This window comes from Pituophis catenifer, unplaced genomic scaffold, assembly GCF_029215685.1.
Source record: "Pituophis catenifer annectens isolate HBS135680 unplaced genomic scaffold, rPitCat1.0.hap2 SCAF_7, whole genome shotgun sequence".
In the NCBI taxonomy this organism is placed as follows: Eukaryota; Metazoa; Chordata; class Lepidosauria; order Squamata; family Colubridae; genus Pituophis; species Pituophis catenifer.
In genome coordinates, this window is record NW_027256887.1 from 2,553,794 (window position 1) to 2,621,271 (window position 67,478).

At 43.4% G+C, this 67,478-nt stretch overlaps 2 protein-coding genes across 8 annotated transcripts in view; both read left to right on the forward strand.

Moving 5' to 3' along the window:
• Window positions 1-468: 468 nt before the first annotated feature.
• On the forward strand, window positions 469-29,383 carry BMAL2 (basic helix-loop-helix ARNT like 2). Its single transcript, XM_070947782.1, has 17 exons — window positions 469-497; window positions 6,337-6,469; window positions 8,472-8,510; window positions 9,502-9,540; window positions 10,162-10,319; window positions 11,255-11,334; window positions 14,024-14,116; window positions 15,437-15,554; window positions 16,705-16,848; window positions 18,615-18,849; window positions 19,796-19,902; window positions 20,472-20,622; window positions 22,151-22,209; window positions 22,910-23,018; window positions 25,620-25,704; window positions 27,531-27,639; window positions 29,063-29,383. Exons 1-17 carry the CDS (start codon window positions 470-472, stop codon window positions 29,182-29,184), a joined length of 1,809 nt encoding a protein of 602 aa, XP_070803883.1. The 5' UTR covers window position 469; the 3' UTR covers window positions 29,185-29,383.
• A 17,347-nt stretch (window positions 29,384-46,730) lies between these two features.
• PPFIBP1 (PPFIA binding protein 1) overlaps window positions 46,731-67,478 on the forward strand; it is a 96,769-nt gene continuing 76,021 nt past the window's right edge. For all 7 annotated transcript variants that reach the window (XM_070947864.1, XM_070947865.1, XM_070947867.1 and 4 more), the window contains exon 1: window positions 46,731-46,885. The gene's annotated coding sequence lies outside the window, so the exon portion shown is untranslated. The remainder of the gene's footprint in view (window positions 46,886-67,478) is intronic.

A 67,478-nucleotide genomic window follows, 5' to 3' on the forward strand; every position in this document is an offset into this window, starting at 1 on the left:
CCCCCCCCCTTGAGCTCGCCTAGGGAACCGCGGGTGGCCAATGCCCTTGGAGGTGCGGACGGGGCGTTTGGATCCAGGGTTCTCCAACGGCGCACCTGGGCAGGAAAGCGCAGGTTGGAAAGCGCAGCGCAGAGCCGCTTTTTTTTTTTTGGGGGGGGGAGAGGAAGAGGAGGGTCCCTGCCTGCCTCCCACCCCCCACCCCCCCCTTTAGCTCGTCCCAGCCCTCCCGGTCCAAGGCGGCCGCCTCTCTCGCGAGAAGCGGCGCGCTTGGCCCCGGCCAGGTTGAGCGGAGCCGAGCGCAGCGCAGAGGCGGCGGCAGCCCCCGGGGGGAGGGCAGGTGCCCTGGTGCAGCCCCTGCAGCCGGAGGAGGGAGAGGGGGAGCGGGCGCCCCCCGCCTGCCTGAGCCGCTCCATGCCTCGGGGTCCCCGGAGCGCTGCCTCGGCCGCCCGGGCGCTGGGGAGCCTCGGCCATGGCGGAGGCGGCCGGCCAGGGCGCAGGTGAGAGCGCAGGCAGCGCCAGGTAGGAGGCGCCGGGCGAGGGGGAGGGAGGGAGAGCAGGTTGCTGGAGCCCCCCCGCCCCTCCCCTCCCCCAAGTCTTCAGGTCGTTGGAAGCCCCCTCGCCGGTGGGGAAGGGATGGGGAGACCCAAGAAGTGGGGAGCAGAAGGAGAGCTTCCGTTCGTTTCCTTGCGCCTGGAGCTCCTTGCCTCCTCCCAGGATCTCTCTCTGTTTCTTTCTCTGTCTCTTCCTCTCTGTCTCTCTCTCTCTCTCTCTCTCTGTTTCTCGCTCTGTTTCTTTCTCTGTTTCTCTGTCTCTCTCCCTGTGTGTGTGTGTGTGTCTGTTTCTCTGTCTCTATTTCTCTCTCTCTCTGTCTCTCTCTCTCCCTCTGTGTGTGTATGTGTCTGTCTGTCTCTCTCTGTCTCTCTCTCTCTGTTTCTCTCTCTCTCACTCTCTATGTCTGTTTCTCTGTCTCTGTTTCTCTCTTTCTCTGTCTCTGTGTGTGTGTGTGCTCTGTCTTTCTCTCTCTGTCTCTCTCCCCCCCTCTGCATGTGTGTCTGTCTCTCTCTCTCTTTGTGTCTGTTTCTCTGTCTGTTTCTCTCTTTCTGTGTCTCTGTCTGTGTGTGTGTGTGTGTGTGTGTCTGTCTCTCTCTCTGTCTCTGTCTCTCTCTTTTTTCTCTCTGTCTCTCTCTGTGTGTTTCTCTCTCTGTCTCTGTCTCTTCCTCTCTGTCTCTCTGTCTCTCTCTTTCTTATTTCTCTGTTTCTCCATCTCTTTCCCTCTGTGTGTGTCTATGGCTCTCTGTGTGTGTGTGTGTGTGTGTGTGTGTGTGTGTCTGTTTCTCTGTCTCTATTTCTCTCTTTCTCTGTCTCTCTCTCCCCCTCTCTGTGTGTGTGTTTGTCTGTCTCTCTCTCTCTTTGTGTCTGTTTCTCTGTCTCTGTTTCTCTCTTTCTGTGTCTCTGTGTGTGTCTGTCTCTCTCTCTGTCGCTCTGTGTGTGTCTGTCTGTCTGTCTCTCTCACTGTCTCTCTCTCTCTCTCCCTCTCTCTCTCTGTGTCTCTCTCTTCCTGTGTGTGTGTGTGTGTGTGTGTGTGTATAAGATAGATAGATATACATACATATATATGTATATATATTCAGCGAAGACTCACTCTCCGCAGCTCCCAGACCTTCCTTTCCTCTTTTGCTCTTCCTTCCTTCCTTCCTTCCTTCCTTCCTTCCTTCCTTCCTTCCTTCCTTCCTTCCTAAAGAGGGAAGAGTTAAAATAATGTTAAAATAATAAATAAAAAGAGCTAAAAAAAAGGGGGGGGTCGCCCACCTCCCCTTTTCATTCAGAAGCCTACCCCCAGAATATTTCAAAAGTTGTTAAGTGCAAGAAAAGTCATTGGCGGTAAATCTTGAAAAAGAGCTAAAAAAAAAGGGGGGGTCGCCCACCTCCCCTTTTCATTCAGAAGCCTACCCCCAGAATATTTCAAAAGTTGTTAAGTGCAAGAAAAGTCATTGGCGGTAAATCTTGAATGGAGTTGGATGGATTTTTAAATACACCCCAAGCTTCAGAATGGGGAAAAGTAGTCTGTGAGATCCAAGGAGAGGAGATGAGTTGAATTGGAGTTTATTATCAACTCCTGGTGAGGAGGAGGAGGAGGAAAAGGAGAAGGAGGAGAAGAAGAAGGAGAAGGAAAAGGAGGAGAAGGAGAAGGAGAAAGATCCTGTGGGACTTTTGGATCCCAACAGACAGACATCTGGCCCACAACACACCTGACATCACTATTGTGGAAAAGAAAAAAGTCTGCTTCATTGATATTGCAATAACAAAATATGCATGAATTGAAGAGAAACAGCTGGGAAAAAACAACAAAATATCACGATTTGCAAATTGAAGTTGAGCGACTGTGGAGGCAGAAACCAGTGGCTGCATCAATAGTGATGGGAGCCCTTGGAGCAACACCCAAAGAGTTGCCAGATACATGGAAATTTTGAACTTATCAGACCTGAATATTCTGACTTTGGGGGAAAAAAATTCACCTTACTCAGAACTGCCTATATACTCAGACGTTACCTTAAAACTCTTACTTAGATCCTTGGTTAGGACTTGAACTGTTAAGAATTTTATCAGTCTCAGACTATGAATCGAATTGAAGATATAATAATAATACCGTGTTTCCCTGAAAATAAGACCCTGTCTTATATTTTTTTGAACCCTGAAATAAGCGCTTGGCCTTATTGCCATGCGCTCAAAAGCCAAATTGGGCTTATTATCAGGGGATGTCTTATTTTGGGGGAAACAGGGTATCTGTCTATCTGTCTGTCTGTCTTTCCGTCTGTCTGTCTGTCTGTCTGTCTGTCTATCTATCTATCATCTATCTATCTACCTTGTTTTCCCCAAAAATAAGACCCTGTCTTATATTTTTTTGAACCCTGAAATAAGCGCTTGGCCTTATTGCCATGTGCTCAAAAGCCCGATTGGGCTTATTATCAGGGGATGTCTTATTTTGGGGGAAACAGGGTAATAATAATAATAATAAGAAGAAGAATGTAGCATGTAACAGTGATACCCATTGTCATCGGGGCACTTGGTACCATGTCCAAGAATTTTATAAGATACGTCAATAAATTGCAGCTTCCTGCAATAACACCAGTGGAACTGCAAAAAACTGCGCTACTTGGAATATCGTACATCTTAAGAAGGTACTTGGTTGACACCTAGGACGCTGGCAGCAACTCGTATCAACCATTAGCGCCAATCAATGGTATTTGTGGTGCATTTTTGAATGTTTAGTTGACTGAGGTTCATGTTTGGAGAATAAAAGTTTATAATAATAATAGTAACATCAATCTAAAGCATTTTAGACTGCTCGGTGTCTGTCAAACCTTGGGATCCTGTTTTGACAAAGAGCATATTTTTGCCAAGGTTTTTACTCTTGCTGCCCAGAAAGCTGCAAATTGGCCACCAAAATTTCCAATTCTTGGGGAAAATGTCATTTTACGTGGTCTTTAGGAGAAGGAAACTTCTGGTGAGCCAACAGGATGAGTGGGTCACCTCAGTCTGATGCAAAGGCTTGGAGGCAATAATTTAATATTATACGATTCCTGGGATGTTGCTTAATATGCTTTGTTTCAAACAGGAATCAAGACGAGACTGGGACAGCTACTTGTCTGAAATGGCCTAGGGCCGTGATGGGGAACCTATGGCACGCATGCCACAGGTGGCACACGTAGTCATATATCAGGCATCAGTGGGCATGCCAGCTAATTTTTGGGCTTTCTGGGCCCACCAGAAGTAGGGAGACAGGCTGCTTCCTGCCTCCGGAGGATGGGTGGGGAAGGCCCATTTTTCTTTCTCACCTGGCTCCAGAGACTCGGCTGGGTACAGCAAAAAACGTCACTTCCAACCAGAAGTTGGGAATCGCGCCATTTTGGGCCTCTGGAGGGCCTCTGAGGAGGTGGGGAAGGCTGTTTTCGCCCTCCCCAGATGCATAGAGAGGATCTGGAGCCAGGTCAGAGAGGAAAACGGACCTACCAGGCCATTGCATGCCAGGTGTGGCGGGTGGGGAGGGAGAGTTGCGTGTGCATGCGTGGGGCAGGGCACATAGAATTATGAATGTGAGCACATATGCGTGCAAACCTCCCCCCCCCGTTCGTGGCACACGATGGCAAAAAGGTTAGCCATCACTGGCCTAGGGTCTCTGTTGTTGTTCGTCGTTTGATGACCCCATAATCCCTTGCGGGGTGGAGTCTGGGCAATTGAATGGTGCTGAGTGTTTACTGGCCAGATGCTCTTCCCGTCGCCAATGCAGAGTTTTGTTCAGCAGATCTATTCTCATTGTGCCCAGAGAGTTGAAATATCTGCTTCTACCAAGGATCGAACTTCCTTTCCAACTCTGTTAGTCTGAATTAATTCTGTACCCTGTATTAATTCTGTCTCCTGCACTTGGTAATCCTTTACCTGACTGGCTTTCTGGTTTAGAACTCGGAAATATTGACATTTATTTGCACCGTTGGAAAATGTGGAAGGTTTCCGGTTGGCCTTCTTACATCATCTCCCTTTCACCTCTGTGGATAATCTCCTGCAACTTTCTAAAGAATGGAGTAACTCCACTGGAGTTTTAGTTTACAAATAGGCAGTTGAGGCCAAGGCAGATAATTATTGTCTAATCAGCCTGTTGTGTATAATCAGCAAAATTATATCTCTATCACCAGCTGGCTGGATGAAAGAAGAGAGAGCCTGGGCTGCTTTTAATGGAAGATGGCGTTTGATCTAATTCCTTGAGAGGGTTTAATGCCAATGTTGTTAGTCTCTTAAGTAATTGTCTTCTCCAGTCGTGCTACTGCACGAGAATACAAGTTGGTGGAAAAATATATATTTTCTTCTTCTTCTTCTTTTTTTAAAATATTTTTTATTAAACAGTTTTTTTTTTAAATAAATTTTTAACATTTTCTTCTTTTCAACATTTTCACCTCAGTAAACATTTCTTCCGTATCCATTTTTCTCCCTTACTTCAATTTATCATTTATATATATGATTCTAATATTGATTTATATACATAAAGATAACAAGGTACTCAATTTCAATCGTACATTCTGTGTCCGTTCCATTCTTGCTTGTTTGTTACTACATCTCAACTCCTATATCTTCCTCATTTACTCTTTCCTTGCCCTTTATACCTCTCCTCTAACCGCTCATACCATTTCTCTCCTGCCATGTAGTATTCTGTTCCCTCCTTTTCTTGTATTTCTTTTGTGAGCTTGTCCATCTCTGCGCACTCCAAAAATATATTTTGATATATTTTAATATAAACCGTGTGTAGATAAAACAGATTAAAGTCTGGATATATGTCTATGGAGACCTCCTATCTCCAGTCTACAACACAACTCCTTTCAGCAGTTCCAAGAAGGCTCCATTTGCACCACTCAGGTGGCCCTGAGGACACAGAGAAACCTCCAAGCGGCCTCAACGACTCTCTAAAAGGATGCAAATGACCAGCTGTCTGCAAGGAGTATCAATCCTTCCATTCCCCACCATCCAGCCAGAGCTGAAGAAGCTTCTTGGATGAGAAGTGAAAGGTCTTCAAAGAAAAACCAGAAAGTCCAGTTATCACCTTTGGGGTAAAGTCTGGATAGTGGATAGTTGAAGATTCTCGGCATTGACAAAATCACGATCAGTCAATTGCCAAAGGCAGCTTAACTCGGAATGGCTTACATCCTGCGATGACGATACCTCTAACGCTATCAAACAGCCACACCAGCCTATCCCAGGTCCTTGGGGAGGACTTGATGGGCGGAGAAAAAAGCCAAATCCAGTTTGAACATCTGGCTGACTGTCCTGTAAATCGTAACACCAGAATGACACATCTAATACCGTCCAACATCAATATCTGTCCCAAATCTTAGGGACTCGATAGGATCAACGCCAGATCCAGTGTAAACATCTGGCTGACTGTCCTCTAAACCATAAAGTTACTGCAAAGACACTTCTAATATCATCCAACATCAACATCTGTCCCAAATCCTTGGGACTTGATAGGATAAATGCCAAATTCAGTCTGAACATCTGGCTGTGAACCATAATACCACAGTAACATCTGTAAGCCATAATACCACAATGACACCTCTAATACCAACGTCAACATCTGTCCCCAATCCTTGGCACTTGATAAGATACAGCAAATGCCAAATCCAGCCTGAACATCTGGCTGACTCTGCGACGCGCCACAATAAATACTGTAATAACAACGTAGAGATAATTTGGGAGTCTGTATTCTTTCCCCCTCGTGGTTCAGCAAATTAATTCCAATAGCAACCCCTTCCTCTTTCAGCTTGGATGCTATATTTTGTCTGTTTTCAGATAATCTTCCCGGGGAAGGAAACCAGGCTGTTGTTTTGGCAGGCTCAAACATTATGTCTCCCGTGGCCCCTTCAATAAATTCATTTACGGCGGAATTTCCTAGAAAGCGAAAAGGGAGCGACTCCGATACTCAGTAAGTGTGAATATTTACTTTTTTGTTGTTGTTAAATGACACCCCGGATTGCTTGGCATTGAACTGTGCCTGTTATTCCACACCCCCAGATGTTGGATTTGTAAGCTCGGCTGTTTTTATGGGATGGATATTAATTTTCCTGGAAGCAGCCGAATATCGGATGGCCCCCGGTGCTGATTTTTATTATTTTTCTGTTATATGCAATCTCACCCCATGGCACCTGCAGGACAGGAGAGAGAGATAAAAACATACAATGGTCGTACCTGGGGGGAAAAGTAGTATTCTGGGTTGCTAGGGTAGTTATTGGAGATGTCTGGCTGGGGAAAAACGCCGGCGAAACTGCAAGAAATCCTGGAAGAAGCAAAATGATTAATGTTGAGATTCTTCCCAGTTTTTTTATTTTTTTTTTTTTTTTTTTTTATAATTAGATTTATATGCCGCCCTTCTCCAGAGACTCAGGGCGGCTTACAGTGCATTAAGCAATAGCCTTCATACTTTTGTATATTTATACAAAGTCAGCTTATTGCCCCCACAAACTGGGTCCTCAATTTACCTACCTTAGAAAGGATGGAAGGCTGAGTCAACCTTGAGCCTGGTGAGATTCGAACATGCAATAATTGCAGACAGCTGAATGTTAATAACAGGCTTTTAGTCTGTTGAGCTATCCAGGCTCCAGTTTGGGTTGACTTAATAACTGTCCTGCCCCAGCTCTGGATTTCTGAGGATATTGACACACACCAACGGTCCTTATCAAATTTATTAAGTAGCAAGAATAAACAAGACCGGCAAAGGTTGGCAACCAGCCCAGAAAACAAGATATGATAAACCAAAATACTCTGATAATAATAATAGTTGTTTCTAGCAAGAACGCACTAGCTGCGTGCAACTTAAATAGGCTAAAGGAGTGGCCAATTACCCTCAAGCCCTACTCTCGAGTAGACCTCCTCCTCCTGAGTAGCCACTCCGGCCTTTTGGCAGCCCTGCATGCCCGAGCATTGAGGAGAGGCTCCTCCACTTCGCTCTCTCCACTTGAAGGAGCCTCTGGAGGTTCTGAAGGCCCTGGCTGAGTCTCTGCCTCTGGCATCACATCCTCTTCGGCCTCCTCGCTGTCCGACGCGAGCGCCGGCTGTGCAGGCTGCTGGCGTGACACCACACCAGCCTCCTCTTCGTCGGGATCAGCCACGATCCGCGCAGGCTGCTGGCGGGCCACAACACTAACCTAACTGCACTCCGCCCCTTCAAAGTGTGTGTGTGTGTGTGTGTGTGTGATAGGGAAGGAGAAAGGGCAGGAAAGGAATCCAGGGGCGGAAAAGCAGATGTTTCACATCTAGCCCTTTAAACTTCCTGGAAGAATCTGTTATATGATTGTCTGGAATGGTTTAGGGCAGGGATCAGCAACCTGTGGCTCTGGAGCCGCATGTGGCTCTTTCACCCCTCTGCTAGAGGATTGGGATCTTGCTCTTTTTCATAGGCCCATGGTCAATTTTATTTTTGAGTTTATGAAATAAACTCCATCTCCGAAGGAAACGTGCTTTGCGTTACAGGTAGCCCTCACTTGTACGGCCACAAGTGAGCCCAAAATTTATGTGGCTAAGCGAGACATTTGCTAAGTGAGTTTTGCCCCGTTTTACGACCTTACTTTCCACGGTTGTTAAGTGAATCACTGCAGTGGGTAAGTGAGTAGCACGGTTGTTAAATGAATCTGGCTCCCTGGTTGACTTTGCTGGTCAGAAGGTCGCAAAACGGGATCAAGCGACGCTGGGACGCTGCAATCAGAGGTGGAATTCATCTGGTTCGGATTGGTTCGGGCGAACTGGTAGCTCCGACCATCAGCTGGCTTTTATTTCCTGCTTTCTAGTTCATCTCAATCACGCGAATCTACCTTGTATTGTCTCTAAGGAGTTAAGTCACCTCTGCAAGATCCTTCATCTTCAAATCATGATTTATTTTCAGTTGTACTGATTTTTCGTTCTTCTGATGAATTTAAATTCTCTTTCCCTAGATATACCTGTGACACTGAGGGCGATGATCTCCAGAGCAGGTAGAATGTTTTCTCTAAAATAAAACAAAAAAAAGAGAGTGAGATGAAATTTACCTTCTTGGCTGTGTTACGTACCCAACATTAAGTAAAATCTATTAGCTGGAAATGCTCAGAACTTTACAAAACGTGTTAAAATGGTTAGGCAGAATATTGCTTCACAGTTGGACCACAAGTGACTATTTCTAGTTTGGCTAGTAAAAAATATTCAAAACTTTAGAACTTATGGGCGTGTGCTCAAACAAACCAAGTTCAAAAGAACTTTCAGTGTTCTTGATTCAGACAAACCCGAGTTAAATGGTGGTTAGTCGATTGGAAGAAGTAATGATAATCTAACTGAGTAAAATATAGAAGTGAAAAACTCCAAATTTCATTTTATGATCAGTTTTTTTTAGAATTGCATTTGAAAAAGATTATCTAAAAGGACTGTGTATACACACACAATTACGACTATAATTCCAGACTTTATTACAGATGTAAATCAAGGGCTATCTCATGTTTTAGATGGTTGAAATTTCTCTGCTTTTTAATATTTGGGTTACTCTCAAACTCTAATTAAAATTAAAATACTTTTCAGCTAGAAAATTCTGCTAATGATTTCTCAATTTTTAATGATTATTCAAATATTTATTCACACTAATTAATAACATCTTGTTTGTATTTCATTGATATAAATATAAAGAAACCTTTTTTTCTAGCACTGTGGAAGAATATCTGGGGAAATTCTATATCTATCTATCATCTATCTATCTATCTATCTATCTATCTAACTAACTAACTAACTAACTATCTAACTATCTAATATAAACATATATTCTTACAACTTGTTTTTTTTTTTTAAATTATCCTGTTTTCATGGAACTAGATAAGTTATTTCAAGTGTTTAAAGCATCCACTATGGGCAAATGTTTTTGTAATAACCAGTATATTATTGTAGAATCAATCTCCGTGTTTATCCAGCTGCATTACATTTAATTTTAAGCATTTTTCTTAGGAGTGAAGATGAAGAGCATGTGAAAATCAAGTATTTCAGGTACCTACAAATTAGACCATAATTTATTTTCCAAAGGAAAATTAAAACTTAAAATTAATTTTGGGTATTGTGATACCCAAACAAGAGATATCTGTGTACTTTCTTTTTTAAGTAATTTGTGTACTTTTCTTTTTTTTTCTTTTTAGTGACATAGAATCATTACTTTTTTTTTATAGACATCAGTTTTGCAATTTTTTCCCCCAGAGTTTCATATTTAAGAATGACTTAAATATGAAAGAAGATATGAGCTTCTTTGTAGCAATTGGCCAACAATATTTTAGTGGTGTGGAGAGAGAGATAATTTTAATTGGGAAATACATTTTGGGCATAGGTGGGTTCCAGCAGGTTCTGACCAGTCCTAGAGAACCGGTAGTGGAAATTTTGAGTAGTTCGGAGAACCGGTAGTAAAAATTCTGATTGGCCCCGCCCCCATCTATTCTCTATCTCCCGAGTCCCAGAAAGGGAGGAAATGGGGATTTTGCAGTATCCTTCCCCTGCCACGCCCACCAAGCCACACCCACCAAGCCATGCCACGCCCACCAAGCCACACCCACAGAACCAGTAGTAAAAAATTTTGAAACCCACCACTGATTTTGGGTCTTCTTCTCCCCCCCCACTTAGGGAGGCTCACAGCCAAACAGAGAAAAGACGAAGAGACAAAATGAATAACCTGATAGAAGAATTATCGGCTATGATACCTCAATGCAGTCCGGTGGCTCGTAAGATGGATAAGCTCACCGTCTTAAGAATGGCTGTCCAGCATGTAAAGTCAATGAAAGGCAAGTACGAAATATTATCAAAAATTCCAAATGTTGATTCAGAAGCTGTCCTTTTGAATCATCATCATCACCATCCTTTTTTAAGGATCCCATAATCCCTTGCATTGGGATGGAGCCTGGACAACTGAATGGAGCTGAGAGTTTACTGGCTGGATGCCCTCCCTGTCACCAATGCGGAGTTTTGTTCAGCAGATATATTCGCATTATTTTCTCCGGGTTTATATATATATAAAAAAGGTCTAAAGTTGGTGTGGTAATCAATCCAGTTCAGATGGTGAAAGCTACAATCATTCTTCCCGCACTTTACCGATATTGTGCCAAGGAGAATGGATCAGTGCTTAACTCACCATGCAGTGAGCGTTACTCAATCTTTAATACTCCTGGCATTTTAACTAATGAATGAAATATGTCAGCGACTTTCATCCTGCCTGTCTGTTTTGTTCTTGGGTTCATATGCATATGGCTGAAAAAAAATCTCACGCGGGTTTTCCATAAAAGTGATTTAACTTCATTTAAATTTATCAGCAGGGCGTTACAAGAAAAGTGATTTAGAATGCCACTTCTGAGTTCTAATAAGTGCTTGTCTCGTATATTTGTTTTAGTTAATTAAGGAATCCATCCTCCGTTCCTCCCTTCCTCCCTTCCTTCTACTCACCTTCCTCCTTTCCTTCCTTCCTTCCTTCCTTCCCTCCCTTCCTACTTCCTTCCTTTTCTCCCTTCCTTCCTCCGCCCCCTCACCTCCCTACTCCTTCCTTCCTCCCTCCTTCCCTTCTTGCCTGCCTGCCTGCCTTCCCTCCCTCCTTCTTCCTCCCTCCCTCCCTTCTCCTCACCTGCCTGCCTCCCTCCCTCCTTCTGTCCCTTCCTTCCCTCCCTCTCTTCCCTCTCCTTCCTTCCTTCCCTCTCTACCTAAATTTTCTCTTACAACTATTTTGCAGGTTCCACCGGTTCTTACTCAGAAGTTAGGTATAAGCCTTCGTTTTTGCAGGACGAGGAACTTCAACACCTCATCCTTAAGGTAAATTAAAGGTGGAGAGAGAGACCTGCTATTTCTGCAAGCAGCATCTGCCAACAGGGTTTACACCTGCATTATAGTCAAGATCCCAGTTTCAAAACTATTCATAAACAGATGTGCAAATGCCCCTTTTTGACCTGTGGCTTTAGAGACGGCTCCATTCTGCATCTGGAAATATTCTGAATATGAAAAATATTACAAGCTTAAAAGAACACTTCAGCTGCAGGCAGAATAATGTTCCAATTCTTCCTTTTTAAAAAAATTGGGACAAGTCTTTTTAAACTCCAGTCTGGATGTTTTCACATTTGAAATGTCTTAATTTGTACTCCTCTTACCAGTGGTGAAATCCATTTTTTTTTAACTACTGGTTCTGTGGGCGTGGCTTGGTGGGCAGGGGAAGAGGATACTGCAAAATCCCCATTCCCTCCCCACTCCTGGGGGAAGGATATTGCAAAATCTCCATTCCCACCCCTCTCGGGGGCCAGCCAGAGGTAGTATTTGCCAGTTCTCTGAACTACTCAAAATTTCCACTACCGGTTCTCCGAACTGCTCAAAATTTCTGCTACCGGTTCTCCAGAACCTGTCAGAACCTGCTGGATTTCACCCCTGCCTCTTAGTCTAAAACAAGACTTAAAATATATGTTGCATCAAATTGGGGCTTTAAAAGTTTGCAAATGAAGATGTAAGCCGAATGAAATTTAGTAAACTGCTTGCTGGATTCAGTCACAGATAAGTTTTAGTTAAAATTTTAGGGAATTTATTTAGGGAATAAAAAAATGAGCTAGACAAAATCACAAATCAGTTTTAATTAAAAATTGTATGCCATTGAAGCAATAAATAAATGAACTAAACTAAACTAAATGACAGATTAGTTTTATTTAAAAATTTAACATTTATTTGGGGAATAAAAAAATGAGCTAGACTAAGTCACAAATCAGTTTTAATTAAAATTTTAATACCATTGAGGGAATAAATAAATGAATTAAAGTAAATCACAGATTAGTTTTAGTTAGAATTTTAACACTATTTAGGGAATAAATAAATGAGCTAGACTAAATCACAGATTAGCTTTAATTAACATTTTGACACTATTAAGGAATAAATGACCTACACGAAGTCACAGATTAGCTTTAATTAACATTTTAACACTACCGTATTGAAGGTAAATAAATGAGCTAGGCTAAGTCACACATCAGTTTTAGTTAAAATTTGAATACCATTTAAGGAATGAATAAAAGAAGGAGACTGTCACAAGTTAGTTTTAAGTTTTAACACTATTTAAGGAATAAATCAGTGAATTTAAAATTAAATTAAGGAAACCAGGCATGTGCCATTTAAAGCACATACGGGATCAGACCGATTATCTCCATGATATAAATTTTCTCTTGAGGGCACATTGGAAAGTCATTTAAAGTAACCACGCCCCCCCCAAAAAATCACACCATTAAATCCGAGCGATTCAAATCCCCAGAACTTGAGCTGTATTTAGTGAGCAAATAATTAATAAGATTAGCTTGAATCAGGATTTATTTCAGCAACCGCACATCCCATCCCAGCACAACATGTAGAGATCGTGAGGCTTAAAATATAGAACTGAAAGCGAGGATAAATTCTATAAATACCACAGGGCTAATTCTAAAACTCTGATTTAGCTCAGAGCTTATCAAGTTTAGGAAGCCCATTTCTAAGATTGCAAGGCAACAAAATGAAAATGGCTGACTTATAGCTGATGAAGAGAAATTTAGGATCTGTTTGATTATAGAAGAATAGAGTTGGAAGGGACCCTGGAGGTCTTCTAGTCCAACCCCCTGCTCTAGCAGGAGACCCTATAACATTTCAGATAAACGACTGCCAGACTCTCCTTAAAAGCCTCCAGTGATGGAGCACTCAAAACTTCTGAAGGCAACTTCCGTTTCACTGATGAATTATCCTCAACGTTAAAAATGCTTTTAAAAGCCTCTAACGATCAGGCAACTCAGCTGGGATCATCAGAGGCTTTTAAAAGAGAAAAAGCCTCTGCCGATCAGGCAACTCAGCTGGGATCGTCAGAGGCTTTTAAAAGCATTTTTTTACAACCTCTTAGAAAAAATGCTTTTAAAAGCCTCTGACGATCCCAGCTGAGCCGTGCGATCATCACAGGCTTTTTTTTTTTTTACTTTTAAAAGCATTTTTTCGGCTGAAGAAGTGGTAGAAAAAAATGCTTTTAAACATAAATAAAAAAAGCCTCTGATGATCGCGCGGCTCAGCTGGGCATGGGGGGGGAGGCAGGGATTTTTGCTACCGGTTCTCTGAACCACCCGCCGCCATCGCTACCGGATCGGGCGATCCGGTCCGAACCGGGAGCATTTCACCCCTGAATGAAACGTCTTCAAGAAAGAGCCAAGCTCAGAACTCCGCAACGTTGGAAAGGTATATCTTACAGTAGAAATGTATAGTCTACAAATTCCTGTGATTGTGATTGGGAGGAGCAAAACCTTAGTTGCTAAAAGGAGGTGAAGGGAATATCACAACTGTTTTTGGGTCTTTCTGTCTTCAGGGCGAAACAATTCCCATGGTGCTGATTTCTTTTTTTCTTAGAAAACGCTAATACCAGCATTTTAATGTCGCTTTCTTCTATCCTGACCTGACTTCTTACTACAGAACTGCCTGCTTGTATCCATTACAGTTTTATCTTGGTCTCCTTCATTTATAGATTGCCGATGGTTTCCTATTCGTGATTGGATGCGACAGAGGGAAAATCCTGTTTGTTTCCGAATCGGTTTCCAAGATACTTAATTATGACCCAGTAGGTAGCCTAGTATTTAAAACTCTTCTATCAATAGCCTTGAATTTGCTGTAAAATGTCACATAAGCTCTGGGCAGAAGAGCGAGGATCAAATGGTGTTATTTGAGACATGGGCCCTCCGTGCTCATGGTTACAGCATGGAAGTATCTTGACGGGCATTGATTGAAATGAGGTTATTATAATAGAGCTTAGAAGAAATTAAGGGTGGCTCAGTGGCTAAGAGGCTGAGCTTGTCGATCGAAAGGTCGGCAGTTCAGCGGTTCGAATCCCTGGTGCCGCGTAACGGGGTGAGCTCCCGTTCCTTGTCCCAGTTTCTGCCAACCTAGCAGTTTGAAAGCACGTAAAAAAATGCAAGTAGGAAAATAGGGACCACCTTTGGTGGGAAGGGAACAACGTTTTGTGTGCCTTTGGCGTTGAGTCATGCCGGCCACATGACCACGGAGACGTCTTCGGACAGCGCTGGCTCTTCGGCTTTGAAACGGAGATGAGCACTGCCCCCTAGAGTCAGGAACGACTAGCACATAGGTGCGAGGGGAACCTTTACCTTTAGAAGAAATGTTTCTACTTAATTGAAACTATATTGTACTGTCCTTCTATAAGGACTCACGGACCCATCTCATAAACCGGATAAAATATCTGGGAAATACTGATTTTTTTTTAATGTACAATTATCAGATCAGTCCAATGTACTCTTTTTGAAGGTAGGTAAATTTTGTTATACTTAATTAGGCAGACTTTGACTGACAGGCCCACCGACAGTCACCACCAATTATTAAATTGTTATTCTAGTCTATTCTGTTCCATTCCATTTTCTATTCTATTCTATTCTATTCTATTCTATTCTATTCTATTCTATTCTATTCTATTCTATTCTATTCTATTCTATTCTACTTCTGCATTCTACTCTACTCTTTTCCATTCCGTTCCGTTCCGTTGCATTCTATATTCTGTATTCTGTATTCTGTATTCTATATTCTATATTCTATTTTCTGTATTCTATCTCTTCTCTTCTCTTCTCTTCTCTTCTCTTCTCTTCTCTTCTCTTCTACCCTACCCTACCCTACCCTACCCTACCCTACCCTACCCTACCCTATCCTATCCTATCCTATCCTATCCATGTTGGTCTGTGACCGTAATAAAATAACTTCTACTATTAGAACAGGGCCAAAAAAACCAAATATTTCTACTGAATTGAAAAGATGATAACAGTGATGAAATTATTTAATCATTCAAACATTAGACTCCCAAATTTTTTATTGGCTTCTTTGACTAAGATGGTCGAGGCAGGGTCAGTAATCTTACCATGTTGTGTTCCCTCAGGCACATCTGACTGGGCAAAGCCTTTTTGACTATCTTCACCCGAAGGACGTGGCCAAAGTCAAAGAACAGCTGTCCTCTTCGGATGCTTCGCCCAGAGAAAAACTGATCGATACCAAAAGTAAGGATGCAATTAAAAAATCATTTCATAAGACGGGGCAATATTTTTCCCGCAGTGTGTATCAGCCCAATCATGCACGTATGAACGCTTCTGGATATAAATGAATAAAAATATAACATGTTGTGCAGAAATGAATAATATGTATGTTCTGAATGAGGGGTCTGAGGAATTCTGGGAGTTGAAGTCCACGAGTCTTAAAGTTGCCATGTTTGGAGACCCTTATTCTAATTTTTCTTCTTACATTTAGTAGAAAAGGCCTGACATACAGCTAGTCCTCAAATTAGGGGAACCCACCCCCAGCCCCCAAAAGCTTCTTACGATCCAGTTTTGACAGCTCCCCCCCCCAGTCACATGACCACATTTTCGACACTTGGCAGTTGGTCTGCATTTAACTTGCCAAATTTCTAGCGATAATTTGCCGAAGCTGGGTAATATAGCCCAGTGGTGAAATCCATTTTTTTTTACTACCAGTTCTGTGGGGATGGCTTGGTGGACATGGTGTGGCTAGGTGGGCGTGACTTGGTGGGTGTGGCAGGGGAAGGATCCTGCAAAATCCCCATTTCCCCCCACTCCAGGGGAAAGATACTGCAAAATCCCCATTCCCTCTTCACTCCTAGGGGAAGGATACTGCAAAATCCCCATTCCCTCCCCACTCCAGGAGAAGGATACTGCAAAATCCCCATTCCCTCCCCACTTCAGGAGAAGGATACTGCAAAATCCCCATTCCCTCCCCACTCCAGGAGAAGGATACTGCAAAATCCCCATTCCCACTCCACGGGAAGGATATTGCAAAATCCCCATTCCCACCCCACTCCTAGGGGAAGGCTATTGCAAAATCTCCCTTCCCACCCCACTCCTGGGGCCAGCCAGAGGTGGCATTTGCCGGTTCTCCAAACTACTCAAAATTTCCGCTACCGGTTCTCCAGAACCTGTCAGGACCTGCTGGATTTCACCCCTGAAATAGCCCCTTCTTGTTACTGTATGTGGACTTGTTTCTTTCTTTTTGATTTGTTTCTTTATTTATTTTAAAAAATTGTGTTAGTCTTTCGTCGGTCTGGGACAGTTGGATTGGGTCATAGTGTTGCGAAAATATTCATAGTTCTGTTACAAAAGTATGTTTGTATATTCTGCTCCGACGCAACTTGAAAAGCTGGTTTGCAAGTTCGCATGGATTTCCAAGCGGGATCTTCCCCTCTGCATTCGGGTGCTCGGCGTTCGTTTTTCTGTCGCATCAAGTACACCAAAAACGCGGTCAAGGAAGAGAAGGAGCCCTCGTCCAACTCAAAAAAGAAAGGTATCGTTGAATTATTTAAAAAAAAAACGGTTTTCTTTCAGCGAAACTATTTACTGGTAATCCTGATGTACTATGACGTGGTTGAAAGTTGCACTGTTGGTTGGAGACCCCTGCTTTACAGAACCTGTCTAAGCGGTTTACAGTGTCATCCTCTTGCCCCCAAGCAATCTGGGTCCTCGTTTTACTGACCTCGGAAGGACAGAAGGCTGAATCAGCCTTGAGTCGGTCAGGATCGAACTGCTGACAATGAGCAGTGAGTTAGCCTGCAATACTGCATTCTAACCACTGTGCCACCACAGCTCGCTCCTTCCTTCCTTCCTTCCTTCCTTCCTTCCTTCCTTCCTTCCTGCCTGCCTGCCTGCCTGCCTGCCTGCCTGCCTGCCTGCCTGCCTTTCTTCCTTCCTGCCTGCCTGCCTGCCTGCCTGCCTTCCTTCCTTCCTTCCTTCCTTTCTTCCTTCCTTCCTTCCTTCCTTCCTTCTTTCCTTCCTGCCTTCCTTCCTTCCTTCCTGCCTGCCTGCCTGCCTGCCTTCCTTCCTTCCTGCCTGCCTGCCTGCCTTCCTGCCTGCCTGCCTGCCTTCCTTCCTTCCTGCCTTTCTTCCTGCCTGCCTTCCTTCCTGCCTGCCTGCCTGCCTTCCTTCCTTCCGGCCTTCCTTCCTGCCTGCCTGCCTGCCTTCCTTCCTTCCGGCCTTCCTTCCTTCCTGCCTGCCTGCCTGCCTGCCTTCCTTCCTTCCTGCCTTTCTTCCTGCCTGCCTTCCTTCCTTCCTGCCTGCCTTCCTTCCTTCCTTCCTGCCTTCCTTCCTTCCTTCCTGCCTTCCTTCCTTCCTGCCTTCCTACCTGCCTTCCTGCCTGCCTGCCTTCCTGCCAGCCTGCCTGCCTGCCTGTGTTCCTGCCTGCCTGCTTTCCTTCCTTCCTTCCTTCCTTCCTTCCTTCCTTCCTTCCTTCCTTCCTTCCTTCCTTCCTTCCTCCCTCCCTCCCTCCCTCCCAATAGCACTTAGACTTATATACTATTCACAGTTCTTTACAGGCCTCTCTAAGCATTTTACAGAGTCAGCATATGGCTGCCAACAATCTGGGTTCTCATTTTACCAACCTCGGAAGGACGGAAGGCTGAGTCAATCTTGAGCTGATCAGGATCAAACTGGTGGCTGTGGGCAGAGTCAGTCTGCAATACTGCATTCTAACCCCTGCGCCACCAGGAAGCAGAATGAGAAGGGGAATAAGAGAGGAAGGGAAGGGAAGGGAAGGGAAGGGAAGGGAAGGGAAGGGAAGGGAAGGGAAGGGAAGGGAGGAAGGAAGGAAGGAAGGAAGGAAGGAAGGAAGGAAGGAAGGAAGGAAGGAAGGACAATAGCATTTAGACTTATATATCACTTCACAGTGCTTTACAGTCCTCTCTAAGCTGTTTAGAGTCAGCCTTTTGCCCCCAACAATCTCGGTCCTCATTTTTCTGACCTCGGAAGGATGGAAGGCTGAGTAGATCTTCGGCCAGTGAGAATCGAACTGTTGTCAGTGGGCAGAATTAGCCTGCAATTCTGCATTCTAATCACTGCGCCATCATGGCTCATGTATGCTTATGTATGTATGCGCCCCGATGTTTTTGTAAAATTACAAAGACACTTCCTTGGATCAAATATATTGAATAATGCTTAAAAACTGAATCTTAATGATAAACGTTGTAGCCTCCTGCGTCGATTTCCTGCTCTTGGCCTCAGAAATTCTCAGGGGAAAAAAAATCAAAATCAAAATCATTTCTGTTTCGACTCTCCTAGATCATAAAAAGTACTGTACTATTCATTGCACCGGTTACCTGAAAAGCTGGTCCACGAATGAGGTGGGGATTGAAGAAGATACGGAGAAAGAGGGCGGTAATTTTAATTGCCTGGTGGCAATCGGCCGATTGCACCCTTACACCATTCCACAAAAAAGCTTTGAGATTAAAGTCAAGCCCACGGAATTTGTAACCCGCTTTGCCGTGGACGGGAAATTTGTATTCGTAGATCAACGGTAAGCATTTTTTGTTTTGTCTTACCTCCTTGTTAGAAGGCACTATAAAGTTTCAATATTTAGAATATGAATTCTATTTTCTATACTACCATTTTCCCCGAAAATAAGACCTCCCCTGAAAATAAACCTTCCCCTGAAAATGAGACCTCCCCCGAAAATAAGCCCTCCCCAAAAATATTTAAGTGCATACACAGCCGGTGCCCGCCATTTGCTCTGGTTAGGGTTAGGTAGACAGAGCTGGAAATCAAATAAAATGGCTCCTTGCTCCATGCGCCTCCCCGAAAATAAGGCCAAGTGCTTATTTCAGGGTTCAAAAGAATATAAGACAGGGTCTTATTTTGGGGGAACACGGTACTTCTAGTAAACTATTGGCAAAATAAAGTGATTCTTTAGCAAGTCAATGCTGTTTCCAGTGGTGGTATTAAGGCCGGTTCAGACCGGTTCAGGAGAACCGATTGTGGTGACCTCTCCAGTCCTATGCCATCCTGTTTAGCCACGTTTTCTAAGCCATGCACGCACGGAATTCTGCATATATGCGTGGAAGGTGTGCTCTCACATTTTCGGTGTGCGGTGAACCAGTGGTAAAATTATTTGAAACCCCGCTCTGGCTGTATCCAGTGTGTTTTAAATTTTTTGTCAAGTGTAATGAAAAGTTTTATAAAGTTTACTGAAAACTGCCAGGTTCTAATTAATTAAAGTTATTCTCATAAGATTCTAAGGCTCTAAGAAGTTATAAACATTTCAAATGTATGTGTGTGTGTGTGTGTGTGTGTTTGTGAGTTTGTGTGCAGGGGAGGGGATGACTTTCACCAGATCGGATCATATATCTTAACATGTTTTCTATTTTGTATATACTACAAAAAAGCTACTGAATTGTGGGAAAGTTCATTTTAGAAGTTTGTAGATTATATATATATATATACTCTGTTTGCATTTCCCGACACAGAGCGACAGCAATTTTAGGATATTTACCTCAAGAACTGTTAGGAACGTCTTGTTACGAGTATTTCCACCAGGATGATCACAATCATCTAACTGAAAAACACAAAACAGGTACAATATAATGGTTATTCCGGGAAGCCGATCCACCCACCAATCAGCTTTTTTCTTATTTTCCTCCCCAAAAACTAAGGTTTTTGGGGAAGCAAACGCCGAAAAATACAGTATGTTCCAAAATATGCCAAGTGAAGACAATCCAGATGGACAGGTTGACAAGGTCTCCACGACGGATATGTTTGTGAGGAAACTTTGTGGATTTGTTGAGTGGAACATACAACCGGGCTGCAAATTTTAATGTAAATCCGTCAAATTATCAAGATTGCTAAGATATCATGACACGTTTTTAAGCCTTAGAAGGCTACCGTAGCAAAACAATGAACCTTTTAAAATTTCCCCTTCAATTGACTTGCAAATACCTTATAGCTGAATTTTGGATTTGATGGTCAGTTTCTTCCCAACTGTTATATTGAAATCAGTATGATTAATGGATTAACCAAGAGAATATATAAAACTCTCAAAAATCGTGAAATTGACACGTTGATAAGACCCGTTTGGTTGACGCAGAAATTATTTTTGGTCTTAACTGAACAACTTCTTTCTGCAAAAATTTTATTTTTCCGCAGTGTTACAGAGCAAAGAAAAAATATTTACGAATTTCTACAAATTCAAAGCGAAAGATGGCTCTTTTGTCACCTTAAAAAGTCAGTGGTTTAGTTTCACCAATCCCTGGACCAAAGAACTGGAATATATTGTGTCCATCAATACCGTTGTTTTGTAAGTTTCTCAGTACTCTTTATAAAACAGCACGTTTTTATATAGCTCTGTTTTATATTTTAATTACATAGTATTAAGCATGGAAGAAAATGTGTTGTTATTTGTAAACAAAAAAAATAAAATAAAGATGGGATACAAATAAATAAATAAAATATTTGGAACTGGCTGCTTCAACCATTCTTGGATGGTTTCATAAGCGAAAAGGGGCATTTAGCATTTATTTTCCTCTTATACATTAAAGAATATAATTGTTGTTTTTGGAGGAAGCTACATTTTCTTCCTTTGTGCAGAAATAACGTGGTATTGAAGCCATCCATAAGAGATGTCCTAATACTGATTTATACGTACGTACATACATACATACATACATACATACATACATACATACATGTATATACACACACACACATATATATTAGTATTATACACTAATATATATTAGTATTACACGCACACAAACATATATATATATACTGATGACAGCTAACGAGCTAGAAATGGATCTATTTAGGTCTCCCACCTAGCAGTGAGAGCTTGCTAGGTGTTAGAAAAGAAAAAAGCCCAGAACCGAGTAGATGAGATTCTACTGAGCTGGAGCTACAAAAAAACCTTGGCTACGTAGGGAAAACCTGGCTAGAAGAAAAACATATATATATGTATACACGACAAACCATTTTATACCAAACTTATATTTTGCTGATAAAGAAATAAAGGGAGACTAGTATAGATCTATTTCAAGCTATTTAGCTCTCATCAGCTAGCCCTACCCTTACTTGGATTCGAACTTGGGCTGCCTGCATGTTAGGTGATGCCTGATGAAGGGAGGAGAACTTGTGGCTCAGAGGTTAATACAACTGCCTAACATGCAGGCAGCCCAAGTTCGAATCCAAGTAAGGGTATGGCTAGCTGATGAGAGCTAACTAGCTTGAAATAGATCTATACTAGTCTCCCTTTATTTCTTTATCAGCGAAATATAAATTTGGTATAAAATGGTTTGTGGTGAATGCGACTGCTTGAGGGCTCCTGGATTGGAGCTGAAAGGCAAAAGGGAAGCAGTACGCTCCCTCCCACATATTGGGGTAGACCAGGTGCTTCGATAGAAAAACACTTAATCTCTCCCCTGGCTCAAGGTGATGAAGGGAAGAGAACTTGTGGTTCAGAGGTTAATACAACTGCCTAACATGCAGGCAGCCCAAGTTCGAATCCGAGTAAGGGTATGGCTAGCTGATGAGAGCTAAATAGCTTGAAATAGATCTATACTAGTTTCCTTTTATTTCTTTATCAGCAAAATATAAATTTATATATATACACATACACATATATATACATAAACACACACACAGAGAGAAATTGCTGAGCTGGGAGTATGTTCAGAGGTTTACACAGATGTTAGAAGAATAAATTTGTGAACCTCGTGCTTCTCTTCTCTTTGCTTGCCTCTAACACGAAGCAGCAAATTGCGCGTATAGCAGCAGACTTAAAACGGCTCGAGAAACTTATTGGTGTGTTTTTGGTTTTATATTTTTAGAGGTCACAATGAATCGGGGGAAGAAACACAACTAGCCTGCAGTTCTCTGTCTCCAGAAGGCAAGTCCATTTTTTAGGGTACTGGGGTTTTTTTTTTCTTCCAGAGTTTATTTATTTATTATTTATTAATTCAATTTGCATGCCGCCCCTCTCCGAAGACTCAGGGTGGCTCACAATGCATTTAAAATCATTATAAAAAACATATAAAAATTAAAAACATTAAAACTCCTTCACACCATTCATGGCCGGATCTCGCCGGATTGCAAGAGCGAGATCAACGGCCCCAGGCCTGCCGGAAGAGCCAGGTCTTCACCGCTTTTCGGAAGGCCAATAGGGTGGGGATGGTCCGGACCTCAGGAGGTAACTGGTTCCAGAGAGCTGGGGCAGCCACAGGGAAGGCCCTCCCCCGCGGGCCCCCCAGCCGGCATTGTTTAGCTGACGGGACCCGGAGGAGACCAACTCTGTGGGATCTTACCGGTTGTTGGGAGTTGGGCTTAATCTTGTCAAGAAAAAAAAAGAAAGAAAAGAAAACAGAAACCGTAATTAAAATTTGAAAGTGGCAATGATTGTGCCTCAGAGCATCGTTTTATTGAAGGGAAATGTCGTATTCCTCATAAAGTTTCATATCGATGGTTGTCTTATAAAGGCCCACGAAAAACAGACACATAGAATAGGATTTATCTATCCTCTTCTCGTTTTAACACCTTTCATTTTAGGAAAGATAAATTATCGGTCTTATATTTTCCTCTTAAAAATACAGATGCCACAAATCCACAATTTCTTGACGTACCAGGAATGTCCACGGGGACCATCCTCGGAGCCGGTAGCATAGGAACCAAAATTGCAAACGAAGTCTTGGATTTGCAAAGGTACAGTAATAATTCTTCAGTTCTGGCTTATAAATTTATTACAGATCGATGGCGGTGGTTTTTTTGGAAAAGAAAATGGATGCTATCTAAGCTGTTGTTTTTTTTTAAAAAAATGCAACAGTCCTAAATATAAAAAAGATGTCGCGATGCTTATTTCCCCCCTTTTCTCATTGTTTAACCTCTTCTTCCTAATTTCTTTTTTAAAAATTTGGTGAGATCTTTCTCCTGCTCGTAAAAGGAATAGCATCAAAACCATGAAATGATATAGACTGCCCCAATATTGCAAAGGGAGAAAAGGGGTAGGCTACAAAAATTTTAGCAAGGGGTTCTCTGCCTGGTTGCTGGGTGAGTGTGGCCTAGTCAGCCTCCTGCCCCATGGCAGGGGGAGGCAGTTTTGCCCTCCCCAGGCTCCGGAGGCTTTCCTTGAGCCTCCAGGAGAACGAAAACAGCCTCCCCAGGCTCCAGAGGCCCTCTGGAGGCCAGAAACAGGCCCGTTCCTGGCCTTCCCGAATTTCCGGTAGGCCCGTTTGTCACCCTCCTCGAGCCTCCGTGTGTGCCCTGCACTTACCTGCATCCAAAACAGGCTGTGTGGGGACTCCTGGGAGGGGCGGGATGGACGGGGCCAGTCAGGAGTGGGATTTGGGAGTTCTCCGAACTGCACAGAATCTTAGCTAGAGGTTCTGCCAAACCCCTGCGAACCCCCAGCAGCCCACCCGTGGAGAAAACGTGTTTCCTGAAAGATTAAGAGAAAAGGAACATCTGTTTGCTGCCTTAAGTGGCCTGTTGGGATTTCATTTCATGGAGAATTTGTTTGAATGGTAGTGTTGTAACCTTAAACTTTCTTCTAGTATTAATCTGAGCGATTCGATCGAATTCCTCTATCCCGGGGACCTGAATCTCATTCTTCATAGGACATATAATAACAGGATTGGAAGGGACCTTAGAGGTCTTCTAGTCCAACCCCTTGCTCAGGCAGGAGACCCTACACCTGTGATGGCGAACCTATGGCGTGTGTGCCACAGGTGGCACACGGAGCCATATCGGTGGGCACATGAGCGTTGCCCTAGCTCAGCTCCGGAGGGCCTCTGGGGGGGTGGGGAAGGCCGTTTTTGCCCTCCCCAGGCTCCAAGAAAGCCTCTGGAACCTGGGGAGGGTGAAAAACGGGCCTACCGGGCCCACCACGTGCCAAAAGCGAGGGGAGTGCAGGGGTGTCACATGCGCATACGCGGGGGGTTAGGGCACATTGAATTATGGGTGTGGGCATGCGTGCATGTGACCCCACGCGCTCCTCTCACATTTGGCACACGACGGCACGCGAGCCATCGCTGCCCTACGCCATTTTGGGGAAAATGACTGTCCAATCTCTTCGTGAAAGCCTCCCTTGATGGGGCACCCACAACTTCTGGAGGCAACTTCTGTTCCACGGATTGATAGTTCTCGCTACCAATTAAATAGCACGATCTGGTTTTACTTCAGAGCAATTCTGAGCGTGAAATTAATTCAGAATTGATTTTTTTGTCTAGAGGTCAGTTCAGGGTTTGGTCTGGTCTGATGAGTGCAGCTGGTGAAGAATCTGGCAGTCAGGAGCCTAGAGTGAAAGCAATGGCCAAGTTCAAAAGATGGCTGAGGGCATTAAAAAAAACCTAGGCCACTTTTGACCAGGTCACCTGATAGATTCTCTCCTCCACTTTTGTTCCTGAGATCCATAGAGGTGGTCCAATGTTCATGCTGCTGTTTGTGTATTGACCTCCAATTCTATCTTTATCTATCTATCCATCCATCCATCCATCCATCCATCCATCCATCCATCCACTATCATGTATCTATCTATCTACTATCATCTATCTATCCATCTATCTATATCTATCTACTATCATTATCTGTCTATCTATCTATCTATCTATCTATCTATCTATCTATATCTATCTATCCATCCATCCATCTATCTATATCTATCTATCATCTATCTATCGTTATCTATCTACTATCATTATCTGTCTATCTGTCTATCTGTCTATCTGTCTATCTATCTATCTATCTATCTATCTATCTATCTATCTATCTATCTATTTATCCATCTATATCTACTATCATGTATCTATCTACTATTATCTATCTATCTATCTATCTATCTATCTATCTATCTATCTATCTATCTATCTATCTATCGTATCTGTCCGACCATCATCTCTCTCTCTCTTTCTCTCTCTCTGTCATCTATCTATCAATTTTTTTCAGAAAAAATGGGCCGAAAAAAGCCTCAAAAATGAGCCAAAAAAAGCCCCGAAAACAGGCCAAAAAAGCCTAAAAAATGGGCCCCAAAAGCCTCAAAAAGAGGCCGAAAAAAGCCCCAAAAACAGGCTGAAAAAGCCCCCACAATGGGCCAAAAAAGCCTAAAAAATGGACCAAAAAAAGGTCTGAAAAAGGCGGAAAAAAGGCCCAAAAACAGGTCATGCGGAGGCCAAAAAATGGCTGGCGGGCGGTTGGGGCTTCAGCAACATTCGGTCTATAAGACGCACAGACATTTTCGCCCCCTTTTAGGAGACAAAAAAGTGCGTCTTATAGTCCAAAAAATACGGTAGTATATTTTGCTTTATCTAGATTACATGCCTCTCCTCTGGGTGAGCTGAGCCCATCCGATATTCTGAGGAAGTCTTCTCCTGGCCTACCCATTACTTGTGATGAGGTGAGTATCCATAAGAAGATTCAGACCTCAGAACCGGATCTGTTGTGATGCACAAACATGAATTGTATCTGTGCGTGGATGCAAGACCAAGAAACACAACTGAGTCCATCTCTGCTATGGTGTAGGAGCTGGTTCCTTGAGGAACTTGCCTATCTCCCATAGTAGTATCTCCTCAACTATTTCTATCTTGTAGAGTTGGCATACTCTGGGTTCCTTTGATTAAACAAGGTCATCTGTTGGGACCCCAGAAGTGTCTCTTCTTTGTAGTAATGTCAGTTCTCTGGGACTGTTGTGGCCCGCCGGCAGCCAGAAGAGCTGGTAGCAAAGTCGGACAATGAGGAGGTTGAGGAGGAATGTGGGCCAGTCCTCGGACGAGGGCTCTGGGTCGGAGGCAGAGGCAGAGAGGGAACTAGACAGCAGTGAGGCTTAGGAACAGCTGGAGACCGTTCCCAGTGTGTGCATGCACAGAGCTGCCAGAAGACAAGAAGAACTAAGAAAGCAGGGTTGACTTAGGAGTAAAGCCACACCTTGGAGGTGATTGGCCCCTCCCAAGGGAAACAAAAAAGGAATGAATGGGGAGTGGGCTTTTGCAGGAAACCATTCATTCTGTGATTCTGAGAGACTGTGCCAAGTTTTGCCTTGTACTGCCTTTGGAAACTAGTTACGTGGCAGCTTGCCAAGCGAGATAAGGTCTGTGTTGATAAGTAATCCTCTGAAAAACTGCTTGGACAGGCCTTGCTGACTGTGAATGAAAGGAATTCAAACAAAAGAGGTTTTGCCGGGACCAAGACTCTGCTTCCTGCTTTTTATGGGAGCCTGGGTCAGAACAGGGAGGAGGTTCCTCCAAGATCCAGGTGGGCCCACTCTGCTGCCTTTCAGAAGAGTGGTGAAGGGTCTGCTCAAAGACCTTTGATGAGTGAGAAGGAGACACCTTGCTTCATTCCACCTGGTCTTGCCATCCTTTATCTTTTATTCATTTTATGTCCATTCTTTGTGTGATTGTGGTGACCTGCCCAAAGTCCTTGGAAGTTCGGTGGCCTACAACTTGAATAAATTATTATTGTTGTTGTTATGGCATGGATCTTGGTGAAGAATGTCATACGTCAAGGACTCCCTTGATGAGCGAGAGATAGGTAGGTAGGTAGGTAGGTAGGTAGGTAGATAGATAGATAGATAGATAGATAGAGATAGAGATGATAGAGAGACATAGAGAGATAGGTAGGTAGGTAGGTAGGTAGATAGATAGATAGATGATAGATAGATAGATAGATAGATAGATAGATAGATAGATAGATAGATAGATAGATAGATAGATAGATAGATAGAGATAGATAGATAGATAGAGATAGAGATGATAGAGAGAGATAGAGAGATAGGTAGGTAGGTAGGTAGGTAGGTAGATAGAGATAGAGATGATAGAGAGAGATAGAGAGGTAGGTAGGTAGGTAGGTAGATAGATAGATAGATAGATAGAGATAGAGATGATAGAGAGAGATAGAGAGATAGGTAGGTAGGTAGATAGATAGAGATAGAGATGATAGAGATAGAGATGATAGAGAGAGATAGAGAGATAGGTAGGTAGGTAGGTAGATAGATAGATAGATAGATAGATAGATAGATAGATAGATAGATATAGAGATAGAGATAGAGATAGAGATGATAGAGATAGAGATAGAGATAGAGATAGAGATAGAGATGATAGAGATAGAGAGGTAGGTAGGTAGATAGATAGATAGATGATAGAGAGATAGAGAGACAGATACAGATATATAGATACAGATATATAGATACTGGTTCTGTTCATTTTTTTTTTAATGTCATTTCAGACTCCAGATAAAGAGCTTACAGAACTTTGTCGTCCAGGAATGGGAGATTTAGAAACTCCGGAGCAAACTCAAGACGTGATTTCATTCTCCAACAATGAGCCTCTTCTCGGTGAGTTCCCTCCTTCCTAACCTCTTTCCTGACAGTCACGTAACTTGTTCGGAAATGTTTGTGGGAAACGAATCCTTTCATCCTGCGTCCAGCTGGGAGCTGCAACCGAGGGAAAACATCTGCGTAACATGTGATTTAAAAGGATCTGACCCGAACGATGGAATCGAGAAAGGAAGTCAGAAGTGGGAAATTATGTTTGAGTCTGGCTTTATTCTCCTTGCAACGATAGCAGAAACGAAGCTTTTAAAATCTGTGCTTTTCAAACTTGGTGACTTTTAAAGATAGGCGGACTTCAACTCCCAGAATGCCCCAGCTAGCATGCAGCTTGGTGATTGGCCCGCATTTATGGCAGCTTCCCACAGTCACGTAACACGATTTATTATGGATTTTTTTTTTGCCTGAAATTGGCGCTTAATTCATGTTTCCAGCAAAAAAACAACAAGTAGGGGGCGTGCATTGCATTTTGGGGATTTGGGCACTCGGTCCAGAAAAGGTTAGCCATTACTGCCCTATAACATTGTTTTGAGGGTAGAAGTTGAAACAATTTATGTCCAGGATGTGAGGGGTCTGAAGCAGGGGTGAAATCCAGCAGGTTCTGACAGGTTCTGGAGAACCGGTAGCGGAAATTTTGAGTAGTTCGGAGAACCGGCACATACCACCTCTGGCTGGCCCCAGGAGTGGGGAGGGAATGGGGATTTTGCAGTATCCTTCCCCTAGAGTGGGTTGGGAATGGAGATTTTGCAATATCCTTCCCCCTGGAGTGGGGTGGGAATGGAGATTTTGCAGTATCCTTCCCCTAGAGTGGGTTGGGAATGGAGATTTTGCAATATCCTTCCCCCAGGAGTGGGATGAGAATGGAAATTTTACAGTATCTTTCCCTTTGAGTAGGGTGGGAATGGAGAGTTTGCAATATCCTTTCCCCAGGAGTGGGGAGGGAATGGGGATTTTGCAGTATCCTTTCCCTGGAGTGGGGAGGGAATGGGGATTTTGCAATATCCTTCCCCCAGGAGTGGGATGAGAATGGAAATTTTACAGTATCCTTCCCTTTGAGTAGGGTGGGAATGGAGAGTTTGCAATATCCTTTCCCCAGGAGTGGGGAGGGAATGGGGATTTTGCAGTATCCTTCCCTTGCCATGCCCACCAAGCCACGCTCACAGAACCAGTAGTAAAAAAAAATTGAATCCCAGTCTCTAGATATTTTCACAGCCCTCTTTCTGGCTCGCCCAATATACAGGTCCTCAATGGAAGGCAGGTTGATAGTAATTGGTAATTGTTAGCAATAAGGGCATTTATGTTGTGTTGTGTTGTGTTGTGTTGTGTTGTGTTGTGTTGTGTTGTGTTGTGTTGTGTTGTGTTGTGTTGTGATGTGATGTTATATTATGTTATATTATATTATGTTATGTTATTTGTTTTTCATCCCTAGGTGGCACTTCTCAGTTAGATTTTGAAAAAGAGACCGGCATGGCGGATCTTATGAATTATTTGGAAGCCGAAGGAGGACTGACTGACCCCACCGAGCTCAGCGACATGCAGTGGGCTCTCTAGATTTACCCCAGCCAGAAGAAGATTAAACATTTTCAATGCACAAAAAAAATAACCACTCACCCTCAAATACTGTATGGTATCTCTTAAAGCTTTAATTCCTACTTTACAAGAACAATATTTACAGTATTAATGTTTCCAAAAGACGTTTTGCCTTATTGATGGTAGGCTGCCAGGCTGAACAATTGCAATACTTTTTAAAAGATACACAACAACCTCAATTTTGTTATCAAAGTTTGTTGATAACAAACTAAAAGTTTGTAAGCAGACTTTAAATAAACTTTCAACCTGGGTATCTTTATACCGAAATCTTTGGAAGGGACGTTATTGAGAGCAGCAATATTCTGAAATACCTTTGCCGTTGTGCTATTATTTATTGGTGGGGTTTTGTTGATTGATGTTGCTTAATATTTCTTCAGGAAAAAAACAGGCAATTCTCAACTTACCACCGCAATAGCGAAGAGAATTTCTTGTCACCTTGAAACGATTAAGTGAGTCACACCTGATTTCACAATCACTTTTGCCATTGGTTGTTAAGCGAATCATTTGCAGCTGTTACGCGGATCATGAGGTCATTAAATGAATCTGGATGTTCCCGTTAAGTTTGTTGAAAATTGGCTGGGGAAGGTTGCGCTCAACCAGGCAACCGTCGTAAGTCTGTGACAAGCACCCAAATTTTGATCACGTGACTGTGAGTTGCGGCAATTGTCATAAGTGCGAGGACTACTCACAAGTCTCTTTTTTTCCCACTGCCATTGTACAGGTAGTCCTCAATTTACGGCCACACGTTTACGTTTACGTTGCTAAGTGAGACGTTCGTGAAATGAGTTTTGCCCCCATTTTTCGACCTTTCTTGCCACTTGTTGAGTGAATCATCGCCATTGTTAAGTTAGTAACCCGGTTAAGTGCATTGACTTGGCTTCTCAGGAGGTCGCAAAAGGGGATTGCAAGACCTCAGGAAACGGTCATAAGTATGAATCAGTTGCCAAGCATCTGAATTTTGATGACGTGATCGCGGGGATGCTGCCATGGTCATAAGTCCCTTTTTTCAGTGCCGTTATAACTTTGAATGGTCACTAAATGAACTGATATAAGTCGAGAACTATCTATATGAACTTTATACCTGTTCTGTAGGGCGACCTTTATGGAAATTGTGGAACGGTTGAAGAAAATTACGAAAACATTACAGTGATTATACTTGCTACTTTTACGTTGTAATTCTGTCCATGCAGACCAAATGTGCCACTGACTTTAACGAGGTTAAAATATAATCGATAATTATATTTTGGATTACAGCCATAGAGCTCTGATTTATACTCTTTAGAATGTCCTTCTACAATAAAGGAAACGCATTTTCGGTCTGCCGTAATGGATCGTCCGGAAAATAGACTTTGATGGCATAAATAAGTACCAATATATATATATTTTTAATTTGATTTATATGCCGCCCTTCTCCGGAAACTCAGGGCGGCTTACAATGTGCTCAGCAATAGCCTTCATCCTTTTGTATATTTATACAAAGTCAGCTTATTGCCCCCACAACTGGGTCCTCAATTTACCTACCTTAGAAAGGATGGAAGGCTGAGTCAATCTTGAGCCTTGGCGAGATTCGAACCTGTAGTAATTGCAGGCAGCTGGTCCTAATAACCAGCTTAATAACAGGGTGCCTTAGACCACTGTACTACTAAGGCTCTTTTATATTGGTTAAAAAAATATAAGCTAGACATCGGAAACTCTTAAAAATGCCTGGGTTTGATTTCAATAAGAGCAATAAATTCAGTGGTGGGATTCAAATAATTTAACAACCGGTTCTCTGCTCTAATGACTGGTTGGGTGGGCGTGGCCATGGGCGTGGCTGGAAGGTGTGACAGGCAGCACTTGGTGGTCTGCACCCCACGGGGGGCTGTGCCCCCCTGTGCCCCATTTTGGGCCTAGTAGGCATCCGTGCGGCGTCCTGAGAGCAAAAATGGGCCGCAGGAGGATGCCACCGCACCCTCCGCACCCCATTTTCGGCCTAGTAGGCCTCCCTGTACTTACCTGGGAGCCAAAAAGGGGCACGTGGGGAGTCCTGGAAGGGGCGGGGCAGGGAGGGGAGGAGCCAGCCAGCAATTTTAACAACCGTTTCGTCCGAACTGGCTGAATCCCATCACTGAGTAAGTTACTTAAACATGACCTCGCAGGTAAAACCACTCTATAAATATCAAACATTTAAAAGTACAATGATTACTGCTTTATGGAAGACGTTCTTGGAATATAACTTTTAACGATCCGTGGATTCATGAAAATAGTATTAAAACTTAATTGTTTTTTTCATGTCAAAGTTTGTACACGAGGGTCTCTTTGTATGATATAATATTTTTTGTATGCAACGTCATATGTCCATAATCTAGCTACTAGTAGACAATTAAATGGGCTTAACCCAGCTGCTGTGGCCTAGAGGTTGAGCTCTTGCCTCACAATCAGGAGGTTGTGAGTTTGATCCTAGGTAGAGGCAGATGTAGAGCTTCCTGCTTGGGCAGGGGGTTGGACTAGATGACCTGCAAGGTCCCTTCCAACTCTTGTTAAATCTGTAAATGTTCTCTTAATAAAACTCCTTTATTACGACCCTGTCATCCCTTAATATTTTGTTAAATAATAACCTGAAATGGGGAAGATGTGATTATTCCCCCCCCCAATATTGTAGGTTCATACAGAAAAATGGACCTCTTTATTTTCTGCTCGCCTTTATTAGCTTCAAGTATTTCAAAGGGGAAAATGTACATTTGATCACCTTTAAAGACTTCGTAGATTCCATAAACACTTTGTAGTACCGGTTTATTCCGTGTAATAATAATTTCTATAAGCAACACGTGGAGATTACATGTTTATTTGCTCGGTTATTGTTTTTCCTAAATTTATCCGTTGGAAATCGTGCAGATTTTTCTTTTCCACCAATATCAGTTTCTACTTCTAAATGTATATGTTTTTTTATATTTATGCTCACTGATAGATAACATTAAAACTATTTATACAAAAACGTCCTCCCAACGCATTTCTTTAAAAAGACAGTCTATTCACTGGGTATTTGACCGTATATTGCAATATAAGCAGGCATGACGTTCCTGGAGATATGGGATTATATCGCTTTTCTGCGGAAGCTCTGAAGGTTGAGATTCCGTAAAAATTAAAAACTTTCTTTGCCTCTTGCAGGTTTGATCCTTTGTCATCCTTGCCCCTTCTCTTGCTTGCGAAGGAGGGATGTGTAACTTTCCCCGTTTTGAGGATGCAACCCAAAAAAGCTGTGAGAGAAGCGTTATATTATCAATAGAAGACAATATTTGTAGTTCAGGGATGAACTGTGGAGTCCGCGGCACTAGGGATTCGAACCGCTGAACTGCCGACCTTTCGATTGACAAGCTCAGCGTCTTAGCCACTGAGCCACCGAGTCCCTCTGATTAAAAGAAACACCTGATGGTTAATCATTACGGTGTGATTTTCCATGCATTTAATTGGAAATAAATTACATAAAGAAACATTCTGCTTGAATAGACAACAGACTTTTCTCCTTATTAATTATTAGCAAGAGAGGTCAGTTATTCCAGGCTTAATTTCTGGAGAATTGCAGATTCCGTATCTTAATTTAGACAGCCATTGTGCCTTCCTTCCATGTTTTCCCATTCAGAGCTTTTCAGAAGCTGAAAGACACCTGAACCGGGTAGAGTTCATACCAAATTTTGTGTGCAGGACAGACCTTTTAAGGCAATCCTAAATAAGACCACACTTGGAATATTGCATCACCATAATATTAAAAGATGTTGAGACTCTGGAAAGAGTGCAGCGAAGAGCAACAAGGATGATTAAGGGACTGGAGGCTAAAACCTACGAAGAACGGTTGCTGGAATTGGGTATGGCTAGGTCAGGGATCTGCAACCTTAAATACTCAACGAGCCATTTGGACCCGTTTCCCACAGAAAAGAAAACACCGGGAGCCACAAAACCTGGGTGGGCGTGGCCAACTCGATGTCACTCACTTCCACCAGTCACATGACACCGCCCCTAGCCACACCTACCCAGCTGGTCATTAGGGCAGAGAACTAGTTGTTAAAAAACGCCGGGAACCACCAAATCCTTTTGACAACTCTCTCTCTCCCCTTCCTCCCTCCCTCCTCCCCTCTCTCTATATCTCTCTGTCTCTCTCTCCCTCTCTCTGTATCTATGTCTCTCTCTTCCTCTCTCTCTCTCTTCCCCTATTTCTCTCCCCCCTCTCTCTGTATCTATTTCTCTCTCTCCACCCCTCTCTCTGTATCTATGTCTCTTTCTCTCCCCTCTCTCTCTGTATCTATGTCTCTCTTTCCCCTCTCTCTCTGTATCTATGTCTCTCTCCCCCCTCTCTCTGTATCTATGTCTCTCTCTCCCCCCTCTCTCTGTATCTATGTCTCTCTCTCCCCCTCTCTCTCTGTATCTATGTCTCTTTCCCCTCTCTCTCTGTATCTATGTCTCTCTCTCCCCCCTCTCTGTATCTATGTCTCTCTCTCCCCCTCTCTCTGTATCTATGTCTCTTTCTCTCCCCTCTCTCTCTGTATCTATGTCTCTCTTTCCCCTCTCTCTCTGTATCTATGTCTCTCTCTCCCCCCTCTCTGTATCTATGTCTCTCTCTCCCCCTCTCTCTGTATCTATGTCTCTCTCTTCCTCTCTCTATCTCTCTCTCTCTCTTCCCCTATTTCTCTCCCCCCTCTCTGTATCTATTTCTCTCTCTCCACCCCTCTCTCTGTATCTATGTCTCTTTCTCTCCCCTCTCTCTCTGTATCTATGTCTCTTTCTCTCCCCTCTCTCTCTGTATCTATGTCTCTCTCCCCCCTCTCTCTGTATCTATGTCTCTCTCTCCCCCCTCTCTCTGTATCTATGTCTCTCTCTCCCCCTCTCTTTCTGTATCTATGTCTCTTTCCCCTCTCTCTCTGTATCTATGTCTCTCTCTCCCCCCTCTCTGTATCTATGTCTCTCTCTCCCCCTCTCTCTGTATCTATGTCTCTCTCTCCCCCTCTCTCTGTATCTATGTCTCTTTCCCCTCTCTCTCTGTATCTATGTCTCTCTCTCCCCCCTCTCTGTATCTATGTCTCTCTCTCCCCCTCTCTCTGTATCTATGTCTCTCTCTCCCCCCTCTCTCTGTATCTATGTCTCTCTCTCCCACTCTCTCTCTGTATCTATGTCTCTCTCTCCCCCTCTCTCTCTGTATCTATGTCTCTTTCCCCTCTCTCTCTGTATCTATGTCTCTCTCTCCCCACCCCCTGTATCTATGTCTCTCTCTCCCACTCTCTCTGTATCTCTCTGTCTCTGTCCTGGCTGCTTCTCCATCCCCCGCCATCGCCCTTTCCTTCTCAGGCCAGGAGAGGAGTGACTGGGAGGGGTGGTCGAGGGGTGGGGCCAGCCAGTGGTGGGATCACCTGACAGGGAGCCACAGCAGAGGGCCCAAGAGCCGCATATGGCTCCAGAGCCACAGGTTGCTGACCCCTGATCTAGTTAAACGAAAAGAAGGACTAGGGGTGACATGATAGCAGTCTTCCAATATTTGAGGGGGTACCACAAAGTAGACGGGGTTAAGCTATTCTCCAAAGCACCAAAAGGCAAACAAGAAACAATGGGTGGAAACTAACCGAAGACAGAAGCAACCTAGAACTAAGGAAAAATTTCCTAAGGGTGAGTGCAGTCAACCAACTTGCCTTCAGACGTTGTGGGTGCTCCATCACTGGAAGATGATGTCTACAAGAGAAGAGACTGGACACTTGGGATGCTGTGACGGTCATAAGTATGAAACACGGTCCAAAGTCACTTTTTTCCGGTGCTATTGTCACATAAAACGGTCGCTAAATGAAGTGTTGTAAGTCGAGGGACTATCTGTGTGAAGTAAGACTGAACTTCACCAGATGGTAGCCTCAACTAGGCTAACATCACCATGGCAACCCTCAGGGATGGATTTCGCTTACCTTTACCACTGGTTCGCCCCGCACGTGCACGCTCACTTTGCATGCGTGTGAGCTGTCCGTCCATGTGCCCAGCTTTCCACACATGTGCTTTGCTTGCATGCCTTCTGTGCATGTGCCCGGCCTCGAAAATGTGCCTAAATAGGACGACTTGGAGCCGGGGCAGGTGGAGTCACCTGCGATCGCTGCTACCAGTTCGCCTGAACCGGTGCGAACCGGCACGAACCGGCTGAATACCACCTCTGGCAACCCTGAAAAACCCTGGTCATGTTGTGACCCAGGCCCAAGTAGGTAGTATTAGACGCAAACAGTTCCAAAACAAACAGACTTTATTAAAACAGCTGAGAATTAACTCATTCTCAGCGTAGTCCAAACTAAATCAAAAGAAACTCTTCATAACACAAATTCTTCAGTCTAATCACCAACCTTGGTATAATTAGGCAAACTGCCAAAGGCTTCTCTTGGCAAAAGTTCAAAAGCAGAAGCCGCCGACAAGAGATAAGTGCAGCAAGACTATCAACGTTGTTTTCCGACAAAGAGCCCAAGAGCCGTTGCTGCTCTTTTAAGCCTTATGGGAGGGGCCAATCATCTCCTGGCCTTACTCCCGAGTTGTCCTCTTTGCTTGAGCTGCACTTGCCTTCTGGCAGCTCTTCTCATACGTGCACTAGGAACAGGCTCCTCCTGTTCCTCTGCCTCTCTACTGTCAGCCTCTCGAGGCTCCGGAGTACGCACATCACTCCCCGATGGCCCTGGCCCCATCTCTGCCTCCGACGCAGAGCCCTCATCCGGGCCTTCCCCAGCCTCCAGGACTGCCCCTGTTCTTCCTCAGCCTCATCGCTGTCCGACTCCTCTGTCAGCTCTGCAGGCTGCTGGTAAACCACAACAGATCAATTGTCTCATACCCCAAAGTGAAATTAATTCTAGGGTCTGTCTTGGCCTAAGTGTTAAGGGTTCCGTAGATGCCATCAAGACAAATGGGCCCCAAGACTTCTTGCCGTTAATTTATTTGTCTGTTATTTATCCATTTCAATCCGCTGGGTGGAGTTATTCAACAAACCACGGTTAAAACAGTCTTATTTCCACCTTGTATCTTTCCTGCTGCGTGGGAAGCACGGCTCCTAAAATTCCCAGCCAGTTGTTTCATCAAAAATCTGGCTGGGGATTCTGGATTCGCATCAAAACATTTGGAGAGAACTTCGGGATGTCGGAAGTCTGTCCTACGGAGGGGGTGAGGATGTTTTTATTTGCAAAACGACGGGGACCGCCGTTTCGACAGCGCTAAGTTAAGTCCGGTGGCTTTTTCCAAACGTCAGAATTCAGAGATCTGTGTTAATTCCCCAGCATCCTGCTTTATCTGAAAGGCAAACAAAACTTAAAGAGATGCAAAAAACAAAAAAAAAACAAAGATGAATAGATGGGAAAGGAAACGAGCAGTGAATAGAAGTCAAGATCTGCTGTTGTTTTTTAAGTGGGACTGGAGCGCGAAGAATTTTTTTTTTTGCCAACTTGTTTTGGTACCTTTCAGGTTTTGTTTTGGGACTCCCTTCCCATTCTCCGAGCGACTTCGATATGTTTCTGCACACAGAGAAGACTTTTGTTTGCAAAACCTGGCATTGAAAGGAGGGAAGGGCAATAAAAGGAAGAACTGTTTAATTTTCAAAGATAAGGAGGCAGGATTCAACTGTCAGGAGGGAGCAGTAGGGCCCTGTTTTCTGTGGCTTATTTTTGCCAACCGAAAATAAGCAGTGGGGGGAAAAAAAGATCTTCAGCGATTTTTCCTCAGCAAATCCGGTAAAGTGGCTCTTAGGACGAGATTTTCCTAGATTTATTTTATCAGGACTGGGTGTTTCAGGAGAAATCTGCTGAGGTGCCACTCTTGGCTGACACAAACAATGGGTGGATTCAGAATAGGTATGGTGCAATTTCTCCGTCTAATCTTTTCTCTCTCTCTCTCTCTGTTTCTCTCTCTGTCTCTGTCTCTCTCCCTCCCTCCGTCTCTGTCTCTGTCTCTCTCTGTGTGTGTGTCTGTTTGTCTGTCTCTGTCTCCCTGTCTCTGTCTCTCTCTCTCTGCCTGTCTCTTTATCTCTCTCGGTGTGTGTGTGTGTCTCTCTCTCTGCCTGTCTCTCTCTCTGTCTCTCTGCCTGTCTCTTTCTCTCTCTCTCTGCCTCTCTCTCTCTCTCTTTCTCTGTCTCTCTGCCTCTCTCTCTCTCTCTTTCTCTGTCTCTCTGCCTGTCCCATTCTGTCTCTCTGTCTTTCTCTCTTTCATTGCCTGTCTCTTTATCTCTCTCTCTCTCTGTCTGTCTCTCTCTCTGCCTGTCTCTCTCTCTGCCTCTGTCTCTTTCTCTTTCTCTCTCTCTGCCTCTGTCTCTTTCTATATCTCTCTCTGCCTCTGTCTGTGTCTCTGTCGCTCTCTCTGTCTCTCTCTCTGTCTCCGTCTGTCTCTTTCTCTCTCTCTGCCTGTCTCTTTATCTCTCTCTCTGCCTGTCTCTTTATCTCTCTCTCTGCCTCTCTGTCTCTTTCTCTCTCTCTGCCTCTCTGCCTGTCTCTCTCTGCCTCTTACTCTCTTTCTCTACATGTCTCTTTATCTCTCTCTGTATGTGTCTCTCTCTCTGCCTCTGTCTCTTTCTCTCTCTCTCTCTCTCTCTCTCTTTCTATCTCTCTCTGCCTCTGTCTGTGTCTTTGTCTCTCTCTGTCTCTATGCCTGTCTCTCTCTTTGTCTGTCTATATCTTTATCTCTCTCTCTCTGCCTCTCTCTTTTTCTCTCTCTCTCTCTGCCTCTCTCTTTCTCTCTCTCTCTCTTTCTCTGCACTCAAACAGGAAAACATCTGGTCTGTTCCTCTTATCACAGATCGCGGCTTGTTTGCTTACAGAGAAATGTTGAACTCATGAGACACAAAAGGTTGGCAGCTGCCTATCTTTGCCTGCCAGGAAAGAAAACCTTACGGAATAACAAACTTGGAAGGGACTTCGGAGGTCTTCTAGCCAGCCCCCTCCTCAAGCAGGAAGCCCTATATCATTTCGGATAACTGGCTGTCCAGTTTCTCCTTAAAAACCTCCATTGTTGGAGACCCACAACTTCTGCAAGCAATTCAGTTCCGCCGATTAACTGTTCTCACTTTTAAGAAGTTTCTCCTTAGTTCTAGGTTGCTTCTCTCCTTGTTTAGTTTCCATCCATTGTTTCTTAACAGAATAGAATAACAGAATACCATTTCAAGGAGAACTAGTTCGAACTGTAGTGTTGTAACCTTAAACTTTCTTCTGGCATTAATCTGAGTGATTTGATCCCATTCCCCTATCTCATTGCTCATAGAACATAGAATAAGAGCCTTGGCGGCACAGCAGACTAAAGTGCTGTTAACTATCACCAGCTGCCTGCAATTACTGCAAGTTCGAATCTCACCAGGCTCAAGGTTGACTCAGCCTTCCGTCCTTTTGAAGTAGGTAAAATGAGGACCTGGATTGTGGGGGCAATAAACTGACTTTGTATAGAAAAGAACACCGCTGGGGGGGGGGGGGGCGAAAGCCCTACTAAGCAGGTATATACAAAAGTATGAAGGCTATTGCTTAACGCATTGTAAGCCGCCCTGAGTCTCCGGAGAAGGGCGGCATATAAATTGAACTAATAAATAATAAATAAATAAATAAATAAATAAATAAATAAATAAATAAATAAATAAATAAATAAATAACAGGATTGGAAGGGACCTTGGAGGTCTTCTAGTGCAACCCCCTGCTCAGGCAGGAAACCCTATTCCATTTCAGAGAAATGGTTGTCCAAATCTCTTGTCCAGCCTTCTGCTGTTTTGGAAAATAGGTTGACCCTCCTTATTCTTTGGGGCAGCCCCTCAAATATTGGAACACTTATTATGATGTCAACTCTAGTCCTTCTTTTAAGCAGATCAGCGTCTGTGCTTCTGGGTTTCAGATTAGTAAACCTGACGAGGCAAGGGACAACCCAGCTTGAACGCTGTCATAATGGGTGGAAACTAATCAAGGAGAGAAGCAACTTAGAACTAAGGAGAAATTTCCTGGCAGTGGGAACAATTAATCAGTGGAACAACTTGCCTCCAGAAGTTGTAAATGCTCCAACACTGGAAGTTTTTAAGAAGAGATTGGACAACCATTTGTCTGAAATAGTATAGAGTTTCCTGCCTGAGCAGAGGGTTGGACTAGAAGACCTCTAATGTCCCTTCCCACTCTGTTATTCTGTTACACTGTTTTCCTTCCTTCCTTCCTTCCTTCCTTCCTTCCTTCCTTCCTTCCTTCCTTCCTTCCTTCCTTCCTTCCTTCCTTCCTTCCTTTCTTCTTTCCTTTCCTTTCCTTTCCTTTCCTTCCCTTCCCTTCCCTTCCCTTCCCTTCCCTTCCCTTCCCTTCCCTTCCCTTCCCTTCCCTTCCCTTCCTTCCTTCCCCATCACTGGAGGTTTTTAAGAAGAGACTGGACATCCATTTGCCTGAAATTGTATAAGGTTTCCTGGTTGAGCAGAGGGCTGCATTAGAAGACCTCCAAGGTCCCTTCCAACTCTCTAATTCTGCTATAATCCAAAAATATAAATCTATTTTAGTCCATCGTTTGTTTCTCAAAGGAAGAGACCTCTGAGAAGCTCTGAAGTAGAAGGCAGAGGTGGTTGTTTCTTTTTTTCGTTGTCCTGTTGTTGTTTCACCACACTTGATCTTTGGAATCTGGTGTCCCAGTCAGGAGAAGACACAGTGACTTCAAGACCCAAAGCCTTTAATATTATTTTATTCAAGATTCTTTTAAACCTACACAAGTTGGTAGCCCTTACCGTATCACGTCAGAAAATCAGTGGGCCTTTCAAGCCAATTATGACACACACATTTTTTTTTAGTTATTCCGATTACATGAAACTCCTCCAAGTAATAAAATCAGAACCTTCGGTGTCTAATCTAATATTTGCCTACAATCATTTGATTTTAAGTTCTTAGTTGAGAAGTTTTCCAACCTGCAATTTGTTCTCATTCCTGCCATACCAATTCTTGCCTCTCTTAAGATAATAAAAAAAGTAAAGAAATGTTAACTGGCAGAGCCCAAACATTCTCTCCATCTCCATGTTTGTGTGTTTTTTTTCTCTCTCTCTTGAACAACTCAACCTTTTGGTGTTTTCAAAAGTCATTTGCACCACAAATAAACCCACAATTTGTGAAACCTTACTCCTGATTTAAAACTGGGCACAGAGAGCAAAAGTTGTTAAGAAACCCCGGATTTGTTTCTTGAAAAGTTATGGTTAAGTGGATGTTGTTTTTTTCAACCTGTGAACATACGGTGAGCATAAATTATTTACCGTACTTTTCGGAGTATTGTTGTGACCCAGGCCCAAGTAGGCATTATCAGATGCAAACAGTTTGAAACAAACAGACTTTATTAGAACAGCTGAGAATTAACTCATTCTCAGCGAAGTCCAAACTAAATTAAAGCAAACTCTTCATAACACAATTCTTCAGCCTTATCACCAACCTTGGTCTAATTAGGCAAACTGCCAAAGGATTTTCTTGGCAAAAGTTCAGAAGCAGAAGATGCTGACAAGAACTAAATGCAGCAAGACAAGAAACAAATCTATCAACGTTGTTTTCCGACAAGGAGCCCAAGAGCCATTGCTGGTCTTTTAAGTCTTATGGGAGGGGCCAATCATCTCTTGGCCTTACTCCTGAGTCGTCCTTTTTGCTTTAGCTGCTCTTGCCTTCTGGCAGCTCTTCTCCTGCGTGCACCAGGAACAGGCTCCTCCTGTTCCTCTGCCTCTCTGCTGTCAGCCTCTGGACGCTCCATAGTCCGCGCATCGTTCCCAGATGGCTCTGGCCCCATCTCTGCTTCTGACACAGAGCCCTCATCTGGGCCTTCCCCAGCCTCCAGGACTGGCCCCTGTTCTTCCTCAGCCTCCTCACTGTCCGACTCCGCTGATGGACGACAACAAGTATAAGATGCTCTTCCACCTCCCAAAAGAGGGTGAAAATTTGGGTGCGTCTTATACACTGAATGTAGCCCTGCCCACCCACTAGCCCCCATCCTTCAGCTATTTTTGGCCTCCATGCATCATGTTTTCAGCCTCCGCATATTGTTTTAGACCTGTTCCAGGCTGCGGGGGATCGCCACAGCACATCGCTGCCTCCGTGCTTCACGTTTTTGGCCTCCGTGCATCACGCTTTTGGCCTCCGAATGCTCCATTTTAGACCTGTTCCAGGCTGCAGGGATCACCACAGCACATTGCCGCCAATTGCCACCTCCGTGTGTTGCATTTTTGGCCTCCGCACATCCTGTTTCTGGCCTCTACGCATCACATTTTCGGGTGGTTGCAGGCGGTGAGCATTCGGAGGCCAAAAACACGAGGCATTAAGGCAGTGATTGTCTGTGGCAATCCCCACAGCCTGGAACAGCTGATTGGTGGCATTCCGGAAGCCGATCCACCCACCAATCAGCTGCTCATGCTGAATCAGGCTGCGATAATGTGCTGAAACTGACCAGGCTGTTTGCTGTTTGCTGCAAGGATGCTAACCAGATGAATACCGATGGATGCTGGTAGACAGAGGCAGAATATTTTTTTTCTTGTTTTCTTCCCCAAAAACTAATGTGCATTTTATACTCCAGTGTGTCTTATACTCCGGAGCATCTTATACTCTGTAAAATATGGTAGGTTATATGATCACAAAGTGGAAAAATGTTCAACCATTCACCCCAGTTTGGATGCTTAATTAGTTTAGAATTGTAACAGTAGTCTCCCAATAAACTACAGGCAGTCCTTGACTTACGACGGTTCACTTAGTGACCGTTTGAAGTTACAACGGCACTGAAAAAAGTGACTTATGACCGTTTTTCACACTTACGACTGTTGCATTCCCCTCCACGATCACGTGATCAAAATCCAGACGCTCGGCAATGGACTCGTATTTATGACGGTCGCAGTGTCCCGGGGTCACGTGAGCAAAGCTAACGGGGAAGCCGGATTCGCTTAACGGCCCGTGTTCCTAACTGAAACCACGGCAGTGCTTCGCTTAACAACGCTGGCAAGAAAATGGGGCGGAATTCACTTAACCCACGTTTCGCTTAGCAACAGAAACGTTACAACCAATTGTGGGCATAAGTCAAGGATTACCAGTGATGAGGTCCTGGTTTTGCTGATGGCTGAGAAGGCTGTACTGAAATTGGCAACTTTTAAAGATTCGTGGTCTTTAATGTTTAACAGATTAATAAGAGTTGGAAGGGACCTTGTAGGTCATCTAGTCCAACCCCAACCTCGCCCAAACAGGAGACATACGACCTCTGCAGCCTCCTCGTGGTCACATGATTTATATTCGGGATGCTTGACAACTGACTCACATTTATGACCGTTGCTGCATCCCGGGGTGTATGTGTCACACAATCTCCTTTTGTGACCTTCTGGTGAGCAAAGTCAAGTGGGGGGGGGGGGAAACCAGATTCGCTTAACAACCGTGCTGCTAATTTAACGACGGCAAGGCTTCGCTTCCCCAACGCGGCAAGAAAAATCCCCAGACGGGGCGAAACTCACTTTAACAAATGTTCTCGCGCTTAACTGACCGTAAAGGCTGAGCTCACTTGTGGTCGCGTATATCGAGGACTTTCAGTACTAACCAGTCTTAATCCTGGTTAATCTCTGGAACCCAGAGAAGGCCACTTGGGTGGGGTCAGGGTTCGAAATGCCTGAATTACGGTATATAAAGAGGCAGTTGTTACAGTCTTCGCATGCCAATCATTCAAAACGCTGATAACAAACTGCGTTTAGACTTGTAGAGAAACTTTTCTTGGGTAAAAGAATTCCAAGTATGCTCATAAATATTTGTCCATCGACTCCTTCTCGGTCAAACCATGGATGAATAGACTCTCTTTATTCACTTTCTCTTCGCTATTAGACCACCCAAACCAAAGGATCTGTCTGGGGTTGGTTCTTGAGGTTCTCGAACAACAAAGAAGATTAGGGGACGGAAAGCTAAAAATATTAAAAAAAATTGCTAGAATTGGGTATGGCCAGTCTAGAGAAAAAAAGGACCAGGGGGCACATGATAGTAGCAGTATTCAAATATTTTAGGGGCTGAAGAAAAGGGAAGAGAGCATAACAGAGTAGGAAGGGACCTTAGAGGTCTTCTAGTCCAACCCCAGAGAGGAGACCCTCTACCATTCCAGACAAATGGCTGTCCATTCCGGGGGGGTCAACTTATTTCCCAAAGCACCTGAAGGCAGGACAAGAAACAACAGATGGAAACTAACCAAGGAGAGAAGCAACCTAGAACTAAGGAGAAACTTCCTAATAGTGAGGACAATTAACCAGTGGAACAGCTTGCCACCAGAAGTTGTGAATGCTCCAATGCTGGAAGTTTTTAAGAAGAGACTGGATGGACATCCACTTGTCTGGAATGGTGTAGTGTCTCCTCCTTGAGCAGGGGGCTGGACTAGAAGACCTCCAAGGTCCCTTCCAACTCTGTTTCTTAAAAGGAAAGATGATGGTGTTGAGTTGACCTCAATGAGGAAGGGATGTCCACCGTGTTGGCTTCTTATACAGCAGACTTCTCTCAGTGCTGCAGATGGATCGGGACCCCCGTGATCAATACCCCAACATATATGGAGGGTGTCAAATCAAGGAAGGCCGCCTTAGGCCTGTGACATTCACACAAGATGATCCCCTCCTTCTAATAAGACTCATAGTTACTTTCATAACCATTGATTCAAGTCTAGAAGATCTTGTAAACTACGTATCATGGTTTGCAAGAGAGCCTTCTCTTCCTTGCATGCAACGGTTAGCTGGTTAACTTCCGGCCTGCTTTGTTTTAAGAATGTAGGTGTCCGAATGAGGTTACAACTTTTTGGTTGGTTTGTTTTAGCTCCAGGTGTGTGTTTGTGAGTCCATGTAAATACAAGGATGGGGAAATTAAAAAGCTGGAGGAATTCAATTTGCCCTGGGGTTTCTTAAGTCTTCGACTCGCTTGGTGTGGGAATCTTTCAAGACCCAAAAAGATCAGCAGCCCCAGCTACGATGGGGGAAGGCTGGGTACTGTAGTTCCTGCAATAACTGGAGGATCTCTTTCACTGCTCTAGCGGAAACAAGAGTTGTCCCATTTTTTCAAGCCAGCTCCAAGGTTGATTGAAAAGATAATTTTTCTCAATCTCGGCAACTTTTAAGAGGGGTGGACTTCAACTCCCAGAATTCTGCAACTTTTAAGAGGGGTGGATATCGATTCCCAGAATTCTGCAATTTTAAGAGAGGTGGACTTCAGCTCCCAGAATTCTGCAATTTTTAAGAGGGGTGGACTTCAACTCCCAGAATTCTGCAATTTTAAGAGGGGTGGACTTCAGCTCCCAGAATTCTGCAATTTTTAAGAGGGGTGGACTTCAGCTCCCAGAATTCTGCAATTTTTAAGAGGGGTGGACTTCAATTCCCAGAATTCTGCAATTTTAAGAGGGGTGGACTTCAGCTCCCAGAATTCTGCAATTTTTAAGAGGGGTGGACTTCAGCTCCCAGAATTCTGCAATTTTTAAGAGGGGTGGACTTCAGCTCCCAGAATTCTGCAATTTTTAAGAGGGGTGGACTTCAGCTCCCAGAATTCTGCAATTTTTAAGAGGGGTGGACTTCAGCTCCCAGAATTCTGCAATTTTTAAGAGGGGTGGACTTCAGCTCCCAGAATCCTGCAATTTTTAAGAGGGGTGGACTTCAGCTCCCAGAATTCTGCAATTTTAAGAGAGGTGGACTTCAACTCCAAGAATTCTGCAATTTTAAGAGAGGTGGACTTCAACTCCAAGAATTCTGCAATTTTAAGAGAGGTGGACTTCAACTCCCAGAATTCTGCAACTTTTAAGAGGGGTGGACTTCAGCTCCCAGAATCCTGCAACTTTAATCCTGCTGGCTTCAAGAATTCTGGGAGTTGAAGTCCACCCCTCTTCAAGTTGCTGAGGTTGAGAATGACTGCTTTAATGGCTGCCCAGGAGGCAGATGTTCAAGGGATCGAGTTTCTCCTAAGGGATTTGCAAAGCTGTGGAACAAGATTCCGAATAGAGCTGGAAGGGGCCTTGGAGGTCTTCTAGCCCAACCCCCTGCTCAAGGCAGGAAACCCCGTACCACCTCAGACAAAATGGCTGTCCCGTCTCTTCTTAAGAACCTCCAGCGATGAAGCACCCACAATTTCTGGTGGCAAGCTGTTCCACTGGTTAATTGTCCTCACTGTTAGGAAGTTTCTCCTTAATTCCAGGTTGCTTCTCTCCTCGATTAGTTTCCATCCAGTTGCTTCTTGTCCTGCCTTCAGGTGCTTTGGAGAATAGCTTGACTCCCTCTTCTTTGTGGCAGCCCCTCAAATATTGTAAGACTGCTATCCTGTCCCCCCCCCCACCCTTAGTCCTTCTTTTCTCTAGACTAGCCATACCCAAATCCTGCAACCGTTTCTTCCTATGTTTTATTCATCTTAGTGGCTCTTCTCTGCATTTTCTCCCCCAAAAGAGCCTTGATAGTACAGGGGTTTAGTGCACCCTGTTATTAACACAGCTGCCTGCAATTTCTGCTGGTTCGAATCTCTCCAAGGCTCAAGGTTGACTCAGCCTTCCATCCTTTCTAAGGTAGGTGAAATGAGGACCCAGTTTGTGGGGGCAATAAGCTGACTTTGTATAAAATATACAAAAGTATGAAGGCTATTGCTTAAAGCATTGTAAGCCGCCCTGAGTCTCCGGAGAAGGGCGGCATATAAATCAAATAAAAAAAAAAAATAATAATAAAAAAAAAGTCTTCAACATGCAAGGAGAGAGAATCGCTGGAGGTGGAGGAGGGGGGGGGAGCAACGCATCGATTTCTCCAGCCCCCCCCCCCATAATCTCTCTCCAATCCCAGCCCCCCCACCTTTTTTTTTCACCTGCCCCCCAATTGGACTCCAGACTGGCAGCCCAAATGAGGACCCAGTTTGTGGGGGCAATAAACTGACTTTGTATAAAATATACAAAAGTATGAAGGCTATTGCTTAACGCATTGTAAGCCGCCCTGAGTCTCTGGAGAAAGGCGGCATATAAATCAAAATTTAAAAAAAAAAATGCAAACCTCTTCGACGTCTCTATCTCCCGTCTCTCTCTCTCTTCCTCCCAGAGCAACTTATGGAAACAAAAGTTTCTTTGTTGTTGCAAAAGCAAGCTTTTCGCCATCCGCCCACGGGACGGAGAAATAAAGACCCTCGTCCTGCGCGGCTCTGCACCGTTGCCCACCCCCTCCCACTTAAAAGTGGGTGGGTGGGTGGGTGAAGCGGGCCAGCCTCGCGCGAGAGCCAAGGAGTGGGAGGAACAGATTGGGGAGGAAGAAGGAGAGGAGGGAGTGGATAGAGGCGGGTTTGGCCACGCGTGGGAGGCTTCCCAACGCCCCCCTCCTTTCCCCAGCTTTGCCCCCTTGCTTTCGACCCCTCCCCTGGGCTGTCCTCCCCCAGTGCGTGGATGCCCTCCCCTCCCCACCGCTTCCTCGCAGAGTGACCTTCCCCCTCTCCAATCCCGTCCCTCTCCCTTGCCCATCGCTCCACCTTCCCCTCCAGCTTCTGGGATCGCTCCCCCCACTTTTGGGGGTGGGTGGGTGAGTGGGTGGGAGCAAATTTGGGAAGGAGGAGCGACGTTGCGCTGCGCCCTGGGGTTCTGCCTCTGCTGCTTTGCTCTTCGGGGAAGGAGAAGCCGCAGCTGGGCATGGTTTGAAAAAGTGGGGGGCCCGTCGGAGCCCCGAAGCAGCGGCGGCGCCGGCCACAAACTTCGGGGTCCCCCTCCGATGCTGGTAAGTAAGTGAGTGGGTGGGGTGGGGTTCTGTTTCGCGGGCGCGACCCTGAAGGCTTCCCCACCCTCCCTCTGGCTTTTTTGGGGGAGGGGGGGTCCTTGCTTTCTAGCCAAAAAGTCCTCCGGTTGGGAACCAGGTTTTAAATCTCCACCCCACTCGCGATCTCGCGTGGGTGGGTGGTCTCCTTCGCTCGCCCGCTGGGGGTCTACCAAGCCCCCACGCGGCGGGCCCCCCCGATCCCAGGTTCCTTCCACCCCAAGCAGGAAGTATGAAGTTTGGAGAGCTTGAGTCGGATGAGGAATGATTGATTTATCCCGAGGGTGGCATGGCGTGCGTGGGTGGGTGGGTGGGTGGAGGATGGCTGGACACGGGGCAGGGGCTGGGCAAAAGCAGAGGGAGGGAAAGGGGGAAAAGGGAAGAGGGAAGCTAGGCTGGAAAGAGCATCCTTGGAAATCTCAACCCCCCCCCCCCAAAAAAAGAGCCTTGGGCGGATGTTGGAGCAAGGGTCGTGGACAAGTCGGTTTGCGCCGCTTTTGCGCCCATCCTAAGAGCTCCTCGAGGAAAGGAAAGGGCTCGAGGACTGGCGAAGGAGGCAGAAAAAAAAAAACCCCAGTGCAGATCTTTTCCCGTGAATATTTTTGGGCTGCGAGAGTTTCAAGTTTTCCCCCCTTAAGGCTCGGCGGCTCAGTGGCTGCGAAATGTTAATTAGCCCTCCGCTCCGGCGCTTTATTTAACTTTCTAATTAAAAACCGAGAGGCTAGTTCAAAAATCAAAAATCAAAAAATCAAATCTCAACCCAGAATGGCAGAACCTGAAATCGGGGTCTCTTCCCCACCACCAGCCAGCCTCTTTCCCCCTGTTTTTTAATCCCACCTTGGCAGTTTTTACTATTTTTACTATATAGTTTTTTATATTTTTACTACATAGTTTTTTATATTTTTATTATATAGTTTTTTAGATTTTTACTATATAGTTTTTTATATTTTTATTATATAGGTTTTTAGATTTTTACTATATAGTTTTTTATATTTTTATTATATAGTTTTTTATATTTTTACTATATAGTTTTTTATATTTTTATTATATAGGTTTTTAGATTTTTACTATATAGTTTTTTATATTTTTATTATATAGGTTTTTAGATTTTTACTATATAGTTTTTTATATTTTTATTATATAGTTTTTTATATTTTTACTATATAGGTTTTTAGATTTTTACTATATAGTTTTTTATATTTTTACTATATAGGTTTTTAGATTTTTACTATATAGGTTTTATTCTTCTTCTTCTCATCCTTCCTATTACCCATCTCTTTCTGCTTAACAACTATAACCTTGTTGCTTGTATCTTTACGGTTTATACTGTTTTATTTGGTTTCCTAGTACGATTTGATGGCTTGTTTAGTATTGTATGACTATCACTGAGTGTTGTATCTTACGATTCTTGATGAATGCATTTTTAAATGTTCACTGAGAGCTTTTGCACGGAAGACAAATCCCTTGGGTGTCCAATCACATTTGGCCAATAAAGAATAGAATAGGAATAGGAATAATAGAAATAGAAACAGAAATAGAAATACAGAGTTGGAAGGGACCTTGGAGGTCTTCTAGTCCAACCCCCTGCTTAGGCAGGAAACCCTACAGGACTTCAGACAAATGGTTATCCATCATCTATTTATCTTGAATTCTATCTTCTATCTGTCTTGAATTCTATCTATCTTGAATTCTATCTTCTATTTATCTTGAATTCTCTTCTATTTATCTTGAATTCTATCTTCTATTTATCTTGAATTCTATCTTCTATCTGTCTTGAATTCTATCTATCTTCAATTCTATCTTCTATCTGTCTTGAATTCTATCTATCTTGAATTCTATCTTCTATTTATCTTGAATTCTATCTTCTATTTATCTTGAATTCTATCTTCTATCTGTCTTGAATTCTATCTATCTTCAATTCTATCTTCTATCTATCTTGCTGCAAAACGAACAATGAAATTGGGTTTTTAAAAGAGAGACGAGGTGGGTTAAGCAGAGAGAGAGGGAGGGGGTTTACAAACTTTTTTTTTCCTTTAAAAAGAAATCCAAAAATGATTTTTATTTATTTATTTATTTTGGCTTTATGGACTGCAGAGTTGGCAAAGCCAAGACTGGTCCTTGTTGCCCTTACTTGGGAGAGAGAGAAAAAAAGATTTATGGAACAAATCTGTATCTCGCTTATTCACTGTCTTTCAGATGAGCTGGATGGATAACTCCCCTCCCTCTCTTCCTGTAGTATCTATTTATACTTTAGGTGGCTTTTTCAACCCTGCCAAATCTCTACTCTGCCGGCCTGCTTGAATGTGGAAGTTTTTCCATGGACACAAGCTCCTTTCTCTTTCCTTCCCAACCTGTCCTTCGCCAAGACAGCTGCTGGTAGCTTATTCAGCCGAGCAAAACAAGCCCACCTCTTTCCAAACAGTTTAAAAAAAAAACAAAAAACTGGGGCGGTTTCCTCTACAAGAGGAGTTGGGAGGGAGTAAAATAAAGAGAGGGTGACTCTTGGCTTTGAAGCTCTGGTCTCTTGTGTGTGTGGGGGTCTCAGTTCATTCACGATATCTTTAAAACCCCTTTTGATGTTCTCGGGTGTGTGGAAGAAAATGTTTTTTTTGGGGGCAAACGGAGTGCTGAAACCATAATAATGTTTGTTTGAATAGGAGTTGTAATTTTTCCAGGCACCTTAGGGAGGAGAAAGTTACTAACTCGTGAGCTTTAATGAGCTTTGTCTTTGTTTACCCAAAACCTCTTATCAGAATAACAGAGTGGGAAGGGACCTTGGAGATCTTCTAGTCCAACCCCCTGCTCAGGCAGGAAACCCTACACCGTTTCAGACACATGGTTGTCCCATCTCTTCTTAAAAACTTACATTGTTCTGTTTGTTTCCTAGTGTGATTTGATTGCTTATTAGTATCCTATGACTATCATTAAGATGTTGTATCTTATGATTCTTGATGAATATATTTTATTTTTTCGTTATGTACACCGAGAGCTTATGCACCAAAGACAAATTTATTTATTTATTTATTTATTTATTTATTTATTTATTTATTTATTTATTTATTTATTGAATTTATATCCCGCCCTTGTCTCCGAAGGGACACACAAATTCCTTGTGTGTCCAATCACACTTGGCCAATAAAGAATTCTATTCTATTCTATTCTAAAACCTCCACCCACAATTTCTGGTGGCAAGTTGTTCCACTGACTAATTGTTCTCACTGTCAGGAAATTTCTCCTTGGTTCTAGCTTGCTTCTCTCCTTGGTTAGTTCCCATCCGTTGCTCCTTCTCCTGATTTGGAGAATAGGTTGACCCTCTAATCCACAACAAAACTGTTATTTCCCAGAGTAAGCCTCTGTATATACACTGAGACTTGTTCTGATAAATCTGCAATAAATCGTATTTTCAAATTGTGTTTTTTTTTCCAGTTGTGGTTGGGTTCATCCATTCTGCTAAGGGATATCTGTAGTTTGTCTGTTTTGAACTTAAAATTCCACACCAAGGTAGACATTGCCATAGGTCGAGGGACTACAATCTTAAACACTCAAAGAGCCATTTGGATCTGTTTCCCACAGAAAAGAAAACACCGGGAGCCACAAAAACTGGGTGGGCGTGGCCAACTTGATGTCACTCACTTCCACCCAGTCACATGACCCCCCCTCCCAGCTACACCTACGCAGGTTTTGTGGCTCCCAGTGTTTTCTGTGGGAAACGGGTATCTCTCTGTGTGTCTTTTTCTGTCTGTCTGTCTGTTTGGGAGCCACAGCAGGGGGACAAAAGAGCTGCATGTGGCTCCGGGGCCGCTAGTTGCCAACACCTGTCATAGGTCAACCAAGATTGATGGTTTGATGTTGTGCTAAACAGCCCAATTATAGCCTGAGAAACAAACTGTGGCTTAGTTCATTGTGTGATCTTAGCTGTGGAGAGCTTTAGAAAGATATATTTGTCTGTGCATTGTGGATTTTTATTTTTTTTTAGTGTGTGTGAGAGAGCTGTGTGTCATAGAAGATGGATTTAAAAGATTTTACAATGGGTTCATTCTTTGTCTTCTATTTTCCTGCCACAGAGCCTGTTTGTCTGTTCCAAAGTTGACCCCCAAAAAAGGACAGGAACGGGAGCAGCAATTCCTTCCTTGATTCGCCATAATCCAAATTTACTGTCCAGCTTCTGAAAGACGGTCATTTTATAACTCGTGATTTGAAATGACTTGCAAATTCACATCCTTACTTCTGTACAAGAACGTGGCTTCTAAAAAAACCCCAGGAATTCATTTTAGTAAAATGAAAAGGGGGGTTGGGGTGGAAACCTAAAAAATAAATATTTGTTTCCTCGTTGTGTTACTCTGCACAATATGACTAGGACAAAAACCCACACTGTTCTTAAGACGGGATCGACTGATTCGCCTTGTGTTGTGTTGACAACTAATTCATTTAAGAGAAGAATATTTAAGGTGCATAAAATGAGATAATTTCCAGGAGGGTTTGGTTGGATTGAGTGCGGAATTATTATTGCCATCACGATGAGGTTCTTAGTTCTGCTTATAAAATTGAGGCCAAGCACCAGATTTGGAGCTGATATTTCCATTTTTGTAACAAGAGTTGTCAAAGTCTGGAATATCTTCACCCAATTCCGTTGTTTCAGCTACTAACTCTTAACAGTTTTAATTCTAACTTCACGTTTGTGAACCTGATTTCATGCTTAAGAGGTTCCTAAGGGGATGTATCTAAGTTGACTAAAATCTGTGTCACATTTTAATTTTCATTTCCATTGTGCTCCTTCGAATTTGTAATCTTCTTTTGACAAATAAATGGCCAAATTCCTCATTCAGATTTTGTCTCTGCTGTAAGGTTTCCTACCCTGTTTCCCTGAAAATAAGACCCAATTGGAAAATAAGTCCTAGCAGGATTTTTCAAGATGCTCGTAATATAAGACCTACCCCCCAAATAAGCCCCAGTTAAGATTGTCAGCCAGATGGGTACATTTAGGTACCGTATTTCCCCAAAAATAAGACCTAACCAGAAAATAAGCCCTAATGCGTCTTGTAACTTCAAACGGTCACTGAGTGAACTGTTGTAAGTTAAGGACTAGGTGTAAAAGACGAGTAATTGGATTGAATACAACTCAACAGGTCTAACTAAGGTCTTAAGAAAAGTTGAGTCTTATATTGTTACTTTTTTCCATTTTCTAATTCACTTTTTAAAGCTTAGAATTTAAATTCATTCTTGCCCGAACAGCAAACGGTGATTCATCCATTAATGTTCCATGTCTTTCTTGCTTGTTTTTTTTTAATGTCATTTCCCGGTGAATGGTTTTTTTAGCATCTATCTAGAGTCATCCAACTACTCCACTCTTGAACCAAAATAAGAGTAGCGAGGACAGGCTTTGCTTCGTGATGATGGAGTAGAAGGAGGCCGTGATTTAGTGGATCTCCATTTAATGGACATTTGAGACAAGTCTGTTGCATCCAAAATATTCTGGTTCAGGCAGTTAAATGTAGGTTAATGTAGGTGCATCATTTGCAAATTGCGACGTTCGCAGAGATTTCCATTTGCATGAATGATGTCGTTCTGGGGTCCTCGGTGCTCTCTGAGCTTGGTTGCTTTCTTACAGATGTCTCATTACCAAACTAGGTAACGTCATCAGTGTCAGGAGGGAGTGGGATGTGTGAGGAAGAGGGGGGAAAGGAGGAGGATTGAGGGGTATTTTTCTTCCTGAGCTTGGTTGATTTCTTGCAGACCTTTTATTACCAAACTAGGTAACATCATCAGTGCTAGAAGAGAGTAGGGTTTGCTCTCTTTATATACAATGGGTTGCCCTGTCATAGTTGGTGGAAGTGGCCTTGGTAGTTCCTTCATTACGCTGTTGTTTACTATTAGCTGGATTGCCTGAGTTGGTAGTTCTTTGATTAGGGTATTGTTTACTTCTTGATTGTTGGTCTAGAGTAAATCTGGATCCTAATCTCCCGCTTATCTGGGTGTTGATTGTTGGCCAGGAAGTGCTTTGTTTCCTTCTGATTGTCTCTTTTGAATGGTATGTAGATGTTGTTTATCTCTCTGGGCCTGTTGATGGCTGATTTGTCTGAATGCCAAGGCCTCTAGGAATTCTCTAGCATTTTTTGGACTTAGTTTGATCTAAGGTGCTCATAGTTTCCCAGTTGAAATTATGGTGGAGTCTATCCCTGTACAGGTAATCCTCGACTTACCACAGTTCAGCTAGTGACCAAAGTTACAACGGCACCAAAAAACGTGATTTCTGACTGTTTTTCACAGTTATGACTTTTGCAGGTTACGTAACTGCAAAGTTACGGGCCATGATCACGTGATCAAAATTGAGATGCATGGCAACGGGTTCATATTTATGACGGTTCCATGGTCATGTGGCCGGCATGACTCAATGCCAAAGGCACACGGAACGCTGTTCCCTTCCCACCAAAGGTGGTCCCTATTTTTCTACTTGCATTTATTTTTACGTGCTTTCGAACTGCTAGGTTGGCAGAAGCTGGGACAAGTCACGGGAGCTCACTCCATTACGTGGCACTAGGGATTCGAACCGCTGAACTGCCAACCTTTCGATCGACGAGCTCAACGTGTTAGCCACTGAGCCACCACCTCCCTTAAAGTAAAGCCACATAAATACATAAATCGAAACATAGGTGAAGAACAGAATGAAAAAAGAAATTCAAATTTATGAGTAAAAGTAAAAAGTAAATAAAGATAATAAAGTTAAAAAAAATAATAAGATTGTGGTTGGTAGGGGAACATTGCTATCTATATTGTCTAAAAGATTAGTAATAATATAATCCCTTGCAAGGTTGGGCCCCAGATTTTGTAAAATGTCGGTCCGTAGCTGTCGATGTTAGTGTGTCTTGTAGGATAGATGGGCTGTTACGGTACCCAAAAAATAAAATAAAAAATGCCTTGGAGTTTATTTTCAGTATTATATACATTTGAGAGGCAGGGCCTAAAACCGAAAGGATAAAACTTTCCACTTTGACTTTTTAAACACCGACCCTGAAATATATCCTGCTTTTCAAAAAACTGGAGATAAGCTGCAGTACTTTGGCCTGGTTTCCACTCTATTCCCTAAGTAGCTTTTCTGATTTTAAAGATGAATGTCAAACCGTTTGTAAAAAAAAATAAATAAATATGGAGAGGGAGCAACTAATCCGAATGAATCTCATATTTTAATTCAAAAAGAGATTTTAAGGGTGTTTAAAAAACAAAACAAAAACGGGCTGTTGGAATTGGGTCCCCCCCCTCCCCCGCTTTGCTGGAGAGTGTGACAGTAAATTGGTTGGAAAGCAGATGGAAGAAGCAAATTTTCATGTTCCCTAAATTTTAACTCCACCGTGAGCATATTCGAGAGTAAAGACATTTTGCCAAAGAGCTTTGATATACACCAACATGTATAAATGTCTATATTTTATCTCCCTTTATACACATACCATACAGGAATAAATAAATACCCAGTTAGGTAACATCATCAGTTCTAGAAGGGAGGGAAGAGGAGGAGGAGGAGGAGGAGGAGGAGGAGGAGGAGGAGGAGGAGGAGGAGGAGGAGGAGGAGGAAGAAGGAAGATGATGGCTATGGGGTCCTTGGTGCTCTCTGAGCTTGATGGTTTCCTTGCAAACATTTCATTACCCGACTAGCTAACATCATCAGTGCTAGAAAGGAGTGGGGTGTGCATTATATCATCTGTATAACAACATGAATGCAGATGTCAGTCTCTGAAAATGATTAGCTCCCACACAAAGGGAGCTTGTCCCATTGCTTTCCATGTGTAGAGAAAGGCGTCTTCAACTCCTAGTATACCCACCTTAATTCCAGCAAGAGCCCAAATCTTGCTTGCAAACACTCCTTTGCATCTTCCCGCATCTTTACCTTTTTCCATGAGTCTTGTGGTGTGTAAATATTCCTCAGTGCGGTTGGCGGGTTGCCTTGGATTCGATGCCAAATAGGATCACAGATATTGCTTCTGAAAGCAAACCAGTTTATTTGCAAGATTGGCCAGCAGCTGGGTAGGACAGACTTGGGAATTTGTCGATGAGGCTACTTTAATGAGTGGGACACAGCTGATTTCCTCTTGTGCCTTTCTGGAATTGAATCTGGAGGATTTGCACAATTATTTTCCACTTTGGAATTGAATCTGGAGGATTTGCACAACCCCGTTCCTTTCTGGAATTGACTCTGGAGGATTTGCACAACTGTGTTCCCCTTTCTGGAATTGACTCTGGAGGATTCGCACAACCATATTCCTTAAAAGTTGTGCACGTTGCTATGGGCAACTTCTGCAAGGAATCTTCTAGCTGCTGCATTAAATACAATATTTTGGGAAAGATGATTGTAAGCTCAATTGTATCTACAGAAAATAGGAAGTGTCTCTATCATCCAAGCACTGCCTAGGGCCATGAGGCTTAAGACATTTTTTTCTGGATCCTGTACTCTGGATACGAATCCCCTGCTATGTGTGGTAGCTTCATAAGCAACATCTAAGCATCACTGTTGTGCTACACATGTCAAGCCAGAGAAGTCCAGATGCATGGACCACAACTCTTAAGGAACGGCCAAGGCAGCTGTTGAATTCTAGTTCACATCTAGAAATTGTGTAGTTTGGAAAGAACAGCGTTAAGAAGAAGCAAAGTTTTTGAACAAAATTATGAAGGCTTGATTGTCGATCTCGGAGTAGGAAAGTTCAGAGGCTGTTGGGAAGTTGGTGAGCAGAGAATAGCAAGAGCGTTGCACGCTTGGCGAACAAGAAGGAAACCATTTGAAGAGTTGCAGTTGAATTGTGTTAAGTAAACTCTACCCTTCTTAAGAAAACACGATGGAGAACTTACTTGGACGTACACGTTCTTGTTGAAACATCTACCTCGAACCTGAGATTTGGATCTACATCCTTAACTGCTTTAAGCCTTGAGCAATGAGGGTGAATCAACTTTATGGCAGGAATTTTGTAACACAAGGAAAGGGAAACAACATGGATCATAAATTACTGGATGTATTAAATTACCTTAATGAAGTACAAAATAACAACAACATGGCAGGAATTTGAGGGTTTATTGAAAAGAACGGGATGGGCTCCTAACAGCTTAACTGGTTCCCATGAACAAATTAATCCAGTATATCTCAAAGAGTATGTTACAATGAGTGCTTTTTTTGGGTTCCTTGCTTCCTTTCCATGCACTGGTGAACTTTTGAGCTTTGTAGAATGTAGAATAACAGAGTTGGAAGGGACTTTGGAGGTCTTCTAATCCAACCCCTTGCTTAGGCAGGAAACCCTCTACCGTTTCAGAAAAATGGTTGTCCAATCTCTTCTTAAAAACCTCCAATGTTGGAGGATTCACAAATTCTGGTGGCAAGTTGTTCCACTGGTTAATTGTTCCAAATGTCTGGAAATTGCTCCTTCGTTCTAGGTTGCTTCTCTCCTTGGTTAGTTTCCATCCGTTGCTTCTTGTCCTGCCCTCTGGTGCTTTGGAGACTAGGTTGACCCCCTCCTCTCTGTGGCAGCCCCTCAAATATAAGAAGACTGCTATCATGTCTCCCCTGTTCCTTCTCTTCACTAGCCAACCATACCCAATTCCTGCAACCGTTCTCCGTATGTTTGAGCCTCCAGTCCCCTAATCCTCCTGGTTGCTCTTCTCTGCGCTCTTTCTAGAGTCTCAACCTCTTTTTTACTTACTGATAACGTGGGAAATTGCAACTGATCGTCTATAAAGATTTCTTTTAAATATTTAACATTAATGAGAAGAAGGAACCATTATTTCTTCAAATCTAGGGACTTGTCTGCTATTTTTGTTTTTGCAAAATTCACCGTGGAAAATGTGTTGGTTGATTAGTCTTACAACATCCGTATCGGATCCAACAAAGATAAAATACAAGACCGATTTCCAGGATAAAGTAGGTAAAAGAAACACAATAATAAAATACAGTTAGTTCTCAACTTTTACAACCACAATGGAGCCCAACATTTATGTTGTTAAGTGAGACATTTGTTAAGTGACCTTTGCCTCATTTAACGACTTTTCTTGCTTGACATCTGTTAAGGCTATCACCACGGTTGTTAAATTAATAACACCGGTTGTTAAGCGAATCGGGCTTCCCCATCGACTTGGCTCGTCAGAAGGTTCACAAAAGGGGATCATGTGACGGTCATAAATGTGAATCAGTTGTCAAGCATACAACTGTAAGTCACGTGACCTGGAAGAGGCCGCATCGGTCATAACTGTGAAAAACGGTCATTACTGGGAATGGCCAACCATCATTACTGTGAAAAAATGTTTTTCAGTGGCGTTGTAACTTCAAACCGTCACTAAGTGAACTGTTGTAAATCGGGGATTACCTGTACATATGTGATAAACACGAAGACATAATATTCAGTGAAATATTTCGCCTTTATACGATGCTCTGGTTATGTTCCACCTAACGGATTCTTAGCTGAACTGCCGTGTCTAATAAACTTTGCAATGGGTAGATATTACAACGCAGGAAGAAATAGGGCAATGTACGATTTAGGTCACAATGGGCTGTTTTTTTTTTTTCCCCCAAGTAGAGGAATTTTAAATATCTAAACTTCAAAAGGCATAGAGTTTTCTTTAAAAAAAAAAAAAGTTGTATTAAAAAGTAAGACTTTCCAGCACTCCATTCTGGAGTTTGTAAAGTTTTTTTGCACCTGGGTGTTGTGGTCTGCCAGCAGCCTGCAGAGCTGGCAGCGGAGTCGGACAGTGAGGAGGCTGGGGAGGAACATGGGCCAGTGCTGGAGTCTGGGGAAGGCCCGGACGAGGCTTCTGCGTCAGAGGCAGAGTTGGGGCCAGGCCATCTGGGAGTGATGCGCGGAGGAGCCTGTTCCTAGTGCGCACATGAGCAGAGGAGGAACCTGTTCCTAGTGCGCACATGAGCAGAGCTGCCAGAAGGCACGAACAGTTAAAACAAAAGGGACGACTAGGGAGTAAGGCCTGGAGATGATTGGCCCCTTCCATAAGGCTTAAAAGAGAGCAAAAGTACGTGGGCCCTTTGCAGGAAAGCAACATTGTGAATTCTGTTCCAAGTCGGCATCTCTGTTTGATTCTGGATTCTGTGTGGCTTTGCCAAGTAGGTCTTTGGCAGAGTGTCAAGAGAGATAAAGGTTGGCGATTATCCCGAAGGATTTCTCCCGAAGGACTTTTTGCAACTAATTGGGACTCGGCTGTGAATGAACGTAATTCACAGCTGTTGCAATAAAAGAGGTTTTGGGGAATACTCGTGTGTTTTAATGACTCAGGAAGCCGAGGTCACAACACTGGGATGGAAGGCTAGCACATGAAGGCATTGTGGTAAAGAGACTGTAATTATACAGATTACGTCTTGTATAGCGTATTATTAGCACTGCGGGTGATCTGATTTACTGATCTTATTCTAATCTCAAAAGAGGCACTTTTGTGTGACTTCGTAGGCTTGGAATCTGCTGGAGATCTACTCTTAAAATTTCACTGTTCTGTGTTTCTGGAGATGAGGGCCATTCGAATTCAGATGTTTGCTTGGGGCTGCACTCTTCTTTCTTCCTCTGAACAGCTTCGGAGAGTGAACAAGACGAACAGATGGTCCTCATTTAGTGACCGTTCAAAGTTACAACGGCACTGAAAATAGCAACTTAAGTTAGGACCGTTTTTCGCACTTAACGACCGTTGCATCCACCATCCCCGTGGTCACGTGATCGAAATTCAGAGGCTTGGCAACTGGCGTGGATTTAGGATGGCTGCAGGGGCCCCGAGTCACATGATCCCATTTTGCGACCTTCTGATGAAGAAAAGCCAACCGGGAAGCCAGATTCACTTAACAACCAAGAAAGGTCATAAAGTGGGGGCAAAATCTCACTTGTGAAATATCTTTCGCGTAGCAGGAGAAATTTGGGGCTCCATATTGGTCGTTAAGTCGAGGACTTGTATGTCGTGTTTTTTCCCCCCAAGTCTCTTATGACAAAGGCCGGCGAGAGTTCAACAGATCCGATACTATTTCTTGATATTTTTTTTCCCCACGTACCAGCAGAGTAGAATTACTTCTGCTTGAATTCACTTCGCCTACATCTATCAAGTCGGATCTTCTCTGGGCCAAAGTGAAAAGCAGCAATTGCAAAAAAAATACACGTGGATGTAGTACATGCACGGCGATTTAGGAAGGAGAAGAAATTTAGAAAGAAAGATTTGCTAGGCCAGGGGTCAGCAAACTTCGGCTCTGAAGCTGCATGTGGCTCTTTGGGCCCTCTGCTGTGGCTCCCTGTCAAGTGATCCCACCACTGGCTGGCCCCACCCCTCGCCCTCCCCTCCCAGTCACTCCTCGCCTGGCCTGAAAAGGTAAGGGCGACGGGGGGGGGGGGATGGAGAAATGGCCATGGCAGAGCCAGAGAGATACAGAGAGAGGGGGAGAGAGAGAGACATAGAGAGATACAGAGAGAGAGGGAGAGAGAGAGACATAGAGAGATACAGAGAGAGAGGGAGAGAGAGACATAGAGAGATATAGAGAGAGTGGGAGAGAGAGAGACATAGAGAGATACAGAGAGAGAGGGAGAGAGAGACATAGAGAGATATAGAGAGAGTGGGAGAGAGAGACATAGAGAGATACAGAGAGAGGGAGAGAGAAACAGAGAGATATAGAGAGGGAGAGGGAGAGAGAGAGACATAGAGAGATACAGAGAGAGAGGGAGAGAGAGAGAGACATAGAGAGATAGAGAAAGGGAGAGAGAGACATAGAGAGATACAGAGAGAGGGGGAGAGAGAGAGACATAGAGAGATACAGAGAGAGGGGGAGAGAGAGAAACAGAGAGAGATACAGAGGGAGAGGGAGAGAGAGAGACAGATACAGAGAGAGAGGGAGAGAGAGAGAGACATAGAGAGATAGAGAAAGGGAGAGAGAGACATAGAGAGATACAGAGAGAGAGGGAGAGAGAGAGACAGAGAGATACAGAGAGAGAGGGAGAGAGTGGGGGAGGGAGGGAGGGAGGAGAGAGAGAGATGTCAAAATGATTTTGTGGTTCCTGATGTTTTTTAACAACTGGTTCTCTGCCCTAATGACCGGCTGGGTAGGCGTGGCTAGGGAAGGTCATATGACTGGTGGAAGTGAGTGACATCGAGTTGGCCATGCCCACTCAGGTTTTGTGGCTCCCGGTGTTTTCTTTTCTGTGGAAAATAGGTCCAAATGGCTCTTTGAGTATTTAACGTTGCAGATCCCTGTGCTAGGCGAACACCGCAGGGCCTCAACTCCGTAAGGGAACGTGTCCTAGTACCAGCGTCCTAGTACCTCAACCGAGTACCTTCTTAAGATGTACGATTATTATTGTTGTTGTTGTTGTTGTTGTTATGCCTGGACACACGCCACCCATTACGACGTTCCACACACACACACAAAACCCTGTTCAGGTTGTTATTTCACTGGAAATCAGACACGGAGGAAAACGTGTTCGTAGAGAGCAAGGCCGAGCATCTTCTGGCCCGCTTCCCACCACCGAACATGAGAAAGACACCAGGTGACATCCACTTGTCACCCTGGAAGTAATCGTGGCTTCTCCAGGGATGGGAGGAAAGGGGTGGGGTGGGGGGTGGGGAGAAGGAAGACCTCGTGTCCCCGTTTCATAAAACCGCAAGACAGAATGAGGTCAGCCTTTGCAATTGTCTCTCCTTAAAGTAGCCGTGAACCCTTGAATTGGACTTGGGGAAGGCGGGCATCAACAACGCCAGAGGAGCGATGGTGGGAGATTTCTAGAAGGTCTTCCAAAAGATGGAAATCTTTTGACATGGGTATCTCTCCATTTTTTCCCCCCAGAAGGTCTGCCTGGGTCTCTCTCTCTCTCTCTCTCTCTCTCTCTCTCTCTCTCTCTCTCTCTCTCTCTCTCTCTCCTCCCCCTCTCCCTCCCTCTCTCTGTTTCTGTCTCTGTCTCTCTCCTCCCCCCTCCCTCTCTTTCTCTGTTTCTCTGTCTCTCTCTCTCTCCTGTCTCTCTCTCCTCCCCCTCTCCATCCCTCTCTTTCTCTCTCTCTGTCTCTTCTCTCTATCTCTCCTCTCTCTCTTCCTTCTCTCCCTCCCTCCCTCTCTCTTTCTGTGTCTGTCTCTCTCCTCTCTCTCTCCCTCTGTGTCTGTCTCTCTCCTCTCCTCTCTCCTCCCCTTTTTCTCTCTCTCTCTCCCTCCCTCTCCCTCTCTCTCTGTTTCTATCTCTCTCTCTCCTCCCGCCTCTCCCTCCCTCTCCCTCTTTCTGTTTCTGTCTCTCTCTCTCTCTCTCTCTCCTCCCCCTCTCCCTCCCTCCCTCCCTTTCTCTGTTTCTCTGTCTCTCTCTCCTCCCCCTCTCCGTCCCTCTCTTTCTCTCTGTTTCTCTCTCTCTGCCTCTTCTCTCTGTCTATCTCTCCTCTCTCTCTTCCCCCTCTCCCTCCTTCCCTCTCTCTTTCTCTGTTTCTGTCTCTCTTTGTCTCTCTCTCCTGTCTCTCTCCTCTTTCCTTCCCGTCTCTCTCTCTGTTTCTGTCTCTTTCTCTGTGTCTCCTCTCTCTCTCTCCTCCCCTCTCTCCCTCCCTCTTTCTCTCTCTGTCTCTGTATCTATCTATCTATCTATCTATCTATCTATCTATCTATCTATCTATCATCACCTATCTATCTACCTTGTTTCCCCAAAAATAAGACCCTGTCTTCTATTTTTTTGAACCCTGAAATAAGCACTTGGCCTTATTGCCATGCGCTCAAAATTGGGCTTATTATCAGGGGAGGTCTTATTTTGGGGGAAACTGGGTATATCTGACTTGACTCTTCTTCATTGCCGAAAACATTAACAAAGACTTCCATTGTTGGAAGCAATTTAATTTTCCCTCTGAGCTTTGTCGGGGGTAGAGTATTTTTTCCAAGCGCATAGAAAAATCTGTAGGTCACTTATTCCAATAAAGCTCTGACATTCTCGGCTATACTTACACACACACACACACACACACACACACACACACACACACACACACACACAAAAACAGACACACAACCCAGGCAATTTGGCCTGTTGCTAATTAAATCAGCCTTGGTAGATTGTACCTAATTTTGGTTTCATTTCTCTGAAAAATAACAGGTTGCAATAATAGGAAACCCGTCTACGGTGGAAGCAACCATAAAATGTTTTATTTTGCAGTAGCTTTTATAGCAATGAGATTCCCCCAAGCACAACAGCATATGGAAAGTTTCTCAGTCGATATATATATCTATATATGTCCATGGGGGAAAAAAAAACACACCCACAAAACAGAAATAATCAAAAGCCTTTGGAACATTTCGAACGATAAAATCGTAGCCAGAATTGGAAGGAAACCTGTTTTAAATCAGAATCATTCCAGTGGGTTTTTTCTTTTGGCAAGATAACGTGTTTATTATTTTTTTTGTTTTAAAAAAAGCCAATTAAAATATACCCTGTTGCATTAAGGCCCGGAAACTAAAATATTGACATGCAAAAGCATGAATTTCGAGGCGCAGGAATGGATGAGTTAGCTACTCCTTTCCTATCAAGTTTCTGGAAGCAAGACGTGAATTTATTTTCCTCGCTGAACCGGTTTTTCCTATTTCTGTCTGTCAGTCCTGGCAAGTCTACAGCTTGTGAAGTTGCAGCAGCTGTCTTTACAAATCGTCGGGAAAAATCACAAGTTTCTGGTTTTATCTGCTCGTGTATATCTGAGAGCCCATTTAAGAGGAAATGCAGAAAGAATCCCAGTTTGACGAGACCTTCCTGTAAAGGGAACCTCTTTGTTTCTTTTTTTTTGGGGGGGGGTGTTGTTTGGCTTCAGTAGTTAAACCTGCTCATCTTGTTTGACGTAAATGTATGACAATGTGTAGGTAGAGTTCTGAGAATCTCCCATCGTGAAAAGGAGGAGTTGTGTGAATAACTGATCTTTTTTTTTTTTTTAAAGAGATTTCTTTGGCTACTACGAACTTTGGTAACAGGTGATATGTGAAATTACCCACTTTCCCATGGATTTTTATGAGTTTGCATAAAACATTTACCTTCCCAGTCGTGATGGCCACTTAGAAAGTCCTCCATATGTGGAATTTGTCCATTGTTTTTAAAGAGAGATAGGATTTTAGGCTTCACACCACTGATAACGTATTTTTTCTTGGGTGGTGCATAAAAAAGAGACTGTAGGAAGCCACCTCCCCAGATTGAAATATTCTTTATTCTTAATATTAAGAGAGGCAGGATAGAAGATTTCCCCAAAGGAGAAATGGAGAAACGTGTTCTTAAAAGCAGAAAGCAGACCCAGTCTTTCTTAACCGCCTCAAGCAGAAACACTCAAGACTTTAGAGGTGAATACTTGGCACCTATTAAGAAAGACTGGGCCAATCTATTTGTAAACAAAACTCACAGAAGGTTGGAGCTGATGGGATTAAAATCTACATACCTCCACCCAAAATTCTAAGGACAGGACAGGACCTTTAGGACAGTGGTGGGATTCAGGCAGTTCGCACCACTTCGGGAGAACCGGTTGTTAACTTTTTCAGCAGTTTGGTAAACCGGTTGTTGGAAGAAATCATTAGGGCAGAGAACCGGTTGTTAAATTATTTGAATCCCACCACTGCTTTAGGACATAATAGGATTTACCCACCACCGTTGAAATAAATAAAAGTCACAAGGCTCACTACATTGCACAACCCCTCTGGAGCATCTCAAACTGCAAAAACCCAGAACCCTAAAAAAGAGCCATCTACTCGCTCAGCCATTTGGTCAGCCACCCCAGAAACATTTGCTGCTGTCCCTGAGGTTTCTTGGAAACCACATAAACCTTCTTTCCTTGCAGCTAGTCCTCTCTCTCTCTTTTTTTTAAAAAAAAACAGCTTTAGTAGAAATTAAAAAATAAAAGTCGTTTCACGGCAGAAGGAAGGTGTTCTCAAGAAAATAGATGCTTCTGTGCTAATATTGCCAAGTCTTTCTATAAGGCTAGGGCAGGATTTTTTTCCTGCAGGGCAGATTGCAAATGTGATTAAGATAAATTGGTTTGCGTGGCATCTTCTGAGTAGAGTAAATTTTCCCTCGGAGGCTCCTAGTCTGTCATTTAGTCTCTTGCCATGTTCGACTAGCTCAAAAATTGAATGTAATTATTGCTCTGCCTTGTCTGGCGACGTTAGCCAACAAAGGCATGTTCTGAGATCAACAAGATAGAAACATTTTGAGACAAATTGCCCTTGATAATTACACTGGTATCCTATTGATGAATCGGAATCAAGCTGGAAGGGACCTTGGGAGGTCTTCTAGTCCAGCCCCCTGCTCAAGCAGGAGATCCCATACCATTTCAGACAAGTAGCTGTCCAATCTCTTCTTGAAAACCTCCAGGGATGGAGCATTCACAACTTCTGGTGGCAAGCTGTTCCACTGGTTAATTGTCCTCACCGTTAGGAAGCTTCTCCTTAATTCCAGGTTGCTTCTCTCCTTGATGAGTTTCCGTCCAGTTGCTTCTTGTCCTGCCTTCTGGTGCTTTGGAGAATAATTTGACCCCTTCCTCTTTGTGGCAGCCTCTCAAATGCTACTATCATGTCACGCCTAGTCCTCCTTTTCTCTAGACGGGTCAAATCCTACAACTGTTTTTCAAATGATTTCGTCTCCAGGCCTTGAATCATCTTCGTTGCTCTTCTCTGCACTTCTTCCAAAGTCTCAACATCTTTTTTTTTGTAATGTGGTGACCAAAAACTGGATGCAGCATTCCAGGTGTGGCCTTACTAAGGCTTTGTAAAGTGGTACTAATACTTCACGTGATGTTGATTCTATGCCTCTGTTTATACAACCAAGCATTGTATTAGCTTTTTTGGCGGCTGCCGCACACGGCTGGCTCATGTTGAACTCAGTGTAGTATACAGGTAGCCCTGGACGTGCAACAATTCACTTAGTGACCGTCCAGAGTTCCAACAGCACGGAAAAAAGTGACTTATGACCGTTCTTCACACTTACGACCTTTGCAGCATCTGCTTTACATTTGGATGCTTGTCCACTGACTCATATTTACGACGGTTGCAGTGGGTCACGTGATCCCCTTCTGCGATCTTCTGACCAGCAAAAATCCACGGGATCCCAGATTCACTTAACAACTAAACAGCGGCAGTGATTCACTTAACAACCGTGGCAAGAAAGGTCGTAAAACGGCCTTTCCGTCATAAAATTTATGACCATTGTGTTGTCCAGAGGCCACAAGATCCCCCTTTGATGACCTTCAGACAATCAAAGTCAGTGGGGAAGCCAGATTCACTTAACAACCGTGTGACTCACTTAACGACTGCAGTGATTCACATTTTTTCCTCTATTTGTGGTTCAATTGTGGTCGTAAATCAAGGACTAACTGTAAAAGGAATCAGGAGCTGGAATTAAAACGATTTGGTTAGCTTTAATCATGATGCATTGGGTTGTTTAGCAAATGGTCTTTCACAGAATAAGGAGGGAAACCAACATTTTCACTTTCAGTTCAAAGATGTTGAGACCATAGAAAGAGTGCAGAGAAGAGCAACAAAGAGGATTAGGGGAATATGAAGAATGATTGCTGGAATTGGGTATGTCTAGTTTGATGAAAAGAAGGACCAGGGTTGACATGATAGCCATGTTCCAATATCTCAGGGGCTGCCCCAAAGAAGAGGGAGTCAAGCTATTCTCCAAAGCTCCTGAAGGTAGGACAAGAAGCAATGGATGGAAACTAATCAAGGAGAGAAGCAACCTAGAACTGAGGAGTAAATTCCTGACAGTGAGGACAATTAATCAGTGGAACAACTTGCCTGCAGAAGTTGTGAATGCTCCAACACTGGAAGTTTTTAAGAAGAGGTTGGATAACCATTGTCTGAAGTGTTGTAGGGTTTCCTGCCTAAGCAGAGGGTTAGACCAGAAGACCTCCAAGGTCCCTTCCAACTTTGATATTTTATTCTATTCTACTCATTTATCCATGCATCAATTCCTCAACCCAATTCCTTTGGACAACATTTGATTGAAATGCAATTAAATGTTAGCATTCAGTGCGGCAACATTATTCAAACTCCGTGGCATTTCTGTGGTATTAAAGATAATGGACTTTACAAACGAGAAAGGTTTTCCTTGTTCTTCTCCTTCCAGACATTTGTGTATGTGTGTTTTTGGAACTGCCCAGGATTTCTGCGCAGGATTTTCGGAAGTGGTTTCCTTGTTCCAAAAGTGCTTTTACAGCAGTGGCCAAAATTGTGGAAACCTTTTGAGAAAAAGTGTTATTTTCTCAAACCAGCTAATAACACCACTTTTTTTTTTTTTTTTTGAGTAGTACCATAAAATTATATATCAATGGAAAGATCATTTAATCAAGAATGTAACACAATAACTTTTAGGAAGGATTTGCTATTAGAATAGCAGTTACAGTAGAAAGAAGAAAAGTGAAACAGGTAGAAAAAACGAGATACACAAAAATGATCACTATAGAAAAAGCGAGATATGCAAAAATGATCCCCATGTCAGTTAATCCTTAGTTGGGTAACCTTTAGCATAAATTATGGCCTTACAATGTCTTCCCATGGAGTGAACCAAGTCTTTTAGTTCTGCAGCTGTTAATGTGAAACCAAGATTGAATGATGGCTTCTATTAACTGGGTTTTATTGCTGGGTCGTTTCTGACTAACAAGTTTCTTTAGTCGGCTCCATAGATTTTCAATTGGATGAAGGTCTGGGCTATTCCCAGGCCATTCCATCAGTGGAATAGGATTCTCTTGAAACTCCAAGAAAAAAAAGTGGTGTTATTAGCCATCAAACCTCAAAAATACACTTTTCCCAAAAGGTTTCCACAATTTTGGCCACAACTGTAAAGGCAACTTTCTGATTTTTCTGTTAAGATGTTTTGCTTCTCACCGAAGAAGCTTCTTCAGGTCTAACTTTAGCTGGATGCGAAAGGCCTCAAAGAAAAATCGGAAAGTCCAGTTTTAAAATAAAATAAAATTAAAATTAAAATAAAAGCACTTTTGGGAACAACCATGATCTGGATGAACGAGAACCTCCATAAACATTCAAATGGATGCACAATACAGGGCAAGATTGCCTCGTGTGAACAATTTTTTTCAGAAAAAAAACGTTGATTATTCATTGAATTTGATTACTCATCTTCATTAAGGAATCATCACGGAACAATTTACAGATTCCCCAGGGCATTTTAAAAAGTAAAACCAGACAATAGGACATCGTTTTGGAAAAGCAGGACTAAAATGGAATATATTATAAACTTTCTAATTGCCACGCTTGGTGCCTTAACTACCATATTTTTCGGACTATAAGACGCAGCTAAATTTAGAAGAGGAAAACAAAACAAAACAAAAATGGTTTTGGCCTCCCTTTTTTCAGGCCTTTTTCCCGCTCTTTTCCAGTCTTTTTTTTCAGCCTGTTTCCGGGGCTTTTTTCGGCCCATTTTCAAGGCTTTTTCTGGTCCGTTTTCGAGGCTTTTTCTGGTCCATTTTCAAGGCTTTTTCTGGTCCATTTTTGAGGCTTTTTGTGGCCCGTTTTGGGGCTTTTTTGGCCTGTTTTCGGGGCTTTTTTCGGCTCATTTTTGAGCTTCACAAATGGGACCGAAAAGCCCTGAAAATGGGCCGAAAA

What these genes read in the sequence shown, in the direction of transcription:
- BMAL2 (XM_070947782.1), top strand. Translation starts at nt 470, where the DNA reads ATGGCGGAGGCGGCCGGCCAGGGCGCAG. An exon ending in GGGAGCGACTCCGATACTCA is followed by an intron (nt 6,470 to 8,471) that starts GTAAGTGTGAAT and finishes CTCTTTCCCTAG; the next exon opens with ATATACCTGTGACACTGAGG. An exon ending in GGCGATGATCTCCAGAGCAG is followed by an intron (nt 8,511 to 9,501) that starts GTAGAATGTTTT and finishes CATTTTTCTTAG; the next exon opens with GAGTGAAGATGAAGAGCATG.